Here is a 72,089-nt window from a genome sequence, read left to right as displayed (position 1 = left end):
TTCTCTGTCGTGTACATATCGTGGACATGTCGTAAGTGATATGACCACTCGTATTATTTTTTTACATTTTGCACGACAGTGCCAGATTACTTGTTTTGTAGATCTTTCACGACAAAAAAATCGTACGATCTGTGACCAGGTTTTACAATTACGTTCCAAAAGTTTCCCTGAAGTTTGTCAGATCTTGTCACAGTTGCCTCTGATTTAGGTTCAAAATTCGACGGTCTGCTAAAATGACACTTTAAATTCATGAATATTACCAATTCTGTTTTCCCATGTCAAATATGTTTCATGTTCTTCCTAAAGATCTAGACATTATAGCGTAGCATGCACGGTCGTCGGATACAGTGAATACCGGAAATCATCTCCGGTCCGCAGATCGTTTAAAAATTTCGATGATTCAATGAAAACTGACGGAGGTTTATTTCCACGAGGGTATCGCAAGTCCAGTAGTCAGCACTTTTTGTGCTGACATGAATTGTCATTGATTTGGTTTAATTTATAAATTTACTGTTTGCACATTTTTGATTTTTTTTAAATTCTAAGGCTTTTCTACCTCAGGCATAGATCACCTTAGATGAATTTGGCAATTTTTTTAGGAATTTTGGTTCTCAATGCTCTTCAACTTCGTACTTTATTTGGCCTTTTCAACTTTTTTGGATTCGAGTGTCACTGATGAGTCTTTTGTAGACAAAACGTACGTCTGGCGTATATACTAAATTTAGTCCTGGTATCTATGATGAATATTTTTACAACCACTGGGTCGATGCCACTACTGGTGGAGATTAATTTCTCCCAGGGTATCACAAGCCCAGTAGTCAGCACTTTTAGTGCTGATATGAATTTTCATTGATTTGGTTATATTTATTCATTTACTGTTTACACGTTTTTGAATTTTTTTGAAAATACTAAGGCTTTTCTACCTCAGGCATAGATCACCTTAGCTGTATTTGGAAAAACTTTTAGGAATTTTGGTTCTCAATGCTATTCAACTTCGTACTTTATTTGGCATTTTCAACTTTTTTGGATTCGAGCGTCACTGATGAGTCTTTTGTAGACGAAACGTGCGTCTGGCGTATATACTAAATTTAGTCCTGGTATATATAATGAGTTTATTTACAACCACTGGGTCGATGCCACTACTGGTGGAGATTAATTTTCCCGATGGTATCACAAGCCAAGTAGTCAATACTTTTTGTGCTGACATGAATTGTCATTGATTTGGTAATTTATATAAATTTACTGTTTACACATTTTTGAATTTTTTTGAAAATACTAAGGCTTTTCTACCTCAGGCATAGATCACCTTAGCTGTATTTGGAAAAACTTTTAGGAATTTTGGTTCTCAATGCTATTCAACTTCGTACTTTATTTGGCATTTTCAACTTTTTTGGATTCGAGCGTCACTGATGAGTCTTTTGTAGACAAAACGTACGTCTGGCGTATATACTAAATTTAGTCCTGGTATCTATGATGAATATTTTTACAACCACTGGGTCGATGCCACTGCTGGTGGAGATTTATTTCCTCCAGGATATCACAAGCCTTGTAGTCAATACTTTTTGTGCTGACATGAATTGTCATTGATTTGGTAATTTTTATAAATTTACTGTTTACACATTTTTGAATTTTTTGAAATACTAAAGCTTTTCTACCTCAGGCATAGATCACCTTAGCTGTATTTGGCAAAACTTTTAAGAATTTTGGTTCTCAATGCTCTTCAACTTCGTACTTTATTTGGCCTTTTCAACGTTTTTGGATTCGAGCGTCACTGATGAGTCTTTTGTAGACGAAACACGCGTCTGGCGTATATACTAAATTTAGTCCTGGTATCTATAATGAGTATATTTACAACCACTGGGTCGATGCCAATACTGGTGAAGATTAATTTTCCCGAGGATATGACAAGCCAAGTAGTCAACACTTTAAGTGCTGACATACATTTTCATTGATTTGGTTATATTTATTAATTTACTGTTTACACATTTTTGATTTTTTTTGAAATACTAATGCTTTTCTACCTCAGGCATAGATCACCTTAGCTGTATTTGGCAAAACTTTTAGGAATTTTGGTTCTCAATGCTCTTCAACTTCGTACTTTATTTGGCCGTTTCAACTTTTTTGGATTCGAGCGTCACTGATGAGTCTTTTGTAGACGAAACGCGCGTCTGGCGTATATACTAAATTTAGTCCTGGTATCTATGATGAGTATATTTACAACCACTGGGTCGATGCCACTACTGGTGGAGATTAATTTTCCCGAGGGTATCACAAGCCAAGTAGTCAGCACTTTAAGTGCTGACATAAACTTTCATTGATTTGGTTATATTTATAAATTTACTGTTTGCACATTTTTGAATTTTTTGAAATACTAAGGCTTTTCTACCTCAGGCAGATATCACCTTAGCTGTATTTGGCAAAACGTTTAGGAATTTTGGTTCTCAATGCTCTTCAACGTTAACTTCGTACTTCATTTGGCCTTTTCAACTTTTTTGGATTCGAGCGTCACTGATGAGTCTTTTGTAGACGAAACGCGCGTCTGTCGTATATCCTAAATTTAGTCCTGTTATCTATAATGAGTATTTTTACAACCACTGGGTCGATGCCACTACTGGTGGAGATTAATTTTCCCGAGGGTATCACAAGCCAAGTAGTCAACACTTTAAGTGCTGACATAAATTTTCATTGATTTGGTTATATTTATAAATTTACTGTTTACACATTTTTGAATTTTTTGAAATACTAAGGCTTTTCTACCTCAGGCATAGATCACCTTAGCTGTATTTAGCAAAACTTTTAGGAATTTTGGTTCTCTATGCTATTCAACTTCGTACTTTATTTGGCTCTTTCAACTTTTTTGGATTCGAGCGTCACTGATGAGTAGACGAAACGCGCGTCTGGCGTATATACTAAATCTAGTCCTGGTATCTATGATGAGTTTATTTACAACCACTGGGTCGATGCCACTGCTGGTGGAGATTTATTTCCTCCAGGATATCACAAGCCTTGTAGTCAATACTTTTTGTGCTGACATGAATTGTCATTGATTTGGTAATTTTTATAAATTTACTGTTTACACATGTTTGAATTTTTTGAAATACTAAAGCTTTTCTACCTCAGGCATAGATCACCTTAGCTGTATTTGGCAAAACTTTTAGGAATTTTGTTTCTCAATGCTCTTCAACTTCGTACTTTATTTGGCCGATTCAACTTTTTGGTATTCGAGCGTCACTGATGAGTCTTTTGTAAACGAAACGCGCGTCTGGCGTATATACTAAATTTATTCCTGGTATCTATGATAAGTATATTTACAACCACAGGGTCGATGCCACTACTGTTGGAGATTAATTTTCCCGAGGGTATCACAAGCCAAGTAGTCAGCACTTTAAGTGCTGACATACATTTTCATTGATTTGGTTATATTTATAAATTTACTGTTTGCACATTTTTGAATTTTTTGAAATACTAAGGCTTTTCTACCTCAGGCAGATATCACTTTAGCTGTATTTGGCAAAACGTTTAGGAATTTTGGTTCTCAATGCTCTTCAACGTTAACTTCGTACTTCATTTGGCCTTTTCAACTTTTTTGGATTCGAGCGTCACTGATGAGTCTTTTGTAGACGAAATGCGCGTCAGTCGTATATCCTAAATTTAGTCCTGTTATCTATAATGAGTATTTTTACAACCACTGGGTCGATGCCACTACTGGTGGAGATTAATTTTCCCGAGGGTATCACAAGCCAAGTAGTCATCACTTTAAGTGCTGACATAAATTTTCATTGATTTGGTTATATTTATAAATTTACTGTTTACACATTTTTGAATTTTTTGAAATACTAAACTTTTCTACCTCAGGCATAGATCACCTTAGCTGTATTTGGCAAAACTTTTACGAATTTTGGTTCTCTATGCTATTCAACTTCGTACTTTATTTGGCTCTTTCAACTTTTTTGGATTCGAGCGTCACTGATGAGTAGACGAAACGCGCGTCTGGCGTATATACTAAATCTAGTCCTGGTATCTATGATGAGTTTATTTACAACCACTGGGTCGATGCCACTGCTGGTGGAGATTTATTTCCTCCAGGATATCACAAGCCTTGTAGTCAATACTTTTTGTGCTGACATGAATTGTCATTGATTTGGTAATATTTATAAATTTACTGTTTACACATTTTTTTATTTTTTTGAAATACTAAGGCTTCTCTACCTCAGGCATAGATCACCTTAGCTGTATTTGGCAAAACTTTTAGGAATTTTGTTTCTCAATGCTCTTCAACTTCGTACTTTATTTGGCCTTTTCAACTTTTTTGAATTTGAGCGTCACTGATTAGTCTTTTGTAGAAGAAACGCGCGTCTGGCGTATATACTAAATTTAGTCCTGGTATCTATGATGAGTTTATCTACGACGATTTTTGTCAATTTTTTAAAATTTTTAACTATGATTGTACCTACGGCCAAATAAAATATTTGAACGGCATCAATGTTTATGTTCAAGGATTGTCTGGTATCAATATGATCGTGGGTCGTAGGTACGCTCATCGTTTAAAATGCAGATAAAGGTTTGAAAACTGCCATTTTCCTGTCCTTTTCGCAAATCTTAAGGTGTTTACAGCATTAGAGCATGAATATTATCAGCGGAGGTTGAAAAATCTATCGATGTTAATTAAAATTTAGGTTTTAAACTTTAAAAGTGTAGTATTATAATTAATGCCAAGTCACTTTTAATTTGAACGAAATTAGGGGGCCTTCCTCTGATGCTTATAGTACCTTGTCCTTTATTTATAAATTAATGTGTTTATAATACTTCGATGTTTTCTAAATCCTTCGCGAAACACTCTAGTAATAGATAAAATGAGCCGCATTTGACTAACCCTTACACTATATAAGGTCCTCAATGATGTTCAAATTCGTACTTTATTTAGGCTTTTCAACTTTTCGATTCAAGCGGCGCTAATGCATTTTTTGTATTGATGAAACCGGCTTCTGATGTACACAATTTGAAATCTGGTATCTATGAGGAGTTTTTATAACAATTACTGAATTATAATCCTGGTACCTTTGATAACTAGTTACTTTTGACAGTGGTTCACTCAAACATCAGTTAAAAAGGATTTGACTCGCCAGTTATTCAAAAGATTAATGAATGTATGCTGCGATTAAAGAGCTAACAAATTCATGATTTTTTTTTTACAAAAAATGGGTAGACACTATAATAAATCAAAAAGGATATAACATGCATACAAGCAAGAAGAACATCTGAATATCATCAGATGAGCTGAATTCCTCGTGTTCCTAGTTAGCATATAATTATAAACACTTTCTGTAATCACTAAAAGAATAAAAGTGCACGTATACTACATATAAAAATTGCAGACGCATTCAATTCCGACATTTAATTGAGACATGTTTGGATAAAGCATTTCACTACCTGAAGGAGCGTCTTATAGTACTGGAAATAACGATAACGTTAAGATTGAATTTCAAGAACTCCAGGAGTAATCTCAAGTACTGTGGAATGTGTTTTTTCAATCATTTTTGGTTATGTCGGAAAATATATACATTGTAATTGCTTAATCTAAAACGCATTGAGAAAACCATGTATTCTCTTGTTATTTATAAGGCTGTCAATAGAACAGCAACGTTATGTGCATACAGTTACAGATAGGGTAACAACGTTGCCAACGTAACATTCAAATGTATTAATTGTTGAGACGACAAACTGCGACAATTCTGAAAAGTATACAATTGTCAATTAATTTGTATAATGAGCTTGAAAACAAGTTCATTGATCTTTCCCCCACCTCCCACCCTTTTAAAATATATTTGACTTGATACAATATGAAGATAATTTTTCTTATCTATTGTAAATACAGAAAACGTTTTATTAAATTACAGTCATTTAGTCAACATTGGCATAACTATCGATTTTGGCATTAGCAAACTGAAACATAACATCAGTTGTATTCATTTCAAACGCGTTTTTTTTTATGTATAAGAAACATTCATGTTCATTTTTTATAAAAAGATTACTCTATCTCTGTATTATATTATCACTGGGGTAAAACTGATGACCGTAACTGCATTCACGGTCATCCCAAGATGTCGGATGAAAAATTAGGTCAGTATCTGTATTGTCTGTTACAGTGTTTCTATATCATTGTCTTTACAAAGGAGACATTGATACGATGTAAATTTATAAAAGATTCACACTGAAATCACAAATTACTACCGAAAAATGTTCAGGAAACGCGAAATTCAATTTGAAAAAATCGCTAAGATGTCCGTCAATTATTATCAAAATATTTTTAAGATGACCGTAACATAAAATAAGGATGACCGTGATTGGTAAACAGATGACCGTAGTTTGTAAAAGATGACCGTAATTTGTAAAGAATGACTGTAATTTATAAAGGATGATCGTAACTTTTAAATGATGAGTTATTGACCCTCAATTCTAAGAATATACGTATTTGTATTCATATCATTTTTTTGTGTTTGTCTCATTAGGGGCTTAGTTAGCGGAATAAACATGTTTTATTTTTAACTATTTGCCGTATTTTGAGTTCATGACAATGATAGTAAATTGCAAATTTCTCGTAAACAATGAAATATTTATTGATAACGACTTTAAAATTCTAATACAAATTGACAGAGATACGACGAAAAGTTGAAGAAACAAGAATGTGTCCCTCTGATGTGTCTCTAGTACATGCCTCATCTACACTATAATTTTCTATGTTCAGTGGACCGTTAAAATGGGGAAAAAACTGTAATTTAGCATTATGATTAAAAAGATCATATCATAGAAAACATGTGTACTAAGTTTCAAGTTGATTGAACTTCAACGTCATCAAAAATCTCCTCGACCAAAAACTTTAACCTGAGGTGGGACAGACGGACGAACGAGCAGACGAACGGACGAACAAACGAACGGACGCACAGATCAGAAACATAATGCCCATGAATGGAGCATAAAAAACAGTAATCAAACATATGAATATCCGGTAATCGAGCCTGTGTGTATGGTTCCATAGGAAGCAGATTGAAACCTTAGTTTGTCTTTATATATGAATAATATTGCTGTATATACAAATTGACAAGGTTCCCCTCAGTGGTGGATCCAAAGGGGGGGGTCCAGGGGTTGGAACCCCCTTTTTATTTACCGATCAGTGCATTTGAATGGGGACACATAGTTTGAACCCACTTTACCCTGGGTTGGGACCCCCCTTTTTTTAAATGCTTTAATCCGCCCCTGCCGCTTGTGATACGCTATACGCACAAAACTATTTCAAGGATCTATTTTGCTGGAGCTCGCCTTCACTTGTTTGGTCGTAGTATTTTAAAAACAGGTTCTGTTATTTTACTTGCAAGACAAAATAGAAGACAAATCAAAGACGATATAATATCAATGGGTGACATCCCTTGGCATTTTTAAAAAAGTGCATTTATTATATGTCATTACAAGGAATTCCAGAAATAAAAAAAAAAACTTTTGGCTTTTAGTTGGAGGCTGTGCAGCACACTTTTTTTTTTTTTATTATACTTGTAAGGTGTCATTTAATCGCGCTTTTGTTGCATGTTTTCCACACTTTTTCATGTGCATGTCTTGTTGTATGTTCATTTTAAAAATTATACCCTCTACCGTACAAAAAGATATATATGGTGAACTTTGTATTTAAAGCACGTCTTGTTTTCTCCTACCTATAGGATAATACTCTCATATAAATACGTTTTATATCAACACCATTAATCATTTGATACAAAAAAGTAGTTATACAAATAGGGATATTTCTTAGAATTGACGATCATCCTTTAAAAGTTACGGTCATCATTTAGAAATTACGGTCATCCTTACAAATTACGGTCATCTTTTAACCAATTACGGTCAGCCTTGTTATGAATTGCTGATTCTGTTACGGTCATCTCGATTGTGATTTACGGTCATCTAAGCGACTTTTTTTAAATCGAATTTCCTGTTTCATACACATTTCTCGGAAGTAATTTGTGATTTCCGTGTGAATCTTTTATATATTTACATCGTATCAAGGTCCCTTTGTAAAGAAAATTATATAGAAACACTGTAACAGACAATACAGATACTGACCTATTTTTTCATCCGACATCTTGGGATGACCGTGAATGCAGTTACGGTCATCAGCTTTACCCCAGTGATTATACTCATTAATTAAAATATTAAGTCTACTGCATATCGATTCTTTTATTTTGGCATTGCACAAGTCATGTCGGCTATGACTGTCTATGGCGTTAAAATACTAAATCCCTGGGATGAGTTTAGTCTCTAGTGCATGTTTTTTTTATTATTGTGCTACTTTTTAATTGCTTTTCGTAAGTGCGACTACTCACAAATCGTACTTTCGTGTTAATGTTACCTATTGATAATACTGTGGATTCATTATTATTGGTTGGATACCAATTTTCATGGGGTTCGTAGGTACAGGTGAACCACGAATTTAAATATTAAACGAATTGCAAATTTTCTATAGGCTTTCTATGCAGATGTTGTCAAAACCACAAAATCAAATATCCACGTTTTCCTCAATCCACGAAAATTGATACCCACGAATATAAATGAATCCAAAGTACTTATTTTTCAATGTTCACTGTTTTAGTGTAAAATCTCTTTATTCTTAATATGTACCAGTATTTCTAATTTCTTGTTCTTTATATTAATTAGAACGTTGGTTTTCCTATTTAAATTGTTGTACACAAATTAATGTTGGGGCTCTTTATAACCGGCTGTTCGGTGTGTGCCAATGTACGGTGTTGGAGGTCGTACTTTGGCCTAAAATGGTGTACGTTTACAAAATGTGACTTGGATGAAGAGTTGTCTCATTGGAACTCATGTCCCTCTGGTATATTTCGCAGATCGACGGAACCCCAAACATTTGAAAGTCAATGATGTATAAAACGTAAACATGGGAAGTTCTAAATGTCTAACAGAGACATAAGGAATTTGCCACATTCACCTAAGGTTAACCTTTTGAGAGATGATGACTGTATTCGTCAAAAATACTAATAAGAAAAGTTTTTTATCAAGCAAATTAATGCCGAACCAATGACTACTGAGTTAGTTAGTCTTTTTGGGTTACAATCATAATTTTACACGTCACTGCTTGTCATTTTTGAGAAACAACAGTTACGCTTCCTTCTCTTTTATCGCTTGTTCTTGAAACCAATTGTTTAAAAACATCTCTTCCACCTCTATAATGAATGTGGTGTTTCCCTCGTAGATAAAGCCCGAGATAAAATCGCTTTTGAGTGTAAATCGCATTACACGCACGTTGCTTGATAAATACGTAAATAAATTGATAATTCACTTGGAAACTCAAAATGTGTCCCTATTATATAACCAAGGAAGAAATCATCGATAATCATAAAGGAGGAAATCCTCTATAATTATTTTTCTAACACACCAAGGAGGTTAAATTAGAAGGAGAGTGAACACCAAACAATCCCTCTATCGAAAATTAATTTGACCTAAGGAAATACACACTTTCTAATTGGAGATATCTACTAAGCCCTGAATAAAATCAGTCTTCAATTGTAAAATCGGTAAATTATTGTTTCAAAATAATAATAATGTGCAACAAGACTTTTAAGATGTGCAAAACAGATATCTTTTAATTTTTATTTTTGTGTAAGTTTTACATTTAAAGTAACATTAATGTCGTGAGTCTGCTGCTTTAGTTTTTTCTATTACTTGTAAGTAATGGACCCGGGACTCACTTGCCGTGTATTATGTCGCAATATCCATTAGAACATCTGTGTGTGTGGCAGCACAAATTGGAAAAACTGCATGGTCTACCCATACACCCTCGATGAACACCAACACCAACACTATCATACATGGTTTTAATTGATCTTTCGATATATATTTCAAAATTCAGTTTTACCGTTGAAAATATAATAGACTACTTTAAATGCATTACATGTGCAATTATTGCCCTTAAAACGGTACTTGATTTTTAATTAAAAAAGTACGCTGAATACAATAAACTATGCATTATGATGGCGCTATATGTATAAAAATTAAGGAAGACAGATTTTAGTATGTGAATAACTTCAGTTTTAGTTATGATGTGTGGCAGTTAGATGATAAAAGTATTGTTTCACATGTTTATTTAGCCATTGCTTTCTCTACAAGGAGCAATATACCTAGAACCAATAAGTAAGGGACGTATTAGGCTACATATTCCCTTTTGTGTAAATCAGTTTAACGTTTCTGCAAGCTAAGTAAACCCTATCCATTTAAACATCGGATGTTGAGTGTATGCATACTATTTGACATTATCTACAATACTACTTTTTTTCGATCTAGAATCTAAAACCAATTAACCATTTAACCAAATTAAATTATTTATTTATTAAACTTACTTCTCAAGAAATCTATTGCCATCTTACATTTCTTCATTAGCCATGTTGACTGGAAATATTAGAATCAAATATTCATATAAATAATTGTTGGTTGTTGCACAACTAATATTCCTTTTTTCGTTTACAATTAGAACGAATAAGATAAATAGTTAATTACTGGTTGTTTTACAACTAATAATAATTATCAAAGGTACCAGGCTTATAATTTAATACACTAGACGAGCATTTCGTCTATAAAGACTCATCAGTGACGCTTGGATAGGAATAGTAAGAAAGCCAAACGGAAGGAAGAATAGTATTAAAGACCAAATATTTCAAACATTTGTGCCAAGTACGGCTATGGTAATCTATACCTGGGATACACAAATCCATAGTTTTTTTAAACAATTCATACTTTTGCAAACAGTTAATTTATGAAATATTCGAAAGAAACCAACAGAAGACAATTTAGGAATATGATATACCAGATAAAAGATAACCCAAAATTCGTTGAAATCCCTCATAATATTTCCAATGACTCCAGATTACCTTCGTTACCAAATGTGAACAAATTGTAAGACAAACTAATTTATGATCATAATAAAAAAACAACAAATACTAGTAAGTTTGAATTTTGGCAATTTTTTGTCATGGATTTATTAGGACAGTTCAACTATGTATCAACCGGCCAACGAATTTGCATTCATCGACAATTTCTCATTAATGTCCAAGATAAAAACATTGAAGGGTAACTATCATATATTTTCTCCAAATGGCAACTGGGCTACCAGACGCCAACTGTGATAAATTCAGCCCTTCAGTAAAACTATGTATTCAGTAAATATTCTGTCCAATCCATGACGCTTCTTTTGGCAATATCTGAAAATATACAACAAACAGCAGAAAAAATATTCTAAAGGGTGGGATAGGGTGGGTTTTTGTGTTCCTTCAGAGTTCAAATCACGCAATGAACAAATCACGAAAAGCATGCAATTTTATACCAAATAAAAGCGGGAAAACCGCTTATGAAAAATGTAGGTTAACAAAAGACGCTTAAGTCCGTCAAAATTAAAGAAAAGTTAACTCTAGTTTAGCAGACGATACTCTTAAATTGATTTAATGCTGAATGATTTAAAATCTTATTAAAAAAATTCACCAAAACATTGACATTAAGTCAACACCAAAGTGCCGTCTATCATGCTGGCGAAACGTCCAATAGCTGTGGTGGCGACCCAGTTGTGCAAAGAACGCTCAAAGGTACCAGGCTATATTTTCATACGCCAGACGAGCGTTTCGTCTACATAAAACTCATTAGTGACGTTCAGATCAAAATAGTTATAAAGCCAACCAAGAATAGTGTTCAAACGAATCGAGGAACCAGAATTCCAAAACGTTGTGTCGAATACGATAAAGGTAATATATGCCTGGGATAAGAACATCCTTATTATTCGAATATTTCATACTTTTGCAAAGTTAGTTTATAAAAATGACTTAAAATTGATATTCATGTCAACCAAAGTCCCGACTACGTAAACTGTTCTGATGATACCCTCTGTGACAAAACGTCCATCAACAGTGACATGGACCCAGTGGTGTGAAAAATTATCAAAAGTATAAAGAAGCTATCAATCTGATACGCTAGACTAGCGCTTCGGTGGCCCTCAGATCAAAATAGTTAGAACTGTAATCAAGTAATACATCATGTTTTAATAACAACCAGAACCAATAGAAATCAATGAATAATTGTTTGTTGTTTCACAACTAATAAAAAATGACTCAATTACAATCGGAACGAATAGAATATGTTCAGTAACGTTTACGTTTAGTATCTTGACCAGGTTATACAGTAAGTATATTCCTTGCATGTTAAAATCTGACTTATATTGTAAAATTCTGTAATGATCTGCAATTTTGATTTAATATTAAATTAGATTTTTCCTCTTAACGACGTAACTTACACAAAAATCATGACATCATATATACGTTTCGGTATTTATAGTGCAAACAAATATTTTCCAGTTCATATTTGCAAATAAAATCGCTATTATTCTTCATGTTTCTTTTGAAACTTTAAATATTTTTTTCAACATTAAAGACTTTTGCTGTTATTTTTATGAGAAGAGTTTTGTCCATTCATAAGTATGCTCACTGCTGCTTTTATTGCTTGTTGTTCAGTCTTTGGTGAATAGTTGTTTCCCTGGCAACCGTATACGCCACATACATATTTGTATTTGAAATACATCAATGTATATATTTTTCATCAATGCCATGCATGCCCTTTAGGTCTGATTAGTTTATATACAGTACTCACTATTGACACTTATGTTATGCGTTCGTGTCAAGGTTTATTCTTATAGGAAAATGATTGATCATTATAGAATATAATGGGGACAAAGCGCTAGCCATGTGTATAAAATTTCAAATTTGGTTTCTATGATGAGATTATTTGAACCCCCCTACCAAGACCTAAATCGCTGCTTTAATATTGCCATTCATGCATAAAAATGTATTACACACACTTAACATAATTCAACCAAGTCATTTGTCAATATATTAACTGAACTTTAATTAGTGAAATCATTCAGGTCACCAACTTCAGTTTTAAAAACTTGTTTATTGGGTTGATATTTGTGCAAATCATTCCAAAATAAAATATATAACTTACACGAATCGGTAAGTTGATTTCATCTTGTAATTGTCTTACCTTCAGAAAAGGCCAACAACAGAGAGACAATTAACCAAACGGAAATCTTCATTTTTTATTATTTTCCAGAAACTGAAAAAAGGACGAAAAAGTGTTCAACTTGCGTGCAAAGACACATTAATTCAGATTTATCAAATATATATGTCAAGTATAAACGACAGTTTTTAAGTTTAGTACATTCTTTTTGACAATTGTGTATGCTAGAATGAATTTTGTTTTCTTTAACAGATTCGCCCTTTTCCCCGTCTCAAATTTTTGAAACATTTTTTTTTTATGTCAAACATAAAACCATAGACTAATTCTTCACAAAACAAATCTTTTCGAAAACAATTTGTATAGAGTTCACAGAAAGTATACTTATTACATTGTAAGTGTTCTTATTATACACGTTTTTATTGACATACATGGTGTAATAGAAATGTTGCCGCTATGTTAACATAACTGTATGTACCTAAAACACAACATAGAAAACCATATTTTATATCATAAACGAGTACAATAAGGCAAATTTCCCACGTGAATCCGCAACGGAAAATTTTTTGAACATGATAGACCAAAGGTTAACCGCAACTTATATTGTTGCATTATCAATCACAAAAGTGCTTTGTCGGCTAGGCGTTTCAAAGTAAAAACCAGTCTTATCTTATATGCCTCGTCATCAGAATTGATATGTAAATGCTGCATGCAGCCCATGAAAATAACTTAAAAACGCAGTTATTAGGAGTAGGAGTTTGAAGTGGAAATACAGCAAATCACAGGTAAATCACCACGCAGTATCATAGATGGCTTCTTTTCAATTGGTTGCTTCATACATCGTGGTATCGGTTTATACGTTTGTTTTGTTTATTTTCCACCCACTGAAAAGTACAATGCACTATATAAGGCGACACATAATTACGACAATTCATTCTTCTCCTAATCAACCATCAGATTATATCCAAAGGGTAAGTTCACAATTTGTTATTTTCGTAACTTCAGTAGTGATCAATACTCGTGCATTGACTTTGATGTAAATATTTGTGAGGATTTTATTCTCAAAGTAAGAATCTAAAAGGTATATCTAAAAGCACTAGTAACCCGAATTTAGCTTGAACGGACAAAAACATGTTAACGTTATTTAAATGAGATTAATCGTCATTTGATAGAGATTGACAAAAATTAAAATTTATATTTAATCCATTTCAATTCATATCAATTCATTTTAACGCCAGTCAAATAGATTTCTCTGCGGTCAATAAATTGAAATCAAGTTGGTGGTTATATGCGTCAAACTAATAGGCCATACCCCCGTTAAACTATTTTAAACAGACATTAATTTGTTTTAAACATGGATGAGACCCGGGTTTTTTACAGGTAAATCACTCAAGCAAAACGACCTCGATGTATCTATCGGTTTTTGTTTCAAACTTTATCGACTTGAGTTAATGAAATGCGTATAGTCTTAGTAATAATAATAAAATTGAGAATGGAAATGGGAAATGTGTCAAAGAGACAACAACCCGATAAAATAATTTATTTTAATATTGTGTCACATATTGATTGACCTACATATCATATAACAATATTAAAACATACATAGAACAATCAATACCCAGCCATATCATAAAGTCACATGCTTCACAATTTAAACAAAAAAATGAATAATACACGTGACATGTACATATATAAGGAATTTAATTAAAAACATTAAAATATATATGCACGCGCGGTTTAAAAATGCAAAACTTGTGAACCTGTTGAAAACAAAATAGTTAGATGTATAACATAATTTTAATTTGCTCAAATGCACTAGATCTTTATCGCACATATATATGCGTTTCAAAAATTGCCAAGTGCTATGAAAACTCGTGGCATGTAAGTAGCGTGTGGTCCTTTGCAACTATTTACGAAACTTTATGTATTCCTGTATATTTACCGTTTCTCTTTTTTCTGTTTTACTATATTGTACTCGTAAATTAAATGTATATTTACCGTTTCTCTTTTTTCTGTTTTACTATATTGTACTCGTAAATTAAATGTAGACACAGAAAACTACACGAAAATTATTTATTGTGTAAATAATTTATATCGATGTATCTTATATTTCCGGTAAGCAACAAATATTCATTCCCTAGCTGTATATTGATATATTGAAAAGCTTGTAATGAAAAACAATGTTTTGTTGAATAATAAAATTGATGTAAATAATGTTGACGTTTGTTGAATATGATACACAGTTAGTCTTGCTCAAAATTCTAAATAAAGTAGCAGCTCAATGAACTTTTAAAACTGTGTTAAATTGTAATACCGGTCACTGGCGCAAAACGGATGTTAATTGTGTAAGAGAAGCAAATATCAAACAAAAATATTGTGCTTGCGATTCTGTAAAGGGATTATTGTGATGTCATGCACCGTGACGTACTTGCAATAAATGAACATAACGATGGGTAGGTTGATTTAAGTTTAACGACATAGACTGGCTATAAGTCGGCATTCTCTCACGTCTTCTAATGCATTTAAAAGAAAACATATATTAACGTTTGTACCATTTAATCTAAGTCTACTTACCAAATTGAAATGAACATTAACATTGTTAAAAAAACAAAAATGGAAAAGAAACAATTCTGCATTGTTGTTCTCGTATAATTTCATTTACTATATTTTAGCGGAAATTTCTAAGTTAAAACTGATTGCCGTGTGAATAAAATATTTCATCTAGGTGCTCTCGTTGAAGTTCGCGTTACATAGTTAGATTAATTTCATTGGTCGGAACGTTTGCAAACTTTCTATCCAGGTGTTTTCATCGAAGTCCGCGTTCATGTTTTAATTCAATACAAAATATAAAAATAGTAAAATGAATTTCATTGGTCGGAACGTTTGCAGACTTTCATTTCAGGTGTTCTCGTCGAATTCCGCGTTCATATTTTAATTCAATACACAATATGATGTCCAATATGGAAAAAAAACCAATTTAGACTCTACGTTGTCCGAGTAAACAGATAGAATTTAGAAAAATAAAACCAGGATTTGTATACTTTGCAATTTACTCCTCGAGAAAATAAACTTGATTTATTCACTTAAATCAATAATTGATCAACTTGAACTTTGAAGAAAATACATTAATATATCTTTTCGCATCCTTTTATTTAACGTCATTAAATTCAAATAACTAAATAAAATTAGATGTATTATTTAATTCAGATTCTTTATTTCTTATAAAACTAAGTTAACGGTACAAAGAAAGATAATTTTACATATAATAACATACAGATTTTGTGCATGACAAGTTTGCACAAAACGAGCAACAAGAATGAGAGATTGGTGATCAACCTGGAGAACATACTTCTATATTGCTAATTCTAATTAATTTACACATTTTTTTCAAAACACGAGTATTTATTGGAAATAAATAAAGTGCCGAATTTCAAAATATTTACTCGGTTTACATAGTTAGGTTTAAGAAAAGCTCTTCTACATTCTGTTGGAGCTGTACAGTTTAGAATATAGTGGAAATCTCTTGAGAGTTACAAAGTACACAGTATCTTTCCTGTCTAATGATTCTACGCCATCTACCGGTTTCTATAAGTAACCGATGATTACCAGTTATAAACCTACATAACGTTATTTTATCTTTTAAAGGTAACAAGTCTAAATATTCAACTTCAAAGTTTTAAACAGTTTGTAACATAATGCTTTTGTAGAATTTTCCATTTCTGATTTCCAAGGATGCTGAAATTGGTTAAAAAATTCTCTGTTTAATTAATGCTCAGCTTTAACCATTTTGTATTAAAACCATAGTTACTCTGATTGAACCAAATATGTAAAAATCCATTTATTCAAGATATCAACTTTACTAAACACTATTTCTAGGCATATCAATAAATACTAAAATACTATATATAGCCGATAGCCCAGCAATACAGGTGGACCCCATATTTTATTAATATAAATATAATAGATATACACAATATACATGAAGCATAAGTATCAATGCACTATAAATTAATTTTCATAAGGAATTCTTTCGAAAAACGAGTAAATAGTGTTCATAAATATGGGCTCTGTCATAAACGATCGCGCCGGCAAGGAAAAACCAACAAAAACGAGTTACCTCGGTTCAAACTCCATTTAAACTGCAGTCAAAAGACAACATTTTAGATAAAGTGGAAAATTTTGGAAACCTGTGTCCAAACCCAAATGCTCGGAAGACCGTCTCGAGAGGTTCTCTTGGACTGTGTATAACTGAGTAAATATACTATATGGAATAAATAATAAATCAAGTAACTTTATAAATCCCTACTAAATACAAATTAGAATATCAATTCAATTGAAAATAAAATTTATTTCACTGTTGTCCAGTCTGATGCTTGGCTAGAAGTGACCAACAAGGAAAAATATTCCCGCTAAATATCATATATACGTGTACATAAGAAGTATCCGTATCAATAGTATTCACTAGTACCGTTATTACAATAATTTCCCACTATACTATCGAACCGTTGGAAATTATAAGTATCAACTTTACTAAATACTATTTCTAGGCATATCAATAAATACTAAAATACTATATATAGCCGATAGCCCAGCAATACTAGAACCACAAAGAAAGGGCGGGCAAAGTTCAGTTTACAACCCAAGTGTTTGTGAAACTGACATTCTCTTTTCAAATGTATCATCTATGTACCCGTCCTTACTTGTGTCGGACTTCCACCTCCCGTGTCTCTTAATGCACCTTTCGTTCACATCAAACTGGGCAGAAGCGGTAGCACCGCCCGAACGAAGAGAATGTAAATCTAGATTAAGATTAATCAGATTTCTCATCTAGACTAGCTAACCTAATATATCTATTGTACATTTTGAATGGACAAGCTAAAGTGCTACCTTTTGAAATCAAAATTTTATTACCTTGTCGGTATTGATCAGTTTTACTACGTGAAATGTGTATCTCTAAATAATCATCGAAAACTGTGATATCTTTACATTTTAAAGAGCTAAGCTCTTCGTAACGCAACAAACCTGAATAATCTATCAAAATCATGGTCAAATCACGAACTATCAATAAATCTTCTGAACTTTCGTACAATGAACATAAATCAATAAGAATAGTATTGTTAACCGGATCCTTTTTGACTACTGGCCTACCGTTCAAATGTTTTACAGATTCAGTCAGTGATTTAACATACGAATTGTTAGTAGGATCATTGAAACCATTAAGTTCATTGGCCCATTTGATAGAATATACAGCGGAGTCTATTACACTGGGAGAACAATATTTGTCAATAAGATATTTCAAATAAAGTGCAACATGAACTGGGTTAGCAGGTAATTCTGACATGTTGTGTTCATTAATAAAAGTTTTCCATCGTTTGAAATCATAAAAGTATTTTTTACCGGTAGTTTTGGCTTTGGATTCCACAATAAAGCTTGACATCTTGTTTGCTAAATTCCTAAGTTTGTTGTCCGGGGATATACCACTGTTGTCTATGGCAGCCTGGACGTTTTCTTCCAATCTTAAGCCTGCAAATAATAGTGATTACATTAAATTTCTAGTTTCTAGTCTAACATATGAAATCTCAGAATATGTTCACCAAATACGCCATTTTTACCACAACCTTTAACGACTGAGTGCTCTTTTGGTAAAAACTTTGTACCTTTAATAAATTTGGTGAGATTGTTAGATGCGAATAGCAACGGCCAGAATGGAGCTGATTTCCATTCCGGTATAACAAGCGTGCTGTTGGCTTTGTCGTTTTCTACTTTACGTACGACCATGGAAATGAGTGATGGTGGTGGAACTAACTAATTTGTTTCTGTGTTCCAGTTTTTACTAAATGCGTCAACTGCTTCAGTACCGGGATACCATATTTTAGAGTTAAATCGTTCACACTGTGTATTATAGTGTGTGACGAATCTGTCTATTGTATACGAACCCCATCAGCTATTGATTTAATCAAATATATCAGAATGAATAGCCCAATCATCGTGATCAGTGTGTCTACTGAGCTTGTCTGCGTGTGTGTTGTTCTCTCTCGGAACCCATTGTGTAATAATGTTTATATTGCTATCAACACAAGCTTGTTTAATGTCAATAGCTATATCTTGTAATTTCTGTTTCTTACTTCCTACTTTCAATATCTGAGGTACGTTCTGATTGTCTGTATAAATTTTGACGGTTTTGTCACTAAATGTATTATCAAAAGTTTGTACAAACCTATTGACGCATTCCAATTCACGCCATGTGGAACTTTCGTTTCTTTCTCGTAATGTCCAGTTACCGGCCATTTCCTTGCAAAAAAGTTTTGCATTCAAATCTGAGGTTAAATAACCACCAAAGCCTACATCTGAGGCGTCACAAAACATTTCTATATCAACAATATCAAGCTGATCGACTTTACAAATGTCGACTCCAGCATCATTGAGGTTTTGCAATGAAATAGACCAAAAATGTATTTCATTAATTGCCTTTTTGCATATTTTGACTGGTGCATCCCAACTTGCTCTACCCATGATACAATCATAAAGGTATCTAGTGTTCAATCTAACTAAGTCACCAATGACTATCTGAATAGATATCAACTGACCTACAATGCTAGCTAAAAATCTAGATCCAAAAAAATCCACCCCTTCGTTTGTTTCTTCTATTAAAAATCTAATAATCTAATCTTTTTCTCAGTTTTCATAATTTTATCTTCATTAACAAATATTTTACCTATATTTGTATCCCAAGTATACCCTAGCCATTTTAATCTCTGGCTTGGTAACCAAAAAAACTTCTCATGTGCTATCAAAAATCCTAAATTTTCTAGTTTAAATTTAACTATTTGACTGCTCTCAATGCATCTTTCAAAATTGCTATCTCCACCCAACCCATCGTCTAGAAACATTATTATCCTTTTGCCTTCTGATCGCAAATGCTTAACTACTTCTCTAAGTACTTTTGTAAATATGTACCCTGCAGTTGATATACCGAAAGGAAGAACATTGAAAACGAAATATCTCGTATTCCCATTAAAATTCCAAGCAAAACCTAAGAAAGTTCTGTGTATATCTGAGATTTCCAAATGATGATAAGCAGATCGAATATCGAAACTCAATAAATAATCTCCTTTTTGAAAGAGATCTCTTGCTATCTTAGTATCCTCGTACTTGTACTTAAATTTAAACAGTTGTGGATTCAAATGCCTACAATCTAGTACTAATCTTGGTTTATTTTTATTAAATGCTACTGTAAGTGGATTTACTACAGTTGGTTTAGAATAAACCTCAGAAATGCACCTTTTTTGAAGAAGTTTGTAAATCTCTTCAACAACAAATTCTGCATTGTTTAAAGATGATCTGTTATTTTTTCAAATGTTTAACCTCTGGTTCCGTTTTTAACGGTAACTTATACCCATTTTTAATAACATCAATAATGTGTGTACTAGTAGTAATAGCTTTCCATTCATGTAATTTTGACCTCAATTTACCTACAGGTGAGACAGGTATATCAACTTCTAGTAAAAAGTGATCACCAATGACACTTGGTTTCGATTGAGTAATTTCTATCATATGTTTATCTTCTACTTTGTTTACATTTGCACTGAATGAATTTTCAGCTTGACCAATATAACATTCTTTCATATTATTATACAAATTAGTACATTCAAAATTTTTAAATATACTTATCTTATCTTTCTTTTCAGGACAATCATTCGCCCAATGGCCCTTGTTGCCACAATCAAAACATCTCCCTGTTCTCCAAGTAGGGGTTGGATCTCTCTCTTTGGTGGAATAGGACACTTTCCTGACCTCTTCGTTGACTTTTTTAGCTTGTCGGACTAGCTTCTACGTTCAGCTCTGTTTTGCGCTCTTATCATCTTCTTTTCATCTTCGGAGTCGTCGGCAATTGGATTAGTTGTGTACTCCTTCACGACTCTCCAACCCAATTCGGATGAATCAGCGAGTTTAATGAGTTTCTGTCTGTCTCTAACAATTGCCATACCTTCAACAATCTTGTCCCTAGCTTGATGAATGGAGTCTACGGATAAATCTTGTCCGTCTAACTGTGCTTTTGCTTCCGTTAACTTCGTCAAGACTTCAACCTCATGCTTGTACTAGTTTTCGTTCCCCTTTCGTTGGAAAGTATAGTTCTCCGACAAAGTCTCCTCAATCTTGGACATCTGGGATTGACTGATATCTCGCTGAGACTGCTGGATATTTCCCTGGAATGTGGATAGTCTGTTATCTATCAAAGCTGTGATTTGGTTAAGGGTATCTTGTTGTGAAGCAGATACTGCATTTTGTACTTCTTGGACAATTACTTGCTTTACGGAATTATCTAAACCGGGGTCCGTCATATTTCACTGTTGTCCAGTCTGATGCTTGGCTAGAAGTGACCAACATGGGAAAATATTCCCGCTAAATATCAGTATCACGTGACACATGTATGTATACGTGTACATAAGAAGTACCCGTATCAATAGTATTCACTAGTACCGTTATTACAATAATTTCCCACTATACTATCGAACCGTTGGAAATTATAACTATATAGAATATTTGTCAATTTACTATCGGAACTGTTTACAATGTTAGACCAAAAAACTACCATACGGTATTCGGGTCCGTAGAAATACCGTAAAGGACCTCCTTAGTGCACTATAAGAAAAAAAAGTGAAATAAGGACCTGATCGAATGATACAACTGCTACAAAGGACATGGCATATAAAAATAGACTTGGTAAAAATACATAATTTCAAATTGTTTAATTATATATGTTTTAATAAGAAAGTTATTTAATGTTTTCTCGGCACTCGCCTCAATCAGTTGATTGTCACCGTTAGTGTAATCGGTAGAAGTTCAAATGTTCTCTCAACCATGACCTGTTTATAATCCGATTGTATACTGATTAAACGTGCCGGATTAAACATGTATATGGTATTTCAAATTGTCTGCATGTTTGTAATATTTTTTATTTCTAACGTAATAGTTTATTTCCGACTCTTATTTTCGGATTTTTTTTATCTTTTTAATTTTAAAATAACAAATAATTGTGAACTCATCACGGAAAGGTGAGGATCGATATTTGATTGCTTAATATCCAGTGGCCAATATTTAATTCATTTTTCTGATGTCAGGAACCATGCCTCACAGCAAGGTTTTTCAATTGATCATTTGTTGAAAGAACACAGGCAAATACAATAAGATTGTATTGACTATATTTGATGCCATGGTCTCTATATGATGATTTATTATGTTTTATGCATGGGACACTAAACTCATATTCAACAAAAACAAATTTATTCAGATTTTTATGAAGCCACCGTACTAACATCTGCTTTCGCTTATTTTTGTTGTAATAATTTTTTTCTTAATTTTCCTTGTCTTTTAAAATTTTAAAATATAATTCCATCACTAAATTTTATTTCATGCCAAAAATAAGAATACGAAGGTATTTCTGAAATGCTATATATAACTTAGCGAAGTGCCTGTCCGGAGCCTGTAATTCAGTGGTTGTAGTTTGTGTATGTGTTACATATTTTTTTTTTTTTTTTTTTTTTTTTATATAAATAAGACCGTTAGTTTTCCCGTTTGAGTTGTTTTACATTGTCATATCAGGGCCTTTTATAGCTGACTATGCGGTTTGGGCTTTGCTCATTGTTGAAGGCCGTACGGTTTTCTATCCGAGTTAACAAAATAAAATTTGAGCTGTTTTATAAGTATATATATAATGGTGCTTCGTTTTTAAGGGATTGGAATTCTTTAAAATAAATTTATCTATTCATCCATATATTCGTTTTGTTAAAATACACTATTTCACTTTTTTTTTTTTTTGTCTTTAGGAAAATGTTTTTTTCCTGTGCTATATTCTACAGTTCGCTACTTCTCCATTTTTGAAGACAGATCATGATCAATTACCATTGTTGCTTTATATATTTCGGTGTATAACAAGTTTAATAATGATATATAGTGACATGTGTACAGTAATAGGTTATATATATAGTGTATATATCTTGTATAATAGTCCCAAATATAGACCTTCTAAAAATTTAATCTGACCATTTTCCGTACGCTCGTCGTATTGCGTGCGAGTACCAGATGACATGTTGTGAAGCAGCTATACTATTGAAGATAAACTTCAACAACACACTTTTTTTCATACAAGATATGTTTTTAGAACTGAAAGTCGCATTTTGTTCTTATGTTGAAAAGAAACCAACAAATATTTGTTTTAAAAAATTCTGAAACTCTCCCCCTCCATCTTTTTGTCCATCTGATGGGTTAAGCCTATTTCAACTGATTTTGGTAGTTCGTTCTTATGTTGTACTGTTATACCACTGTCCCAGATAAGGGAAGGGTAGGGATCCCGCCACATTTTTTATGTACATGTATGTGTCTGTCCCAAGTCAGGAGCCTGTAATTCAGTAGTTGTCGTTTGTTTATATGTTACATATTTATTTTTCGTTCATTGTTTTTGTTATATGAATAACTTACATTTGTCGGTTTGTGGGTCAGGGGGAAGGAGGAAAGGAAGGACTGCATGACTTCACCCTTGTCTATCATCTTTTTAAAATGTTACAATCAAAGAAAACTAGTTTCAATCTATATTTCCATATGAATCCTTAAAAGTTTGCATAGACCATGATGACTCCAAGATTTCGAAACAAAGCTGTGTGTCTTTCTTTTGGGCGCCTTTAAGTTAATATTTGCAGTAAATATGATGACCAAATTATGTGCATGTTAAATATGATGATTGCCTGAATTTGTTTTTGTATTTTTTATTTCAACTTATTTTTGTTGTAACGTTGCTGTCATGTTCCATTATACAAATACTTTTATTCTTGGGTCAAGATGAAGATATTGCATTTTGTTTCATGTACAGTGGCAAATACTTGCATGATGAGAACAAGGTATCAATAGATTAAAAAAATAGAAAACAACGTTTAATAATTTATTGCGTCCGAAGCCCTTTTCTGGATTTACCTTCATCAAGAACGCTCATACTCAAACATTTGAAATCCGCAGATGGACTGTCATAACCGAAAATCGTCGAAGAGCTATACGTAGGTCCTTTAATAGGGATTGATCGGGGAAAAGTAGAGGAATTTCGACAACCACCATCTGAAAATGTGTGTATAAGGAATAAGGACATAATTTTTCTCCATTGCATCAGCATGCAGTCCACACATGTTCACAAATTAACAATAGTTGTTGCAAAAGTTCTTGACATGCAGTAAGCGTGAAACTCTTCCTTCCCGAGGCCACTGACTCGTCCCTATTGTAATCATATCATTGTATTATATGATTTACCATTTATTCAATAGGGTCATATTAAGATAATATTATATAAGTATCTTCTTCTGAAAACGGTAGAGTTTAACTTCCCTGAATATCTTCCGGACTATTTCCAAAGAGTCGTCGTCATTAACAAAATAAAAAGAAAGATATCTTCTAGGGTATATTTTTTGAAGTTCTAACCAAAACATTATTGCGTTTCTTAAAATTTGTTAACCTTATTATGTGCCACAGCAGCTTTTCGGATAAATTGATACAGGTATGCACACAATGATTAAGAAGAATAGCATACTTTACCAAAAACGAATAAAATGAAAACAGGAAATTGCCGAAGACAACAATCTGACCAAATAGCAGAATAAAGACAACGAATGTATATTAATTCTTTGACCTGAACGCCACACTTAAATCCGAAAGCAAAGCTATTATGTTTTTTCAGATGCATATCAATTAAAGTTATTTTAAGGAAATGTCTTTCAATGCAAAATTTTGAATATCATTTTATATATTTTTTTTAAACTGTCACTAACAATACAATACATCTTTTTAAACTTGTTTGTGAAATATTAATACTATAAAATGCTTCGATTTTTTTTACCTCCAAGTGAAAAAAACTCGTTGAATAAGAGGATGTTATTTTTTTTTTTTTTTTATTTCAATTGAAATATTTCAATGCAAAAACTTTTGTATTTTAATAAATCTGTCTGTCTGCCAACTATCACACAAGATGTCTATCCAACTAAGAAATGCTTAATCATCTTTAGATTGATTTTCATATATGAAACGATGTGTATTGATTTTACTTGGTTCAATGTTCAGTGGCAAGTATTTCATATATGCGCAGGTCCTGAGACAGAAAATCAAATTATTCCTTCACTTATGGTCTTCAAAAATAAACGATTGCGGGATGACGGACAGGAAGATTTCAAACGTAAGAGTGTGAACTAGCTGTCAGTAACTTAAAGTACTCTCAGATCTTTTCTTGCTAGTATCTTTTTATTGTTCTGGTAAACAAGTGATTCTTTCATTGTTGAAACCCTCTAGCGGCTATAAAGATGAACAGGAATAAAAACGCTGACCATTGATAATTTGTATGTTTGTTAAGCAATGACTTTGTGTGCGATTAGATCCCGTGTACGTTTATACCATATTCCTTTATTTTTTATAAAAGCGTCTGTCTTGACAGTAAGTTGACACGACTTAATACAAGTTAAACCATTAAATTTAAGACACCAGATGGGAATACACAAAAATTTGACTCCAAGAAGGATAAATTTTGTCTTATATAAAAATCGGTAGTTTTTACCGATATATTTGTTTTTCGATTTTTATCGGATATAATAGTTATTTTGAAAAATACAAACGATAATTTATCATTAAAGTTTCGTATGCATCATAAATCAAGCTCCGGCAACTTTTGACTTGTTATAATATAAATAGTAATAATTTTCATCGGAGAAAAAGATAGATATTTTTGTTGTGGTTGGAATAATCGTAAACGTGTTATATTTCTAAATTCTATTTGTTGAATCGGACATCGTAGAGTCTAAATTTGATTTTTTTTTGCCGAACTGGACTATTTATTCTGCCATAGGCGACAATACTAAAATTTTCTAAATTTACCACATTTTATAATAAAAACTTGGATAAAACAGTTATGTGTGGTGTACTTTATTACTCTATTTAAAAAAATTAAGCCAAATAGTATCATGACTAATTTCCAACGGAGCTTGTTTATGTTATTCATGCCCACCGTCATTTTACACAAAATTTATGAAATTTTGGAAGCCTTTTCGAATAATTCTCTAGCAAATATTTCAATAGGTTTTAAAATTTACATTGTAAATTTACACACTGCAGATATTCATAGATAAATAAAAAAAATATATTGTACCCTTACATCCAATCACAGCGCTCCTAATTTGACTTCCTTCACCTGCCTTGGGTACACAAAAGGCCTACCTAATGCTGGGAAAATGTAATACTACCGTTGTCCCTTCATATTGTGTATTGAATTAAAACATGAGCGTGCACTTCGATGAGAACACCGGGATTGAAAGTTTGCAAACGTTCCGACCAATGAAATTCATTTTAATATGTAACGCGAACTTCAACGAGAGCACCTAGATGAAATATTTCATTTATACATAATAGTTTTTATTTAGAAATTACTGCTAAATGTAGTTAATAAAATTATTTTAGAGCAAAATGCATAATTGGGTTTTTTTTCCATTCTTGTTTCTTTTTTTTATTAACAAAGTTCATGTTCATTTTAATTTGATAGGTAAACTTATATTAAATGCCCCAAACGTAAATGTAAGTTCTTTGAAATGCATTAAAAGACGTAAGAGAATGCCGACTAAGAGCCAGTCAAGATAGTTAATAAACTTAAACCTACCCATCGTTATCGCAGACCAAAATTTATCTCAAATAAACAGAATACATGTTTATTTGTTGCATGCATTTTTGTACGTCAAGGTGCATGACAGCACAATAATCCCTTTACAGAATCGTAATCACAATTCAGGTTTCAACTCCATTTAGTGGAGTGACAAAGCCAACTTTTTTCAACTTTAATGGACCACCCTACCAGCAACTTTTGACTAGTATAAGGATTGCATTTGATTTATATCTCAAAACGGTACAATTTGTTTTGCTTTACATTGGTTAAATAACAAAATGTAAGTTTCAGAAATTTAAAGTTTAATTTCGGCTTTGACTTCTGGGATTGTGTCGTTTAAAGTAAAAGACGAAAATATACAGATGTACATGTACATTCTCACAAAAAAGAAGATGTAGTATGAATGCCAATATTCATAATTAAATCATAACTATTGTTCTCCCCCTATTGATGAATCTATAGTATATGCCACTGAACGTTAAACGATCAGCCTTTAATTCATCCATCTTATCCTTTTAGTTTTGTGATAATTTGCATATCAAATACACGAAACAACTGTAGATTTGCACTAAAGTCAGAAGGCCGGAAGTATTGCACATATAAAAAAAAAAATCATTCACAACCCTACGTTTTGATTCCATCACAAAACGACACTTTATAAATTTCACGCATCCGCATTATGAAGATTAAAATGCTTTTAGTTGTCTGTACGTTTTTTTTTTTATTTATGCTGTAAAGTAAAGTAAAGTAATCTTTATTTAAAGTCGGGTTGCATATATAAATAATAACAAAGAACATGATCCATAAAGAGCTCTTTAACCGACTAATATTCTTAAACAAAACATACATGCAAAAACATCAGATACACATACAACACAAACATACAGACATCACATATATATATATTAATGCATAGATAGCACATGTAGAATAAAAGCTAAGCAAGATATATTAAAACAAGTGTCTAATATCAGCACATATATAGTAGCACATAGTATTTATATCAGAATAGCACATGCAAACTTAAACACTATAAGCACAGACAAAAGACTGCATGCAGCTATATCAAAGGTAATGCATAAGCAAAAAAAATAAATGGCTAAATAAAAAATAAAAATAACTGCAAAAAGATAAAACATAAAAACAACAAAACAACAAAACAAACAGCAGGCTTCAAGATCAAGTTATGGGGTAGCAAGTAAGTACATTATTTACAAGAACTGCATGTACATTTTTCTGAAAAACACCACGTGGAGATAAAGTTTTTGATCTGGCCAAAAGTTGATAAGCTCCTTGCCTCATTTGGCAAGAGGTTCCAGAGTTTTGCTGCCTCATAACTAAAGCTTTTCTTACCATACCTTGTTGTTTTTGGCCGTGGTATATCTGCTATGCCTTTGTACCTGAAGTTATATGTTTTTTCTTTAATATTTACTAAATTATGTAGGAATTCTGGACTTGATTTATTAATTATTTTATAAGTCTCTAATGCCATGGTTTTCAATCTTCTGATTGTTAGTGCTGGTAGCTTAGACTGTTCAAGAATTGTATTGTAAGAATTTGTGTAGTCGTCATAAATAAATCTGAATGCTTTTTCTTGTATTTTTTCTATTTTCTTTGTGTTTTGTTCACTGCAGAAGTGCCATGTAAGAGGACAGTAGCTGAGGTTTGACTTGATAAATGAGTGGTACATGTATATTGTAAGTTTTGAAAGTCTGGTGAGATGAGTGCCAATTATTTTTAGAACGTTTAGTTGTCGTGCAGCTTTTTTGCAAATATTTGAGATGTGAGTGTTGAAATCCAGTTTAAAGTCTATTGTTACACCAAGAAGTTTCACTTCGTCGTCACATTTTATGTTGAATCCATTTAGGTTGAAAATAATATTTTGAGTGTGTGTTTTTTTACCTATGGAAATTGCTTGGAATTTTTTCTGGGTTTGCCTGCATTTTGTTGAAAGAGAACCATGAGATTAGGGAATTACTATCTTCCTCTAAGGGTTTAATTACTAATTCCAATGTAGTACCTGTTTTTTGATAGGGTGTTATCATCAGCATAGTTGTATGAATCACAGTGTTTGACAAAAAGAAGTAAATCATGTGGGAAACAGTCAAAAGTTTTACTTAGGTCCATTAATATAGCCGCTAAATATTTATTGTTATCCAGTGCCTTTTTCCAATCTTCCAAAATTTTGAGTAATGTTGAGTGGCAGCCATAACCAGCTCGAAAAGCCACAAGAAAATGGTCGAAAATATCATCAAAGTATTTAGTAAGTTGATATTCTATGGCTGTTTCAAAAATTTTAGATATAGCAGGTAAAACACTAACTGGTCTATAATTACCCTTTTCAAGAAGACTATTTTTTTTTTGTGAACAGGTGCCACTTGGGCAATTTTTAATGAGTCTGGAAAAATGAAAGTGGATAATGATAAATTTACAAGCTGTGTGATAGGTTTAATCACTACAGGTTTAGCAGCGTGTACAATATTTGGTGATATACCATCTATATCAGTAGCCTTTTTAACATTTATTTTACCAATTCTTTTAGAAACAAATTCCTCATTTATAGGCTGAAAAATAAGTTTATTTGATGTTGACCCGTTTGAGTATTTATTACTTATAGCTTCTATACTTGGGTGTTTGTCATTCACCTGTATGTTGTTGTCACCAATGTTTTTTGCAACATTAACAAAAAAGTCATTAAAATTTCAGATATTTCTTGTTGGTTCGTGATGATTTTGTTGTATTCCTGCAGTATGGTTTCTTTTTGGCTGGTGCATCCTTTGTTTGTAAGGAATGGCTTTACTGTTGGTCAGATATCTTTCGACTGAGAACCACCTGTGCAGCGTTCTATGAAGTATCTATTTATGGATTGTTTTTTTAAGTTTAGTGACAAAATTTCTTTGTGTTTTGTATGCATCCCATGTCTTGCTTTATTCATTTTTTTGAAATTTGTTGTACAGCATTTTCTTTTTATAAATTGCAGATTTTAACTGTTTGTTCATGTATGGTATCTGTTTAGATAGTATGTTTCTTTCTTTAAAGGGTGCATGTTTATTTGCTGTTTCAATAAACTTCTTGTTGAAGTTTTCATACTCAGTATTTATGTTATTATGTGGGTCAACATCCCAATTTAACTCATTCAAATCAGTTGTATTCCATTTAGTCCTGCAATTTATTGATTGATAGATAGAAATATCAAAGCAATTCTTTTAGTTTATCTAATTAAATATACAATTAATTTTATTTAGTTATTTGAATAAACTAACCTTCAATTAAAGGGTGCGAAAAGACATATTAAATTAATGTAACTGTTTCAATAAATTGCATAGTATACAAATCCTTGTTCTAATCTGAGACGACTATAAGTCATATTATAGTAGCCTCAGTTCTAATATAAAAAGTAATAATTTTCATCGGCGAAAAATTCATTCATTCATTTCTTTATTTCCTATATCAAAAGATTCAATGAACAACATATATGTTAACAAATTAAATTACAAAAGTTTACAAAACAGGCAACACAATACAATATTACAATATTACAATATTTACAATAATTATAGCATATTACTAAAAGAACATTTTAAGAAAATTGCTCTCACTAACGACAGTTCATGTACTAGCACGCTACTGTATCACCCTTCTCGTTACTCTGCTATACTCAGCAACACAGAGTGCAACGTGTACGTGGCACAAACTAAGAAAACTGTCAGTGTCGATATTTACTGTTGTTATGTACTTGCCCATAAGAATGCATTATAACTGTTCATCATCGTATGAAAACAGTTCGACAAATAATTGCAATGGAAACCTTTCAATAATGAAATCCCACCATGTATCTCTGATTGATTGAGTACCACAACCACTACAACACGCATGTAGGTACACATCAAGAATTAAATGGTCTGTCGCATAGCTCGCAAGTGCATCCCGTGTTATTAGGGATGTCAGTTAGTAACTTTGTTCTGAAGTATGCGTTTATGATTTCTCTTGATGATCTAGCGCATTTCCAGAAATCAGGGACTTTGACCGAGAGGTAAATATTTCTAAAACGAGAAATGTTATTGTCACTCTGTATTCGACGAGTCCATTCATCAGTTTGTACTTTGGTTACAGTACTATTTACTATAATTTTCCAAGATTGCTTTGTAGGGAAAAGTCCATCTCGCATAAAGATAATCACATATTCATGATGATAATATTTCAATTGTATAAGATATCCATAATTTCTTGAATGAACCCATAATGTTTACGTTCAGTGTCTATAAAATAAGAGTACAAGCGCACAAAAAATAGTTTTTTTGGTCAGGAATTTACCATTAAAACATAAAACTTTTGTTGAAGTAATAGGATTACATTGCATTACACAAGATTTCTTCGCATTGAAGCAAAATCGCCATCTATTAGCATAGTCAGCACATGTATCTAACATTCGCTGTAAACCTGACGGGGTTGTGCCAATACATGAAATGTCGTCAGCGAGAGCAAGAGAGCAACTGGCTATATGATACACCCCTGTTTTTTTGGTTACATTTTTCAAGTTCAACCAACATTTCGTTTATAAATATTAAATATAATAACCCAGACAATACTTCTCCCTGCCTTACACCTTGTAATACAGGGAAAAAATCAGAATGACATTGGTTAACAACTACAGAACTCATGGTACCAATATGACAGTCATTTATAACTGACCACATTTTGCCTGTTACCCCTATATTATACAATTTATACATTAATCCAATTCTCCATATAGTATCAAAAGCTTTTTTACTATCTAAAAATGCAACAAATATTTTACTGAATAATTCAAGGTTATGATAAATAGTCTCATGTAGGTGAAATGATGCTGTTAAGCAACTAAGATACTTTTGAAATCCTTGCTGTTGGAGATTCAGACATCGTAGAGTCCAAGTATGATTTGTTTTACCGTACTGGAATTCATAATGTCAAGGAGTTGTATAGTTAGATTAACTATACAAATCCACAACAAATGGAAGTTTTTGACGACCTTGACTGGCTATACAGCCCTTGGACGGTCGGCCCTGGCTTGCGCCTTTTTTGGCATTAAATAATTATTTTTTTTACAAATTAAGAGGCAATGCCAGAGAAAACCAGGCAGAACTTGGAAATTTTGTTCAACAACCTTTTTGAGATAAATGTGTTTTTGTATTGTTTGCACCTTGTTTTGTTGGGCAATGACACTTTTAAAAGTCATATTGGGTTTTTATGTTTAAAAAATGAATTTGATTTTACAGTAAATTTGACTGCGTATATAGGGAAATACGGGTATTAATTTCTCAATAAAAACAGCCTACAATATAACAATTGATATATATTCTAAAAGATGACCATGAATACAACAGGAAATGATAATAATATCTCTGGTATCTGTTGATAATGTAAATGTTTTAATGCAGTAAAATGTCTGGAAACAGCGGTTTTACTTTCAACTTTTTGGTGTTTAGACATACCAAAAGTGATACTCTTCAATTTAAAAACCGATAAAGGTTGTAATGTTGTGATAAAAAATAACAAATCCTTAATATTGTGTATTGAATTAAAACATGAACGCGGACTTCGATGAGAACACCCAGATTGAAAGTTTGCAAATGTTCCGACCAATGAAATTCATTTTCCTTGCATATTGTGTATTGAATTAAAACATGAACGCGGACTTCGATGAGAACACCTAGATAGAAAGTTTACATACGTTTAAACTGTAAACTTCCCATGTAAAAGTCAAAATAAAACCTGTAAACCTCCTTTATAAAAACATATAAAGACTTTAAAATATGTATATAGTGTATATAATGTTTTTGTGTTACGATTGTTAATTTATTCTTCAATTATTTTTTTGGTGGTGGAACTGTTCGACATACAAAGTATGGTTACCCTATAAAGGGTGTAAAGATCCAGAGAAGACGAAGTTCTGACCAATGACATTCATTTTAATATGTAACGCGAACTTCAACGAGAGCACCTAGATGAAATATTTTATTTATACAACAAGTAGTTTTAACTTAGAAATTTCCGCTCAAATATAGTAAATACAATTATATGAGAGCAACAATGCAGACTTGTTTCTTTTCCATTTTTGTTTTTTTAACAATGTTTATGTTCATTTCAATTTGGTAAGTAGAATTATATTAAATGCCCCAAACGTAAATATAGGTTTTCTTTTAAATGCATTAGAAGACGTGAGAGAATGCCATCTTATAGCAAGTCTAGGTCGTTAAACTTAAATCAATCTACCCATCGTTATCGCAGACTAAAATTTATCTCATATATACAGAATACATGTTTATCTATTGCAAGTACGTCACGGTGCATGACAGCACAATAATCCTTTTATAGAATCGTGAGCACAATATTTTTGTTTGATATTTGCTTCTCTTCCACAATTAACGCCCGTTTTGTGCCAGTGACCGATATTACAATTAAACACAGTTTTAAAAGTTCACAGAGCTGCTACTTCATTTAGAATTTTGAGCAAGACTAACTGTTTATCGTATTCAACAAACGTCAACATTATTTTCGTCAATTTTATTATTCAACAAAACATTGTTTTTCATTACAAGCTTTTCCATATATTAATATACAGCTAGGGAATGAATATTTGTTGCTAACCGGAAATAAAAGAAACATCGATATAAATTATGTACACAATAAATAATTTCTGTGTGGTTTTCCGTGTTTACATTTAATTTACGAGTACAATATAGTAAAACAGAAAAAAGAGAAACGGTAAATATACAGGAATACATAAAGTCTCGTAAACAGTTACAAAGGACAACACGTTACTTACATGCCACGAGTTTTCATAGCACTTGGCAATTTTTGAAACGCATATATATGTGCGATACAGATCTAGTGCATTTTAGCAAATTAAAATTATGTTATTATACATATAACTATTTTATTTTCAACAAGATTCACAAGTTTTGCATTTTTAAACCGCGCGTGCATATATATTTTAATGTTTTTATTGTAATTCCTTATATATATGTATATGTCACGTGTATTTTCCATTCGTGTGTTTAAATTGTGAAGCATGTGACTTTACTAAGACTATACGCATTTAACTCAAGTCTATAAAGTTTGAAACAAAAAACGATAGATACATCGAGGTCGTTTTGCTTGAGTGATTTACCTGTAAAAAGCCCGGGTCTCATCCATGTTAAAACGAATTAATGCCTGTTTAAAATAGTTTAACGGGGGCGTGGCCTATTAGTTTGACAAATCTAACCCGGCGGAGGACATTTGAGCGCATTGATAGGACATTTGAGCGAAAAAAATAGGACGTTTGAGCGTCAAAGTAGAACCCATTTGAGCGCAAGAATTTTAACCCATTTTATCGAAAATTAAAATTGTCAAAGCCCATTTTAGCGAAATAATTTTAACCCGTTTTAGTAAATAAATAATATATTCTAAATTAAAAAATGTTTATTAGACTCAAGACAGCACTATATAAAACATGTCCGTTACAATACAGCACTAATGTTAAAAATCTGTTCTAGTCTGGAATTTATAAGCTAGAGAACGTACGTAATGAGTCTAGATATAGCCCCTGTACAAAACTGTTCATATAATTGCATTAGGAACTGCTCTTTCTCTTGATATTTTCTCGATTTCGGTGCACATTCCTCTATACCTCGTATCTTTATATATGTTCGTGTTTGTAATGAGCTATCGAAAATACAGGTGAGCGGATTAATCCAGTGCTTAAATAAGCTCTAATGTTGGCGCTCAAATGTCTCCTAGTAGTTTATTTTTTTCGTTCAAATGTCCTGCGCCCAATCTAACCACCAACTTGATTTCAATTGATTGACCGCACAGAAATCTATTTGACTGGCGTTAAAATGAATTGATATGAATTGAAATGAATTAAATATCAATTTTAATTTTTGTCAATCTTTATCAAATGATGATCAATTTCATTCAAATAGCGTTAACACGTTTTTGTCCGTTCAAGCTAAATTCGGGTTACTAGTGAAGTGTTTCTATTTTAATATTGCCTTTATCAAGTCAAGAATATGACGGTTTTTTTTTCACTGGTTCTATTGATTGATAACGTTTGATTTTATCAGTTTTTATGGACTTCCCTTTGAATTTACCTTGGAGTACGTTATTTTTGTTATACCATTTCCAATATTATATAATGCTGTTAAAGACAATTTAAAATCTAATACACTTTTATAGGTAAAACTTTGCACCAAAAGATATGCTTAACAAAAATGAACTAATTTGTGACTGAAACACAATACATAGCTTTTCGTTGGTTATAATAAATATGATAAAGTTCAAATATTCTGTCGAACAAATACTCAAAATTGGTAAGTCGCTTTTATATGCATTATAATTTAATCATATTTACGGAATTATGCTTTAAAGTTTTTAAAACCTAAAGTACACATATGACGCTGTAATACTGTGAATATTTGGGAAAATAAAAGGACTGTTGAAAAGTGACATTGGAGTAAAACCTCTTTGCGTTATGTTAAAACGTGAATTTAAGTATCCATTATAAGGAGTCTATTTTGATGCTTAGTATTTGTAAAGAGTTTTAACTTAGTTAAAAGCGGTTCAGGGATATTTTTACGTAGTCAACAAAACCAGGCTTTATACTCCTTACTTAAACATTATGCAACAATTTCGCGTACAGATTTTGTCATGAATTGTTATAGCATTTTGTTTATTTGTATACTTTTTGGGGATCGAGTAAAACAGAACAAAGTAACTGACATGTTAATAAAAAGTATACTTATAATTGAAAATACACGCAACATAGAAATACATGACCACTGGTGTCGAGAAAAAGTAATATAAAAATAAGGAGATGTGATATGATTGCCTATGAGACAACTCTCGACTAGAATATAAATGACATAGACATTTCCAACTATATGTCACTTAAACGAACTAAACAATTTCGACAAGCTCTTGTAGGTTATATCTTATATGGCACTCTGGATTATTATAGTTTTAATGAATGGGTGTTTTTATAATGGCCCTGTTATATGTCCAAGGTCTGTAATAATGGTCGAGGAAGTCTGTACAGACATCCGAGGCCATTATTACTGACCGAGGACATATAGCAGGGCCATTATAAAAACACCAATTTCTTAATACATTTATTAACCAACTTAACAAAAGTGTATGTGTTGCTGCCAACTTGATGTACTCTCTTACTCTTTTAATGACAGTTTAGTTTGAAAAAAAAACAATTTGTTCTTAACCATGATAAAGCTTTTAAATATACCAAATATCCAAGATATTAAGTTGAAAGAAGTTATGTGTTGAAAAATAAAGTGAACAGTGATCCCTTTATATGGTTATTTAATGTTGGTTGCTGGTTACTAAATAAAATACAAAAAGGTATTATACTCTTTACAACTCAATTTTATTAACTTTACTAAAAACCCTACCTGGGCTTAATACAGACAAACTGGGTATTAATACAGGGTCATTATAGAAAAACAGGGCCATTACAGAAAAACAGGGCCATTACAGAAAAAAAAAAAACAAGGCCATTACAGAAAAACAGGGCCATTACAGAAAGTATGTAATTTTTAATAAACAGTCATTCTTGGCTATAATGTACTTAGTTGGTTAATAACTATTGGTATTCATCAAGTAGCTTGATATGTTACACTTTAGGCCTAAACATATTTTATACGCAAACTAATAAATGGTAATTCAAAACAACAAATAAATTGCTTTTCGTATGTTTTGGAGAACAAAAGTAGCATTAAACATATGCATTGAAAACAAAGCCGTCTAGGAACAGCTTAAAATGATAATTTTGCCAAAGAAAATGGTACTTTACCATAAATGTTTAGTATTTTTAACATATTGTCTTTTATATTAAAGGAACAGTGGTAATGTGTATCATGATTTACTTCACAATAACACATACAATTGTAAACCATTCATAAATAACGATGCGTACTCATCATAGTTGTTAGTCTAAAAAAAATAGCTTACGTTAGATCATTAAAAACATTAAAATGTTAAATTTAGTTAAGATTATATTGAACAATTTAAATGAACGTTTAACGAAATTCAAATTTGTGAAACGAAACATGAATTGATCCGTTGAAGAAGATATTTGAATTTTTCAAAAGCATGATTGCATTTATTTAATTATAAAATAATGTAACAAAAATTCACTTTCATTTTTTTACTCGGAGACCAAATGTATACAAAACTATTCCTGTAGACGATGTTTCCAGAAAAAAAACCCGTATGCTAACGGGTAGAAGACAACATTCTTGACAAAAGTCCATTGGAAATGTAAATCAAAACACAAATAAGGAGAAAAGTTCAAAATGATCAAGTTCTCCCGTGAACAAAGCCACAAAAATAAGTTAAAGAATGAAATGCAGATTCAAATTAGAGACATATTATTAAACAAAAGTCTTTGCAAATATACTAATGTAATTTATTTCTTTAATTCATCATGCATTTTTGTCCTATGCCCTCAATTGTACAATATAATTAAATGTAAAGAGTACTACGTAACTCTACTACTACTTTTTTTCAGACACAACACAGTAACAATGAGCTACTATACGATATCCATGACAAGAGACAGCAAAACCTTTTACATGTCATACGACACAAGTACGACCCCAGTGGTGAAAGTTGACGCATCCTGTCCTCCTCCAAAATGGGAAGTTATTCGAATGTCTCGTCCAAATGAGTATGCTTTTAAAGATGTTGCCAGCTCGTACTTCCTGCATGTGGACAGTACCGGACACGTTACCTGTGTACCAGGAAGACCAGAGGGTACAAGTTTCACCCTTCCAGGAGGCCTAGGAAAATCAAAAATGACGAATTTTTCTCTTACACCTAATATTACATTGTATGTCGACGGTGGTTCACATCAAGTCTCTGGAAAAAATGGAACTGAAGGACAGGAGTGGGTATTTCAACAGTAAATGCGGATGGTGATTTATACTGTATCAACAATGACGATATCGCTTAACTATAATATTAACTCTTACAACACAAATTAAAGACTTTTCCCCTTTTTTAATCTGACTTTTAGAAACATTATATTTGCTTAATGCATGCTTGTAACTTGCAATAATATATTCAATTTCAACCGTTTTTTCGAATTAAAACTATCTATGACAATTCGTGTTTGTATTTATTCATAACAAAACTATCATGTACCTTTTCCATGAGGTTTAAATTCCGCCCGTTCGGGTGAATTAAAGTGTTGCATATTCGAAGTTTGTATATCGATAATGACTCAATTTGACCTTGAGATGTATTTTGACTTTTGTGTCATTTAGTTGTTATCTCATTGCAGTACAACGTTCATCATCTTCTATTTTCATCATGAGTTATGTTATATAAATGTGTCGTAGATCAAATGTATTTGTTCAGTGTATGTTTACTTGTTTTTGTTAATATTTCTTTTTGATCGTTTTAATCCATTTCAATTGATATGTTATAGTGTGTCTTTCTATGTTGTAATGTCATATTACTGTTTCGGGTTAGGGTGAAGGTTGGCGTATGTTATAACGTTTAAACCCACTGCATTTGTTTGCACCTGTACGTAGTCAGGAACCTGTTGTTCAGTGGTTGTCGTTTGTTGATGTGGTTCATAAGTGTTTCTTTTCACATTGTGGTTTCAGGAGTATAATTTTACAAGCCGAAGTAAAAAGGTTTTATTTCAAGCATTTTGATAGAGTGTCAATGTTTCAATATGAAATAAGATATGGGGTATACTTGAATTAAACAACATTACATCTCCACAATAAAATATGTTAAGACATCTGCTGTTACTAGAAATGTCTTTGTCGTATGACATGCCTAATTCTGAATAAAATTTTGAATATATTATATTGAAACTACCAGTGTAAATACCATATAGTTTACGTATTTATATTGGTCGATGCACTTTCAAAAGATAGGTCATACAGAAACGTCATTGAAAAGTGCAGAAAGATAAAGTCTTCTTGGAGGTGACCAGGATATTGACGAACGAACTTACGAAAGCGTAACTTGACGAATCGAACGAAACGGGAGCTGCTGTATTATACATAGTAATGTATCTATAATACTAAAATTACGAGGTCCAATTTGTCGGCCGTCATCACGTAAAAACGACGAATCAAAGAATTCAACTTTACATATAACTAATATAGTACAATGGTGTAGATTAAAAATTACACCACTCCAGGCCCTTTTGTTTTCCACGTAATTAATATTGCCAATAATTAAGAAGTTCCGGGTTGAGTCCGATACCGATACCAATGGTATATTCACCTGTTACCTATTACCTTATTTGAACGTTCGCATCTGACAGGCGCAGCACCAAACGGTGTATTCAGGATTAATATGCTATATACACGGGTCATATTCACAGGGTTGACACTGCTAGATTGTCAAATTGTTACCTATTGTATCATTTTAATCAGTAAAACTTTCTAAGATAACAATACGAATACTAAAAATCTGGACTAAAATAAGGCGTATAGGTACAGTTTTCAATTTGTTAGCGGGCATGACGTAAAACAGCGAATCAAAGAATTCAACTTTATAACTAATATAGGACAATGCTGTTGATTAAAAAATATTCCATTCCAGGACCTTTTGTTTTACAACTAATTAATACTACCAATAATTGATAAGTTCAAGTTCGACGGATATAAACAGAAAGATTTGAAAGCAGACAAAACTGCGTATCTTATAATCGGCATGACTTTATCAGATGACAATACTAATATCAAAATAAGGCTTACGCATAGTTTTATACTTTAATTCAGTCACGGACCCGCGATATCACGGGTGTGTTCTAGTTATGTCTAAATCTAACATAAAAACGCTGGTTGAAGCACTAGTGTAATAATCTTTATATTATTATTTGTCGATAAAAACAGTGCATCAATATTGGGAATAAAGCTTCAAGTGGGGAAGTTGTTTCTGACTACAGGACAGCCAAAAATTATGACACACTAGTTATAAATAAGACATCTGAATCAAGTGTTAGACACTTCTGTTGATTAATCAGATACTGATTTAGAGTAAATTTATCAAATTAGCTATCATGTGTTCATGTTTGAAATACAGAACAGCTAAAATCTTGTAAATATTATTCTTATCAATCATTTTATTTGCTTTCTGAGTATTTTGTCAAATCAGTGATATTTTAAATACTCATATTGGTACTTCAACAATCTACGCAATTGGATTTGTATTAAACAAACCATTTCAGACAAAGTATGTTTCGATCCATAAATTTTCCCAAAGTAACGGGTCTTTGAACTTCATAAATTTTAATCCAATCGAGTATGCACTTAATCATTGCATCTCCTCAGACATGGTTTGATATCCATACTAAAATGTTGTTTTAAGTATGGACAGTAAAACAAGGGGTTGTAACAGACTGGGGAAATTCACTAGAAAATAAGTGAGGCATACACAGAAGTGATAGATAAGTGGTATAAACGTATAAAAAATACTATTTTTATCAAATTATTTAAAAGAAATAAATTTGCAATGATATTACATTACATTGCATTGGTGATTAGAAAAAATAAATAAAGTAAAAATATAGCAGTGATTTTTTTTTTTTGATTTTTTTTGGTGGATTGTTATCCTATGTGTATTTCTTGGTTAAAACTATGTACATGTTATGCAGTTTTTGAAGCCATCGACTGTTGTACAAAGGATTGCTGATGTAGGAAGTAGGTTCCATTGTACTATTGTATGTGGATAAAATGAAAACTTGTAAGAATCTTTATTTGTTTGAATTTGATTAAAGTGGTTGGTATGTTTATGTCTTGTTCTACTGTCTGATTTAACAAGAAGATCGTTAGGGTAAATTGCTATGTGTTGGTATATTGATTTAACAAGAAGATCGTTAGGGTAAATTGCTATGTGTTGGTATATTGATTTAACAAGAAGATCGTTAGGGTAAATTGCTATGTGCTGGTATATTGATTTAACAAGAAGATCGTTAGGGTAAATTGCTATGTGTTGGTATATGATGTTATTGAACACCACTAGTCTTGTTTGTATTCGTCTCAATTATAATGTAGGCCACTGTAGGTGATCAAGCATATTTGAGACATAGCTGGTATTGTGATATCTATTACATGTGTAGCGAGCAGCTTTTCGTTGGACAATCTCAATTTGGTTGATTTGATTTTTTTGTGTGAGGGTCCCAGACGCAAGAGCTGTACTCAAGCTTAGGTCTGACTTATGAGATGTATGCCCTTTCTTTATTATTTTGGGATGAAACTTTAAGGTTACGTTTTAGAAAATTAAGTTATCTGTTTGTATTAGCTGTTACATTATTCATATGTTTATTCAATTTTAGATAAGATTGGAAGGTTATGCCTAAATATTGTGTAGCTGTTACAGTTTGGAGGATGTGTTGTAAATATTCTGGGAAATCATTTATGTAGATGAGGAATAAAATCGGGCAAAGGACAGTGCCCTGTGGCACCCCAGATGTTACCATAATGTTTTCTGGTTGTTCTCCATCTAGCATGACTGTTTGTGTACGATGGTGTAAAAAGTCACCATTCCATTCCAAGGTAATTCTGCCGTAGTATTTTAATTTGTAAAGTAACCTTTTGTGAGGGACCTTGTCAAAAGCTTTGGAAAAGTCCATCACAACGACATCAGTTTGTATGTTAATATTGTTGTCTCTTGCAAGGTCCTGAATAAAAGATAGTAATTGTGTCTCACAAGAGCGTTTGGATCGGAAACTATGTCAGTGTAAATCATATAAAATATTGTTTTTTTCAAGATGTCCCATTACTTGACTAGCTATGACATGCTCCATTGTTTTGCAAAGTATGCATGTTAAGGAAATTGACCTGTGAATTATGGCATTGTTTTTGTCGCCTTTCTTTTAATGCAGGACAGACATTTGCATGTTTCCAGTCTGTAGGTATTTCAACTTTGTACTTGTTTGGCTTTATAAATATTTTGATATGAGCGTCACTGATGAGTCTTATGTAGACGAAACGCGCGTCTGGCGTACTTAATTATAATCCTGGTACCTTTGATAACTATTATGAGTGTTAATTGATTTTTTGAAAGATGATGGTGATGATAGGACTACGATGATCTTTCATTTCCTTTAATACCTTTCCATACAGTTCATCAGAGCCTGTGGCTTTATTCGGATTAATGTTGTGAAGTAGTTTGTTGTCGCCCTTTTCTGATATTTTAATTTCATTCATTTGTGGATGTGATGATAAGTTTTTTACTGGTATTTGATGTGCGGATGATTCAGTAGTGAATGCCTTTTGAAATTGCTGGTTGAGGATGTTTGCCTTATCTTTGGTGTTTGTTACCAGCGATCCATCCTTTTTGAGTGCAGCTACACCTGAATTATCATTTTTCATGCTCTTGATATATGAGGACAGGTTTGTTGGTGTGTGCTTTTTGTTGGTGCTTCCAAGTTCTTCAAATGGGAGGTCTAGGATCATGTTTTCAATATAATGCCAATAAGCTGCCTGTAATGTTTTTTTCATATGTTTGTATCTAATTTGCAGATGATGATTTTTCTTAGATTTTTTATGCAGACGTTTTGTTTTACTAATCTTGATTCTTAGTTGGTCTGTGATCCAAGGCAATTTCATTTTATGTGTTATTTGTTTTTGTTGTATGTTAGTACGGATGGTCTTTGTAAGGTGTTACTTGTATTGTATATAGTTTTTATTTTTCTTCTAGTACTTGTATTTGGTATGATTGCTAATGTAAACTTTTAATGGGTATATGGAGGTTGCTCGCTTGCTTTGCTAGCTGAACCCCTTCTTTACCATTCAAAATTTATTTTCTATACAGCAACTATAACTTACTGTTCAACATGACTTGTACAGATGCAGACCTTTGAGTTTTAAAATCTTCCAAAAATATCACCAACAGTAATAGGTCCCGTTTTAAGTTTAATATTTGTTATTTTGTTCAATTTGAACAGAGCACCAGTAGGGCTTAAATATTAAACAAATCATATTTTATTGCGCTACAGCCTCAAAATTTAACAGAATATGGTATAATTGAAATTTCTTGCGCTAGCGGAAGTAGTTCGCATAACTTGAAAAAAAGTGAAGTTTAATAATTGGTTTGTATGAAAACTTCAAAAAGATGTAAAATAAAATTTCATTTGAGGTATATATTAGTTTGATGATAATTTTTGCATTCTTGTCTTTCAATTTTTATTAATGTACTTTGTCTATATGCCTTTTTGTGTTTCTTTGATACATATGACGTGGCTCTGTACTAATACATCCCGTCATTATGTTATTGTGCAATTGTAAATTTTTGTATTTTTTTTTCTTTTTTTTTTTTTTTTAATAAAATGGATCCTTTATTGCACAATTCTCTGCTGTTTACAACTTACTCGACTCACAGCATTCAGTCAATTTTTGTATTGTTGTCTTTTTTTTTTTTTTTTGCTAATGTACTTTGTCTATATGCCATTTTGTGCTTCGTTGTTACATATGTGTTTGTTTTGAAAGTTATTAAGATTATAACACAATGTTTTTCATTTTTACGTTTTATTTTTGGCGGGAATGAAATAAATCACATTTTTAAAGATCAAAACAATATACGAGGCTTAAACTCTTGAACATGTATTTGATAGATACAAATCTACTGTTTAAATGTGAAACAAGAATTATGCTTGTAGGTTTGATATAAAGGATGTTTTGGAGAGTTTAGATAACAAGCAAATATTATGTCAATATTCGGGAAAACACGAAACTGAGGTTGCTATAGTGACAAAACTAAGTCGGTGACCCCCAATTTTTTTCATCTTTTTTTGTTCTTCAAATCATGAAATACCTTCACACAAAATTTTAAGGAAAAATCACTGATAGAAATAAATAAGCTGTTTGGTCTTTCAAGAACATCATATAACAAAATGTTCAACAAACCTTAATTCTTTTTTTTAGTGATGTTGATAAAACGAATTTTTAGCAAATATAAGAGAGCGCAACATTCGACAACCTCTTCTAACTTGATACAAGCAATAACACACATATGTGTACCCTCAATTCTCAAACCGTGGACAATGATGTACCAACACAGTATAAAAAACATATTGACATTACAATAATAACTGGTGCATGAACCAGAGGACAGTTGAAAGGTATTTCTCAACTTTGATTCTTGATAGCCATAAAACACAAAGTTGCAAAAGGTAGCAGATTGCCTACTTCTATTATTGTTAACATACAGGGGGCGAAAGCCACACTTACCGTTGCATCTGGTTACATGTGTCATCAACGATACCAGGCCACCAATTGTTTGATAAATGAATTTGGTATTAATTATTCACTTGAAAACGCAATATATACCCTCAAGACACTTACCAAAGGGAAAATCTGGATGATTATAGGTCTTTTCTATGGTCCTTTGGAATTTCAACCAAATATAACTGGATTTTCCATCAATGTATTGGATACCCAAACTACATAAGTATCCTTAAAATCAAATAAAGGCAACAGTAGTATACCGCTGTTTGAAACACATAAATCGATTGAGAAAAAAAAATCCGGGTTACAAACTAAAATTGAGGGAATTCAATGATATATAAGAGGAGAACAACGACACAACAGAAACACAAAATTAAAATGTAACACACACAGAAAAGAACTATAATATAACAATGGCCATTTTCTTGACTTGGTACACGACATTTTCAGAGTAAAGATGATGGGTTGAACCCGCTTTCATAGGTATATTTCTGGGTCTTCCAAATGCTCCATGAAACCTCTTTCTAATTTATTAACATTTATTTTATCAACAATCAAAGCTGGGTATCGAGTTACTGTGAATCTGCCTATTATAGAGGTGGCGTGATTCAGATGTGGATACTAAAAAACTCAAAATATCTTTTGAAGAACATACATGTACTATCTAAGACTCTTTCATCTTTTTTCAAACATTTGACTTTTCGACAATTTACACAAGTATTCCTCATTCCAAACTAATAGACAAATTGAAAGATCGAGTTGGTATTGCTTTATTTCCTACAAAAAATGGCAAGCCTAGATACAAGTATACTGTCCTAGGGAGGTATACATCCGACTTTGTAAAGAATAATTCTGATTTAAACTAAACATTCTCTAAAAACTTACATTATCAAGATGGTTCATATTTTTAGGGACAACATATTAGTATTTGTTAGGTTTGGAGGACTTGTTTTCCTAGACTGTCGGAATTCCATTGTGCACCTCTTTTTGACGACTTGTTTCTTTGTTATTATGTGGCTGAATTCATACAGGACATTCTTAAGAAGAAAGATAAGAAGTTAGCAATATCATTTAAATTATTTTCCGCTATATAAATGATGATCTCTCACTAAATAATTAAAAATTTGGGGACTATAATTAACGAATCTATCCCATCAAACTAGCGATAAAGGATACAACATATACAGTTAAGTCTGCCTCATATCTTGACGTATATCTATAAATGTAAAATGAGGATCGGTTGAAAACAAAACTTTACGACAAAAGAGATGAATTAAGCTTCCCAATTGTAAACTTCCTATTTCTATGTAGCAACATGCCACCAACGCCTGCATACGGAATATATATCTCACAATTGATTCGATGTTCCTGGGATTGTATTTCCTATTACGATTTTCTTGATAGAGGGTTGGTGCATACAAGGAAGCTATTAAGCCAATATTTCCAAATTGTGAAGTGGAAATCATCCCTTCGTCAATTTTACAGACGCAATCACGAGTTGGTTGACAGTTATGGAATAACTGTTTGATAGATATCGTAACTATAATTCCTTTTCCTTTTCACGAATGTGACCTACCAAATTATACTTGTTATCGGATTTGTAATAACATAAGCAACACATGTATGGTTGCTAATGAGACAATTGTCCACAACAGACCAAAATGACACAGACATTAACAACTATAGGTCACCATACGGCCTTCAACAATGAGCAAATCCCATACCACGTAGTCAGCTATAAAAGACCCCGATAAGACAATGTAAAACAATTGAAACGAGAAAACTAACGGCCTTATTTATATATAAAAAAATGAACGAAAAACAAATATGTAACACATATGTTCATTGATGTAAATATATTCCTACTAACCGTTTAAACTGTACTATATATGCAATAAAGGTTAACAAAAAAGACAACGTGTGAAAAGATATAATTTACCTTAAATTTGAACCTCAATCAAAACAAAAATAAAATATAAAGAATGTTAGGATTTCAATAAAATTGTCACTAAGAGACAATAATAATTTTCTCCAATTGCCTTTTTGATACGTGTATATATAGGCTAATAGTAATTCAACACTAACATCGAGGAAACAAGCAAAAAAAAAAAAAAATTGTCAAAGAAAATATGGTTATAAATTGTGTTTATCTGTAAATGGTCGTATATGGGCACAACAGGATATAAAACTTACTCGTAACTTGATTGTTCTATTAGTTAAATGTAAACAACAACACGTTCCTATAACAGCTGCTTACACCAGTTACATTTTAGGTTTCGGACCATATAAAGTGTACGTAAGTTGTTGATATAAGTAAATATTCAGCAATGTTTCGTTTTATATTAAAAGCAAATTTGTAAAGTTAGTTTGAGGTAAAAAGTAAGTGAGCGAAGTAAGTAAATGCCAACTGTCGCTAAAGACACATTTTTATATACTAAAAGTCAAACTTTCCTACTTATATTTTACCTGTTAATTCTAACAGACGGCCTACAAATATTTTCTTGAGTAACGCGTTGTACTTGAATTACCTAGTGTACGGGCCATTTATTTCACTCAAAACTAAGGTAAACAGCAATTAATCTCTCGCATGGAAATGCATAACAGTTATAAATAAAGAGAAATTTACAACTCTATTTTCAACAGTCCCGCCATGTTCAATGAAGCTATCAAGAATCCGGAATCGTGTCAGAGATACACAAAAGACATTATTGTTAATCTAGAGGAAAGTCAATGTGTAGTGGTAAGTGCATCGGATATCAAGCACAACGATTTCTGGTTCGATCTCTGTTTTAAAGAGAAAATATCAAGGACTGAATTGTCAACTCTCCCTTGACACCATTTGCGAGCATGGTCTTAAGAAATGATGGCAGTCGATCGGAAGGGACGAAATATGGCAAACCCGTGTTATGCATGTTAAGAAAGAATAGTTTAGACTACGTTTTCCCTTTTGTGGAAGGACACTTGTTATAACTGACGTTTTATCTTTATAATCTTTTAAAACATATGGTTCGTAGCAACTAATCATAATCTTAAACATATACACAATTTCATTATGTATTGCAGTATCTATTTGATAAACAGGAAGAATGAATATTTCAATGTGTTTAGTTCTCTGCATGTTGTTTGTGTCCGTTGGAGTTAAGACATATTATCAGTCTTAACATGTAGTTTCTATTGCTATTTGTAGAAGCGAGTTCATCATTGTTTTAAACCGGAAATATGTTGACATAGAAAATACAAATATCTTTTTGTCAATTGGGTGCTTTTGTGGAATTACCTTGATTGGTAAAGTCTGCACCCAACATTTGAAGTTATAATACCAGATTCCGTGCAGAAAGATAAGCCAAATGAGTTATGCAACCAAAATCCATAAAAAAACACCAAATAATTCAATACGAATATGTTTTAACTAGGATTTTTCTATATGTAACAGATTACGTAAAAATATCATGAATATGAACTTTGTATATATCGTTTCGTCCTACCACCTTTAATTTTAAATCTGTAATCTAAAACTTACATATTTTCACTTAAATTCAAAATTTATAGTACGTGGTTGTCATAAATTAGTCCGTTTGGCGCATGTCTTTGTTACAGTCAATCGTGTCTGTATTTCCGTTGTATTCCTCTTATAGTTGATGTATTTCCCTCTGTTTATGTGTGTACGTTTAACTCGGATAAGTTTACGCTTAATCAATAAATATGTTACTATTGAACAGCAGTATACTGATATTGCCTTTATTCATGCAAGCTTCAGTGAACAGCAATCGGGGTAAAGGAAAATACAATGAGACAGTAGAATAGGAAAACTACTTTTTTTCTGTCTATCAATCTGATAAATGACAATAGATTTCAAATCACTTTTTTTCCCTTAGGGTATAATTTTCAGAAAAGCAAACGGAAGAGTTGTTAGGTTTTAATAAATTATTGCCTTTTTTGACATCATTATTTAGTTTCTTTTATACGATCCCAAGGGTATTTTTTCTCAATTTTGTAATATTGCACATTCGAAATGTTTATTTCAAAGAAAATGTTATTATTATTAAAAATTCTGGAGGTTGGTTGCAACGTTTGCAAATGAGGCAGTAAATACACAACCATGTATACACAACACAATAGAAAAATACACGTTTGTTTTCAAACATACATTACTGTTGAATTATTAATATTCTAATGAGGAATAGCAGTTTATTGTTGTGTACTTTACCTAACGAAAACAGTAGAATACAGGAGTATTCAAGATCGATGAAAAATATATATTTCTTAGGAAACACTAATACAAACTTTGTGTTTCTCTTCCAGTGAACATGGGGAATGAAGAAATACAGAAAGACAATGGACATATTAAGAAGTAAGTTGGACTAATGCAAACATGCATGTGGCTTATTTGCTCCAGAAAAAAAAACACATATTTTTGTCTAGTCCGGCCGATTGGTGCAGATATAGAGCAGAATTGCTCACTTGATGAGGAAAGCATGAAACTTTGCAGAGTAGTTCTTGGTTATATACCCTTTGATTTCAGCTATGGACCCACTCTGAAAAATTCAATATGGCTGCCATTTTCAAGATGGCGGAAAAACGGTATAAATATCAAGATTGTCCAAAAGGTATTCTATATAATTTCGGAAGTTAAAGTAATGATTCTTCAAAAATGGACTTCATGTTCTTGAATTTGTTATCAAATAATTTTAAAATATAAAAAAAAATAATTTGGTTATTTCTGTAACACATACATTTGCAAATTTCGCTGCATATACAAAAACAAATATCGAAATTCAAAATGTTAATCAATATGTTACATGTTACTCTTTAAACGCTTTCAGTTTTAATAGTTGGAATAAAATAGGTTGAAATGAGTCGATTGAACGTTAATATAGGTCGGTTAAATGTGGTGGAATAGTAGGTAACTCATCTGAACTTTGAGGCAGTGCCGAGGGCACATTGTCTCGTGTCTCTTCAATGTCACGTCTTACGTCACTTATCGCGTTTTCATCTGCGGTACCTACTACATCGTCAAATTATTCTATGTAATCAATAGGTTTACCTTTCTTCAGGTGGAATAGGCAATTGTCATCATTTAAAATGGTTAAGGGGCAACTATTTGCTTTTCCAACTACGTGCGAAACCAATTGCATGGTCCTAAAATGCACTTCTGGTCAGCACTACTATTAGTTTTAATGGTAACAGTCATTTCTGAGTTTGGTGGAACTGTGATGGTTCGTTTTATGCAAACTTGCTGAGTTGAAATCTCGTTTCCACCGTTAACATATGCCGCATTTATCACTTAATTGTTGATGGTAATTGTGGGAGTACTCAGGTTTATCACTGCGCTCAGTGAGTCCAAAATATCTAGCCTAAGTATAACATCGTTTGTTAATGGCTCTTTGCACACATCCCATTGTCTGTTTACTCTATTAATGTCGAGAGTCGTTCTTTGTAATCTTCCCAATAACAAGCTGTTAACCAAAACCACGTAGCGTTACGTTCTCAAAATCTCCATTTTCTGCCGGAATTAATTTCTCATTTACTAATGTTATCATTGCAGCAGTGTCCAAAATCATGCTCATATTCTGGTCATGTATAGTACCTCGTACTGCTGAGCTCTTTCAAATGGTTCGTCTGATGACAATATCGGACGAGGCCGTGGGCCTCTGTTCGATTTTGTGATGAGGTGATGTTTCATGACCAATAGACTGTGGAATCGTATGTTGGCCTACTGGCCCGACCCTTTGCTGTTTAAAGACTCCATTGTTGGGGTTGCACTTTGATTTGCTTCGTATCCTTGTGAAGGTGATCGTTGTCTGAAATAACCGGGATTTCGGGAGTTTGCCCGTGGAGATGCTAACCGTTGTCTTTAGGGACTACTAGTATATGCTCTCTAGCTTAGTGGGGTTGTTGCTGATCGATAGGGATAAAGCTTGGGTGTATTTCTATCATGCGATCTACCGCGAATGTATTGCTCAGGAGATCTTCCACGTGTATATTGATCAGGTGATCTTCCATTGATCATGAACTGGTGATCTTCCATGACTATTTGATCAGAAGAACCGAGTTTATACTAATAAATCGGTCAATCCACGGTTATGCTGATTAGTTAAAAGCTTAACATCAGCTAGTTATGTGACAATTTGATTGAGGTTATGCCCCTCATTATCCCAAAGTCTGCTCATATTTCCTTTATCGGTCGGTGATACTGCGCCATCAGCAAAGTAGACTTGTCGATGGTTATAATTGGCACTTTTTTATCCATACATCGCCATCTGGTTTGCTATTGAGGTTTTTAGTTGATTTAACGCCTTGTTGGAATTTTCTGGGTTCCTCTTTATTACACGCCCTTGAAGAATCTTTGTCTTTACATTCTCGACGGAATGCTTCGGTTCCAATCTGGTTTGATCGTCTTTCTTGCTGAAGCGCTGCTCCAAATGAATGCTTTTTTTAAGGCCTTGGAATCATCATCTGTGCGAGCGTACTCAAAGTCAACATCGGCCTGCAATATGGGACCTACACACATTTTTCTGTTTCCCCATTGTCATCTACCGGAAGTTCGTTCAAATTGGTAAATGAACGCCTTACAAGTCATGGATCCTCTCCAATTGAGTTTTTTTTTTTTTGCATTTTTGGGAGCTGTGGGCTTCGTCTCCGGTCCCTTGCACCAAGATTTTCTTGCCATCAGGTATATTCTCTCTCCAATGAGGAGTCTGAGGAATAGGTGTTGCCACCCTCTTTTTTGTTTCCTCTGCCCTTTCCTAGATCGGTCAGTGGAGTCAGCTTGCTGTTATGGGAAGCCTGTCATAATTGGAGTGATAAATGTGGGATTTGCCATTGACTCGACGGGGATGATACTGTAAGTATACACTACATTCAGCATTGGAGAAACTTGATAGAATCCACTTGCAGCCAATTGTTTCTATAATTGAGTGCTGCTCGGAACCAAATATTATTGACTCATAGTAGATGGTAAGTGTTTATAAGAAGACACATAAGCCTGTTGCTGGTATCCTTGATAGGTACTAGAGGTTTTTAGTATGTTCGTAATTGGAGATTGTTGTTGAATAATTTGAACTGTCTCATACAGGGCCAAGGACCCTGGCATAGGACTTTTGACTTAAGGTGAAGACACCTTCAACAGAGTTGGCGCGGTTGCTGGTTCATGCGAACTATAATTGGGGAAAGACCCAATGCATGGGTTTTGTTGTGTACTTTTGGTAAACATGCGTTGTACTGGCTAAGGTCAAATTTTGGCTTAGATGATGTGTCCATTGCAGGAATTTTAACTTCTTTATTTGGATTGTCCACTAATTCATTTACAACAGATGCCAGTTGTTGGAAGGTACCCTGCTGTTCAAATGCACTTTTAAATTGAACTGTGTCTACTTCCTCAGTTGTTGTCAGCTTGTCCATTCGTCTCACCACAGCATTGAATATCTTATTGGTCTGACCATCAATTCCGCCAAGCAATTATTGTGGTCTATCCTGTCTTCATACTGCTGAAGTTGCTGAAATATTGCTCTCGTCTGTTCGTTATTAATATGCATTGCCTCTTTCTGTTCAGCTTGAAACGTAATGAGACCAACACATATTTTATCAATTCGTGATGATTTGCTCTGTTTTATATTGCGGTAATCTCAGCTGTTCTTAGGGCATTATATTTATTATCTGCTCAAATTCTTTGTGCAATTGTTTAATAGTCATGTCTGAGCTGTCCTCTGTTAAAGCGTCTTCAGCTGTGGGTTTCTCCATATCCCCAAGTGATTCAGTTTCTGCCATTTCAATGTTCTTGTCCTTGTTATCCTCAATTCATGCCATTTCACTGATATGTGTTTAAATGATTCTCAATTCACAGTTTAATATCTCAAATCACACCTTTAATGTGTGACCCAAGACAACAAATAGTGCAGCTTTTAATGAAAGCTACTACTGCAGTTTTTTATGAAGGCTACTACTGCAGTTTTTTATGAAAGCTACTACTTTGTGTATGAAATGACAAGCAAGGCAAAATCAAAAAGGACAGATACTAAATGACACTATACATCAATAAAGTGTTTATATTCATGCCAATTCTCAATAATGAATATTTGCTCCTTTTTAAGGCGGCCATTTTGAAAATAGCCACCATTTTGTATTTCAAAGATAGATCAAAACAAAATCTTGCTAAGTACACCAAGTCATTCAAATATGTTGATTTTTGTGCTTCCAGCACCAAATCCGCTGTGGTTTGTGTAATACTAGAAAATATTTTAGAACGTACGGCAGCCATCTTGAAATAAACCGCCATATTGAATTTTGAGGGTGGGTCCATAGCTAATATTGCTCAGTACACGAAAATGTACCATCATGCAAAAATTGGTGCTTTCCTCATTATTTGAGCAATTTTTTCACCGATCGGCCGGACTAGTCTGAAAATTTATGATAATGTTCGAACAGGTCCGTTTTGTTACAAATACTGTACAATTAGTTTAATGTAAGTGTTACAAATGATGTTAACAGACAGAAGGCGAAAGATACCAGCGGGACATTCAAACATTCATTAAAAATAGTATAAGTAAAAGTCCATTTAGATATTTACACCGTCCTCATAGAAAACCTACTGTTCAGTTCCATTAATGTGTTACAGGTATAACAATGTCCCCCACATCAGAGTTATAGAAAACAACCGATACAATATTTAGTGTTAAACGTATAGCTTTTATGATAATAATCGTGCATTCAGTGAGTTAATTTGCACTTAATCGTACACTATGAGACCTTATTATAATTGTTAAATGAATAAACTAAACCATTTGCTGTAATAAAGGATCTGTGTGTTAATAATTGTTTACCCTATTATCTTGTTTAGGCTTATAAAAAGAGCACCGACATGTGCATATAAGATTTGCAGAATTCGTCGATGCTGTAATGGGTATATCTGTATTAACGTATTCTGCAAGATGTGTGCAGGAAGAGATTGCAAATCTAAGACAGACTGTTGTAAAGGATATACCTGTTCTTACAAGAAATGTATTGAACGAAATAGAGGTGGATTCGCAGTCTGGAACGATGACGTCGAATAAATCACTAATTTACTTTTTTTTCCCTTACATAATATGATCTTATTGACATATAATTTCTTTTCTTAGAACAGTAGAGTGATCTAAACAATAATCGCTAGAAATAAGGGTGCACGTGCCGTTTTCAATGAAGTAAACAACGTCGTCATTTATAAAAAAGCGATAACAGAATATAACTGGTCACCTCAATTTGATTGTTTTTCTACTTTTTGCAGTACCGGCTCAAGCGAGAAAATCAATCTCGATGAGATGATCAACGATCATCTATAAGTACTCTCAATGCTTAATTAGTATAATAAAATTTGAAAACCGACTATCTGGATTGTATTGTTTAAGGTAAGCAGAAATAGACACAACTGTATCCCCGTCCAGAATAGAATGAAATAGAAAAAAATCCTTAATAAGTTCCCACTTTCAGATAAGTGTGTTCTATCGTCTTCAATGATTTTTAAAACACAATGTGTTAACCAACGATTTAATAAAATGGACGTCTATGCAGAGTGTTTGTATGTATCATGAAATATTAGTTTCGAATATTTCTTAGCCTCTAATCAAAATATGATGTCGTCTCCTGCGAAAAAAGAACGACAAAGCGCGTAACATCTTGTTTCTTTATAAATCTCATGGCATAAACAGACTGATTACAAAACTGGTTTTTGAAACTTAGTAACTGTTACTGAAAAAGGGAAAATAATTCGGAATTGAAACTAATGACTCCAAGGGGTGATGTAAATCAGATCAAGACAAAAACAGAATAAAAATATCTTTCAGAAAAGATCCAATCAAAGTGTGTTTAAAACATCTGCCTTCCATTCCTTTAATGGGATATTGGTAATTCTGTTGGAAGATAAAAAAAGTCACTGCACATTGTAAAGTATCAAATCATGTGTATTTTAAATCAAAGTCCAAGGTCCTGTCGGATATAAAATAAAGAGATAATATGTGAAGATTTTTAATTTTGTAAATTCGGTTTTGAAAGCCAATAAATATGTTTTTTAAGATGTTGGTATCTTCAGAAGATTTTAATATTAAAAAAGATATCTCTATTGGTTTACTAGACTATACAATTAAATAAAATTGAGAATGGAAATGGTGAATGTGTGAAGGAGACAACACCCGACCATAGAACAAACAACAGCCGAAGGTCACCAACAGGTCTTCAATGCAGTAAGAAATTACCGCACATGGAGGTGTCCTTCAGCTGGCCCCCAAACTAATATATATGCTAGTTCAGTGATAATGAACGCCATACTAAACTCCAAATTGTACACAAGAAACTAAAATTAAAATTAATACAAGACCAACAAGGCCATGAAACACAACACGGACCTGTTATGGCATATCGTCGCTGGGCTTCTAAAATGTTGTAAATTACAATTTTTTCAAGAACTTTTTTTCTCACAAACAGGCTTTGAAAATTTTGGCAAAATGCATGCTTCCAAAATGTCGTATGTGAACTTGAACATTTTTGTAAATAGCAGTGAAATAAAAACGTTGACATTTCTGGATTATCCAAGAACTTAAATTATTTTCACAGAAATAAAGAAATGTACAATTATTTTTTTCCCAAAGCCATTCTACAACGATTTTCAAGTTTTCATGTAACATTTTGGAAGCAAACTTTACAAACAACTGACATTGGCAATTTTGTAATATGTCTTATTTCATACATTTTGATTGGTCTATCTGTATGCTATTTTGTGATACATAAGATTTCCTCCCGCCCAGACCATTGGTGTCAAAAAGTATTTTTAGCCAAAAAAGTCATATACGACATTTTAGAAGCCAAGCCACGATATAGTTTATCAATCGAAAATATGGTCTTTTGGAATTATCACCAAGGAATGAACGATTCAATGTCCTGAACATGGAACAATATAATCTATATTTTAGCACCAATAAGACACGTTAGACAGACAAAGCAGGCAAATTGCCTTATGCAATGATCAACCTCAACTATAAGACTGAACTGCGGCAGAAAACAACGATATATATATATATATATATACATAAACTGACGATATGATTATACCTACCAAATTACTGACTAAGTTAACATTGTTACTTCTCAAAGTAATATACATTATCTTTTCAGTACTTAAAAAAGGTTTTCTAAAAGTAAAAACCTAAATCCGGGTAACAACATAAAACGGAGGGAAAACATCAACTGTAAGAGGAAAATAACGAAACAAAAGAAACACTTAACTACAACAAAAACAACAGCGAAGACACATGACATGCAGATTATCATTTTAGTGTTCCTTTATCTGGTATGCTTATTATACTTAATAATGAAGTATACATCAACAAATGATTTACTATTTATTGTTCCTTGTCATATCTATGACAGTCATAAAGTGTAAGCTACACTTGAAAGCTTGGCGTTCGTTTAAAATACATGTAGCAGAAACAGTTATATCTTTATAACAGTTGATAATGGTTAAAGTGATATTCTGAACCTATCATTTCTACATTTTTTTTTTCTATTTTAATGGAAATCATAGGTAATTGCACAAACAATGACTGCTCAAAATTGTGAATTATCATGTGACATGTCCTTATCATTGTTAAATGTACCATGAATCAAATTATACGGTCTATTACGGATATACATCTAAGTTCACATGTCAATGTGTTACTTTATGATAATGGTTTCATATTTGTCATTACAAGATACTTAGTATACACATGTGCGTATGTTATTATAGAATTAAATCAAGCAACACTTATATCTATTAAAGTATCGATAGAAACAATATCTTACAATGTAGATGTTGAGAATATGTTTATGCACACATAAATTGGAAAAAAAGTCAAAAAATGTATTTTATATAAAACAAAAAAAGACAATTTTTCAATGAATTATATAAAATACATAAAAGGTTAATACTTAAATCATGATGGTAGTTAAGGTGATCTGCGATAATTACTGTACCACCATAGAAAAATTAAATGTGATATACTACATGTAATTAATTTAAAATATATACGCACATTAACATGTTAACAGCCAATATCTAAAACCATTAATATATTAACGAATGTAGTTAACGTTTTTTTTTTTAACTAAATACACCAGATATCAATGGGATATTTAAACTCATCAGTCGAAAAATGACTTACAACGGGGCAATGAATGTATCGTGTGTTAAATAGATATAAAAGATTACTAATGTTCAATAAACTTAAAGCAGGGTTATATATGCATGTAGTATATATTATATATGGGTAACTAAGGTTTAAGAAACGTCATATATTGTGATTGGCCCAGATCTGGTTTTACTGTATAAACTGTGTACGGGTAATATCAATTTATGTATCCTGTAAATTCATAAAAAACAACATGTGATACTTATTATTAGTATGATGGCATTGTATTGACTTAATTAAACACATGATCGTCTTTACGTCGATACGTAACGATGTAGATTCTCGAAACGTGAGTGATAAGCGATACGTACCTTATCATTCCATCTTCTTCCAATTATATAATATAAATATTTATGTTAGACTATTTAATATACGCAGTTAAAAAACAAAAGAAATAACAGAAAAGAAATGTATCAAAAGGAAAACTAGAAGTTCTCAATTGTGTTCATCCGTAACTATCAGTACAACGACCGAGCAGGAGCATAGTTTAACCTAATTTGACCACAAACATGTACAATTGTATAAAAGCTGCGAACAAAATTATCTTTTGAAGGAATTACACAGTCAAAGTAGCTTTGACTTACGTAAGTTAATTGTTTTAACATAAAGTTTTGAAATTAAGTACAGGATTAGTTTTATTAGACAAGAACGTAACTTAAGTAGAGTTTACGTGTTTTTAATAAAACTATTACAAGTGTCCAGCATGCATCATTATATCAACACTTGATACGAATCTAAAAAAAAAAAGTATTATAAGTCATCGTAAGTGTTCAATAATTTAACTTAGTTAACTATTCAATTATCGTAATACTGGTCGACATGTTGTGAATGTCATGCATGTGTCATTATGACAATTTACATACATAAAATATACACTAAAGTACGGATTTTTATACATATAGCTATACATCACAATGGGTTATGCTTTGAGTGAATGAAATAATTTAAATTGAAAGTAGAAAACTATAATTAGATTTAAAATCACATACATTGTTGTAGTACCAAGCGGAGTTTACACCAGAAGAATGAAGATCTCTATATGTTCAGTCCTCTTAGTGGTGTTTGTGTCCATTGGAGGTAGGAAAATTATATATCGAGTCTTAACATGAAGATTTATCTCATTTTTTTTACATTTATTAATTTAGTTCATTTTGTAGCCGGACAAACCGTAAGATTCAAATAACATCACTTTAAAACAAAAACTGGAATACCCAAGAAGCGTTATGTAAAATAACAATAAATCGGAACTGGAAGGACAATTTTAAACGGAAAGTCTTTAAAAAAATGGACAAATTAAAACCTTAAGCACATTTAAAACATGTGGAGCAGGATCTGCTTACCCTTCCGGAGCACCTGAGATCACCCCTAGTTTTTGGTGGGGTTCGTGTTGTTTATTCTTTAGTTTTCTATGTTGTGTCATGTGTACTATTGTTTTTCTGTTTGTCTTTTTCATTTTTAGCCATGGCGTTGTCAGTTTGTTTTAGATTTATGAGTTTGACTGTCCCTTTGGTATCTTTCGTCCCTCTTTTAACAAATGGAAAACAACTGTAATATTCCTGACATCGAACAAGCATTTCATCATGTAGAAAATGGTGGGTTAAACCTGATTGTATAGCTAGTTTATCCTTTAATTTGAACGACAGTCGGTAAAAATAACATGATTTTGACAACAATGTTGTATCGAAATGTAACAGAAAGGACATTACAAGGATAAAAACCCAATAAAAAACAAAATAATTCAATTTTGAAAAATAGTAATTTAAACTGACAGTTACGCAGTTAACTAATTGATATGGTGTTTATCATTTTGTCTTATTACCTTTTAGACAGATTTCAGTTAATATAGTTGTCTTGAATATATCTGCTTATTTTAATAGACTGTATTGTTTAAATCAGCTACATCTAATATGGGTCGAAAGATGGTGTGATGAAATTAGATGAAATTAGAAAATAGAATGGGAACTTTTACTATCATGTCTGTTGATTACAATCAGATTGTTTGGCTTATTTAACTTAAGGTTTATAATTTACCAATAGCTCACAGTTTATTTGTAAACTTTTCAATTGTTAAGAAATTGGGGCGAAACAATTTTTTCTTCAATTTCCAACACAATAATTTTTTTCTGTAATATCGGATATCCACATGTGTAACAGGAAAAACAAGATGAAACATATGGTATTTTTATTAGAAACTAACGTAAACGTTACTTTCAGCCAACAAGGCAAATGACGAAATGGTTAAAGACAGCATGCATATACATACGTTAGTTGTATTAAACACCAGAGTATAATGCCAAATGAACGATTGACTCACGAGTTCTTCGCTATTGTTAATACTTATTGCCTTTCTTTGATATTGTACAGTCATTATCCATTATATGAGTTTGCAAAAACAAACATATTAATAAAACATCGATTAGATCCCAAACCTGCCTTACAAATCATCATTGATCAATCTAATCCTTATATCAATTGTTTAATGCTAATGTAACCTGTTACAAATGTTCTCAAGGAAAAATTATTTTAAAATTCTCTGAAGACACATGCTAACTTCACTTCTACTTCTGCATGCAAACAGTACATACTGTAATTCCGTTAATCTATCATCATAACTATTGACTCATTATTATTCGTTGCACAACAATTTCGATTTTCGTGGATTTGGTTGGACTTTAGCAGCCTTTGGCCTAACCATGAAATAAAATATTCCAAAAATGCATTTTTTTTGCAATCATCCACAAAAAAAAAAATATATCGTCAGTAATATGACTACAAATAACGACTAAATCTTGCTTAAACGACAATGTATAATGATCTTTTAGATAATATATAAATGAAATCATACAATTCGATATTGACTTTGATGATTTTGTAATTGCGTTCATTTAACAAAACAACAAAGGATTTCTTTAATCTTTTTTAACTTTTAAGTACTACAACAAGTAATGATGTATTTCAGAATTGAATGCTTCTTTTTGTAACTTCATGTGGGTGTAAAAGCGTTGACCGAAGTACATTTTGTGTGAAGCGCAAACTATTTAATTCATCTGTGCACTTTATTGTGGGGCCACGTGTTATCATTGATGAAAAGTTTAATTGGGTATTGCAATTGCTTCAGGAATAACACGTGATGTACAGTTAGCCAATCAGAACATAAATATTCTAATGGAACATACATCTAATGTAATTATAAATAACTGAGTAGATCAGAATTCAGAGGTTTAAACTAGATAGGTTCTCATTGAACACAGATAAAATACCGAAGTATGGATGGTATACTTCTGGTAGATATGCACGTACAGTTTCGGACAAACGTAGGGATAGGTGCTTATTGTTAATTGCATTGCACTATGTTAAGCATTTTACATGTAGCAGTGGTTGACGTATAATAAACAAAAATTTGTATTGCAATAAAAGTTGCAGTAGTGTTCATTCTTCAGGTGAAACTTACTTACCAAATACTCAGATATTCACCAAATATAACATACAGGATCTACTGTTATACACCTTTTATCAAATATGTATTGTTTTGTTTTAGGCTGGTAAAAAGAGCTCATGCATGTCAATATGCATTTGCTCATATCTTGCCTGTTGTTATGGATATAGCTGCATTGCTGGATTCTGCAAAACTTGTACTGGAAGAAATTGCACATATAATAATGACTGCTGTGACAACTACACCTGCTCCTACAAGAAATGCATCAAAAAGAGAACGGGAGGAGGAGGTCTACCACCAAAATCCAATACACATCATCACTAGTGAAATGATATAGATATTATTTATATGATCTTATAATCATACCAAAAGTTTGAAGAATCTAACAAAATATTTGTCTTCAGTTTTTTATCCACCTAAATATTTGTCCACTATGAACTATATATTAGCACTGTTCTTGCAAATACACTCATCATAGATACCAGGACTAACATTTTACATTTACGCCAGACGCGCGTTTCGTCTACAAAAGATTCACCAGTGACGCTCGAATCAACAAGTGTTTAAAAGGCCAAATAAATTACGAAGTTGAAGAGCATTGTGTTCACAATATATTCTATATTGTTAAGAAGCTGTACAAACATCTATTAACATCTTAAATAGTCTTCGGACGTTCGTTCTGAATTCGTATGAAATAATAAGTCAAACACTGAATTCGGTAGTACGGTACATGTTGCCAACAAAGGCTCCGATATGAAAATTCTAACAATTCAAACTAATACACGAATGGACTGATTTATCAGATTTACGAAAAACAATGTAAATTTAATAGTACAAATTGGTCTTCAGTTCATTTTGCAGTTGTAGGTTCTAGAATTAAAAGCTGTGTATCTTTCCTTTGTCACTCTGTAGAACGTTTTGTATTTGTCTTCAACATGTTCAAGCAAACATGTCTCTTTTGGTCGTTTGAATATTGATGCGTCTCAGTATTTAGATGCATCCTGCTTTTTAACTGTGATCATTCCTGCTGGAAGTTGTTGCCGGTTTTGCAATTCTTACGATTGAGGGTTTCTTTTTACACTTGCACTTATATTAAACTTCATCGGTATGTTATCTAGAGAGTGCAACCTATATATTGTATGTACGATCATCTACAAAAAACTGTTTTAGCTGCGTATTTGTTAATTCACTGCGAACACTTTACTGTTAGCAAATTTGTTAAATTAGTTTCTATGTTTGATTTATCTTTTTAGTTAGTTGTGCTGTATAAATGTACTGTGGATTCATTTAATTTCGTGGGTATAAATTTTCGATATCTGCATACAAAGCCTATAGAAAACGTGCATTTCGTTAAACAATTGAATTCGTGGCTACTCGGTATATTCGAAAACTATGAAAATTGGTATCCAACGAATTATAATGAATCCACAGTATGTACAGTTGTGTCTACTGAAATCCAAGTATTGTCACATTAACCTATTCGTATTATGTCTGTATGGGTCACTCACCTATGTTTAAGCATACCGAATATGTATACAGCTGTCATTAAAGTTGGATGTTATGTTATCTTTAATACTAGGATTAACTCACCATTGTCTTTGGAATATGGATGTAACAAGTCGAGAATATGATTTAATTCGTTCCGTGGGTTGATATATAACTTTTGATTGTGTCATTTTTTATTTACGTCGGACTTCTTTAATTTTGCTTAGACTTCAGTATTTGGCAATATATTTTTGGTACAGACATACACAAAATGCAATAACAAAATTACTGACCACTTTTTGTGACATGCACAACGATGTATCACAGTTTCAGATGCTTTTGAGCGCTTAACATGGTAGAGTGGTGTAAAAAAAAACTAAGAATACACTGTAAAATTCAGTTAAAAATGGCGTACCTCAATAAAAATAACAGCTTCATAAATCCAAACAGAGCACAGATTTAAGATAAAAAGAAGTTACTAAAGGCTTGTCTAACTTTTATTACCGCTTACATACAAAAAAGTGCTCTTGATGACCTGTCAACAGTGAAAGCAAGTTCTCATATGATCGAGAGGTTATCATCTTGAACAAATAAATATCAATACATCATCGTTACTGAAAACTAATGAACACGTCATTGAATTATTTAGTGTAACAATGTTTGATTTATACGTGTATGCAATTTAATTATTACTTAATCAGATTTTAATTTAATTTGCATATTTTGGTGAACAGTGTATTATATAAAGAAAAAAAAATCGTTTGATTTAAAATGTTATTTTAATCTAATATGATGAGGCGTATAGGTTAAAGACTGTCATTAAAGTGAGAGGGTTAGCGCTATAGAACCAGGTTTAATCCACCATTTTCTACATTTCAAAATGCCTGTACCAAGTCAGGAATATTGATTGCGGTCATTTTGTCTCATTATTAAATGTTCTATATTATGGTTTCTTTTTTCATAGTAATAAACCTTTGGATATTTCCATCTAAATAAGACATAGGAGGCGTAAATTTCTACATCTTTTGTTTATCTTAGCATAATATTTACTGAAAATGTATTGATCACAGAAATATGCTTGCCGTCAAAAATAACTTTAATATTAACGTTTTTAAAAATGGCCGGGCAAATGTTACAATATATGGATGTTTTTTTTGTTTTTTTTTTCTAATGCAAGTGCAACTTTTTAAATATGACAGCATTGTATTTATATAACTTTGAATCACAAGTTATCTTCCTTATATCGCAGATGAAACACCTTCTATATGTTTAGTAAATAATATCCAATTAATAGAACAACTGCTCAGTATTCCCCCTTTTTATGCCGGTCATGTCTGGATCAATCTGGATTTGTAATCTAGTATTACTGGGTCAATGCCACTACTAGTGGGTTTTTACCTGCTGTCACAAGCGTACTAGTCATTACCGTTGTGTTGACAAAAAACATCACTGATATATCCATAATAATAAAATAACTGTTTATAACGCGTAGAATTATTAAAAAAAATTGTTTTGCCTAGAATAGATAACTTACGTCAAATACGCTTACAAGTATTAAAAATAAACATCCAATTATGTTTGTATTGACAACAGTTTGAAGTTCAATATCTTTAAAGGTAGTTTTCGACGTTACATGTGACAAATGAATTGTACATTTGTTAGATATTTTTTCCATATTGTTCAATGTTTTCAGCATTTCGTTTTTATCTATATAAGGTTTGTTTACACACGTGTTTTTTTTTGTATGCTACGTTTGGTATTCAGTCGACTGTATTGCATTACTCATGTGTGTTGATTCTGTTTGGTTTTTTTTCTATTTTGTCATGTCGTTGTCAATTTGTTTTCGAATTATAAATTCGACGTTTCTTTGGTTTTTTCCCTATAGGTTCAAAATCAGACGTATAAAAATATTGTTTCACAATTGCAAAAAAAAATAAAACTATTTTGAGTTCCATTTGAACTGCACAAGGGATGAAGAGACGCAAATCGAAATTGTTAGTCAGGAAGAAAACGAAACTTTTGCATGCAATTACTGTTCACGAGAACTGTATACACATATGTTATTATCAATTAATCTCATATATTCGATGCCCTGGTAAAGCCGTAGTCTTTACATGGCACTATCGTGAAGTAAATCTTTTTGCGGGCCTTAGGGAATCGCTTTCAAGATGAATGAACTTATTAACTCAAATGTTACATTTGCCCTCAGCGAAGTTGCAAAGACTTGGTGTCGACAAAAAAGGCGACACATACAGACTGATCCTTCTTGAATTAAATCAACCAAAACTAAATAACATACAAGACAAAAACAAAAAGATGGCCTATATTCTTTTCCCCAAAGTTTAAGTATCATGTTAGCAACCTGTTTGATTAAGATGGTTACTTAAAGCAGATCTTTGCAAATCATGTTGACAGGTACGATGCAAAATGTGTAACCCGTATCCCGTACCAATTGCAATTTAGCCGTATTCTTGAATATTATTATTAACAAATAGCTGAGAGCCAGATCGGCATATGTTTAAAATGACATTATTGTTAAAATCATAATGACTTTTAAACGAAGTTAACAAATCAATGCTTAAAGTTGATAAATCTTTACTTTTCTATATAAATTTTACGATTTTATCTAGCGTTATACGTAGACACTTTCGGGTCAAAGGGGGAGGTGTACATTTCAATACTCAATTGATAGGGATGACGCTGGGGTTCCGATACCCTACCCTTTTCGTATAATAAAGATTCTTCAAATGCTTATACTATTTAAAAATTTGCGGTTGTAAAAGTGTGACTTTTTTCCATTTTGGTTTGGTTTCATGAGGTGTGTTTACAAATTTACTACCAAAGAGACGAAGTTGACAAATTGGTGGAAAGAAACACAGCAATACACACCCAAACTCTAGGCTTTGAAAAAAAACACCGAGCTTATAATTTAACAAGTAATGGGATTTTTTTTTAACTTTTTAACGCGTTTTTGAGATACAGCGCGACATGTGAAAAAAACACACCCCTGTTATAAAGTCCCGTAAATTAAAAAGTTCAAATCCTATTTTCACCAGAACGTATACAGATTGTTTGACCATCGTAAGAAATAACTATGTTAAGTGTCGTGAAATTTGGATAAGCGGTTCTCAAGTTACGGTGCGACATGTGGAAGTCGGACAGAGGAACAGACGGGCAGACAGACAGACAGACGGACCATAATACCATAATACGTCCCGTCAAAATTTTGGCAGACGTATAAGAAATGGATTAAAGTGAAGAACAAGTGTTTATCGTCCAGTAACACATATAACATTCATATCGAAACAGGGTTAGAATATTAGAATGTTTTATACAAGAAATGCATGCTGAATAAATGAATAGGTAGAAGATTATATCAGACATTTATAATATGATAACAAAATTGTTCCCATTACTTGTTGAATAAAGAGCCCAGTAATTTTTTTTTCTCAGCCGAAAGTCTGGTTGTTCATGGGTGTGTTTAAAGCCACAAATATTTCCTCTTCGACACTTTTGTGATCAATTTTTTTAATACACCAGATAAAACCAAACCAAAATGGAAAAAAAAGTTATACTTTCACATACGCAATTTTTGAAATGTTATACTTTTTAAAAATCTTAATTATTCGAACTTTATATATTTGGCAGGCTGAAAATTACTTGTGTTTATATGAATGTCATTGTTTGTTATAATTTAGGTTGCACTTTAATATTAAAATATTCATTTATTCGTATACGAAAAGGATAGCACACAAAAACCCAAGCGGCATCCCCTTCTGTCGATAAATTCATTCATCTTGAAAGTGATTCCCTAAGGCCCACAAAAAAGATTTCCTTCGTGGGTTTTTTCACCCATTACAATCAATGTTGCGGATGAATTTCACGGATATGTCGCCGATATTTATAGATTTGTCTTATGGTATGATGAAATGGTCTTGTGATATGGTGAAATGGTATTATGATATGATAAAATGGACTTATGATATGCATGGTGAAATGGTATTATGGTAAGATGAAATGGTCTTATGATATGGTGAAATGGTTTGATGATATGTTGAAATGGTATTATGGTATGGTGAAATTGTCTTATAGTGTAATCAAATAGTCTACTGGTATATAGATGACATCTCGTGATATAAGAACTGTTAGCTTGATATTAAAATATGTCTTTATAAGATAGTTATATGACATAATAGTATGACAAAATTGTTCCATGTTGTATCGAGATGATTGTATAGTATACAAATTTATCGTTATAATATACTGTGGTGACAAAATATTATGAACAAGTTGCTTCATGTTATATTATGAAATCTTTATAGTATAAAATGTATCTTTATGACATAGCAATTTCACATTATAGTTTAGATAAATGCCAAATCAGTACGAAAATGTAGCTCCATGTTATAGCAAGATGTCTTCATAGTATAAAATATTATCTTTATGACAAAGTGAAATGATAGAATGGTATGAATAGGTAGCTCCATGTTGTATCAAAGTGTCTTTATAGTATATACATTTATCTTAGTGATATAGTTAAATGACAGAGTATTATAGTCAAATGTCGTTATAGTATAGAACATTTGCTTCATGATATATCTTTACCCAAAATGATATGGTTATTGTTATCATGAAGCTGCTGTGGCGTTCCAAAATTATCGGTGTTGCAACGTCATTAGTGTGATGTATAAGTAATTAAACGCATGGTGAGGTTACCTGCACTGAAGTATCATTTATTACCATAACTACGTGTGCTTCTAGTTGAATGTAAACATAATGATTATTTTAATGAAAAATCAAGAAAACAGATGTGTTGTTGTGTCTCATCACTAATTTGTGTACTTTATTTAATGTAAACAATAAATGACTTTTCTGTAACATGTAACAAACCGTTGATGTGGTGGACAGTACAAATCATTATCCTTTTTTATTTTGTTACTGATTTTAATGAGAGGTAGAACGAAAGTATAAAACAAAACTGAATAAAAAAGAACGATACAGACCCCCAAAATCGAAAAAAAGTTATTTTTTTTCTATAAATAATTAAATTGTATTTAAATGATATTAGGTGAATTTTGATAATTGTTATTGCTTGATTGTTAGAACGTATTATTTAAACAAATTAAAAGCACCATGTTAATGCTCGTTATAACAATCCAATTCAATCTCAAAATGTTTAATTCAATACCACAGTTTGTATACTTGTGAAAAACTGCAGCATGCAAGGATTAGACAGTTTCAATTGTGTACCATATCTTCAAAATAACATATTTACATTTAAGTCAGAAATGCACAATTACAAAGATTATGTCATAAAGAAAAATGAATAGAAAATAGAAAAACAAACATAGTTTTCTTTCAATTTAATAAATGTGTAATGTTTTCTTACAAAATTGTAAGTGACATATTGAGATATTCCCATTTTGAAATGGTTGCTATTGAAACAAACTATTTCATAAATTAAAATTGCTAACAGTTTTGAATAGCTTGAAAATTTTCAACCAGCATTATACAAAAAATATTGTATTTATTAATTTACTAATATATTCCCTTGGAAATAAAAAAAAAAAAGTTTTAAATATTTTCCAAAATTACTTTTTGCAAGTATTTAGGCACATTATTGCTTGAATACCTTAGAGTCAAAAGAAAGCAAATCATTAAAATATGAAGCTTATTTTCATACCATGCCTTCTTCAGGTATAAAATATATAAAAAAAAATGCAAAAAGATCATCAATCTAATAGCAACAATAACCTGCTTGATTCTCACGAAGAAATGTAATAAAAAATCATACAAAACCAATTAAACAAGTTGTAAAACACATATCGATACATATCCATTCAATGACATTTTAAATTTCTCAAACTAATATTGAATTATTCATAATTTCTTTTCGTAACAACGGTAGTGACTCCAAAATGGAATTAGGCCGTACTAGTCAGTGCAAAAGACAATAACGTCATGAACAACGAAGTAGACCAAACTACACTGCACCAGTAAACAGTCAGTGACCATGGAGGCAGGCCATGATTGGCAGTACTATTGCCGATTCTGCCTACTAAACACCAAACTCACACAGCAAGAGATACTGGTCAGTGACTCAGAAATAGAGTCAGGTTATAATAACCGGCAGTTCTACAGCAGAATCCCCACGATAACCAAACCATAACGCAAACGTTACCGGTCAGCAACTGTAAAAATAAGGTCAGTCCGTGATCTATAGTACTTCATAAATCTAAAGGGAATAAAGAAATAAAATAAAAGGCAAACAATGCATAAATAGATTAATATATAAATAGGTATACAAATAGTTTTAAAATGTATCGATCAATTTAAATATTTATAGTATTAACACAATAAAACTATTGATACAAGATGTTAACTACACAGTTATTCGCACTTACCTTTGCCTTTTTTTTATTATTAAATTCAGAGTACCAACGTTATGTTTGCGTCAACCGTTTCGGACATTAGGTATTTCTAGTTTTATAATATACATGTTATAATTTAGTTCATTAACTTAACAATGAATTTTCATAAATTAATTTTTCTACCCTTATTTTCAAAACTTACAAGAACTCTCTGTGACAGAAACCAGGAGTACACAGTATGTTACAAAAGCATTCAAGCCTACCATTTCGTCGTCAGTTGTTTTTATCAACCTAAGCCCATAGTTACAGTATCCGTTCGGTATTATATATAACATTATTTATGACGTCATATCACCCCACTCCAAAATATTGTTAAAAACATATTTTATTGAAATATATTTCCGAGAAATCCTGTTGTAATTTTTATCCGGTTGTGGCTTTACATGTTCATTATAATGTAAACATTACGTATCATTTCTATCATTTACGTACAGAACGCAAATAATGGATAGTCGTCTCGTTGGCAGTTATAACACATCTTATTTTCATATAATGACAGTGTGATTTATAGTTCATGTACCTTTTTAAAAGTCATTTTTACTGAGGAAGTAGGTTACACATCTGTGTCTCATGGAAACATTAATCGTAATTTTTATTATTATCTGCAATTTTGTCTATTATTTACACGAACGATTTTTTTTATAAATACAAAGAGGGTATCAATATTTTTTGCACATGGAAAAAATTAAGTATAGTTAAGATACCTCATGAGACAAAATGTCAAGAAGAACATAACCAAAGTCAAATCGAAATATATGGTTAACACCATTCATATAAAATTAGGTTAGACATCACAAGACTTTGGTGATGAAGGAAGCTGCCTTTTTGTGTCATATAAAATGCATAGGTGCTTCATAACCCGAATACTTCAGTCTTTATATTACTTTCACTTGGATCACTAAAAATTTGATAAGCATTACTGTCAAGTTTTTTAATCAGCCTAATAGTTTGAGAGAAATTAAGTATAAAATAAAACAAGATGTTTCCGACGGTTCGAATCTGGTGGTAACATGATTTAGAAACAGCTGTTACCTGCTGTTTCATACTCATAGACTTATCAAAGAACGCTCCCAGATTCCTAACACAGTTCGCATCACTTAAAATAGTGTCATCGAAGGGTAGCTCATACTTTGAAAACTGTTTGACTCGATGTTTCGTAGCAAAGACGATAAGCTCTGTTTTGTCCTGATTCAGTTTCAGCATATTTGAAGTTATCCAGTCGCTTATCTCTGACAAACACTCTTTCAAACGGTCGGATAGATCTTCCCAATCACCTTCCGGTTTAATCCCTTGATATGCCATTTTCCTAGGTTTCTTCTGTAACCAATTCTAACATCCAACTCCTAAAATGAGTTTTACTTTTCGTTTTTCTATGTGTTTGTTTGTTCAACATTGGCAAGAAGAATAGGTAGATGGTTGAGATCTCACAAAACCTACTTCACCCTGAAGCATTTTCAATACTTAATTTGTCTGTTTGTCTCTTTTGTTTTTAGCCATGGCGTTGTCAGTTTATATTGCATTTGTGTGTTTGACTATCCTTCTGGTATCTTTCGCCTCCCTCATGAATCTCTAGCCTTTGCTAGTCTTGTGTGTTTTTATTTCAAAATTTTGATTCATTTGTATGTTTCGGAGTATAGTTTTGCGTCCACTTTGCTGCACTAGTATACATTAATGTTAAGTGGCCAAATGAAGAAATTGTTGCAGTATATTGCATTACTGTAACATTTGGTAAGGGACTTTCAGATTTGAATTTTCCGTGGAACTCGGTATTTCCGTTAATTAACTTTATTTTATATAAACAGTGTCAAGAGTGCAAGTAATCTAAAGTGCGTAATACATGTTATATTTTTGGTTATCATTTTCTCAGAAATCTACTTGAATCTGTTTTGACATCAAACTGTGTCATTATAATTCATACCAATCAGTTTTTAAGGAAAAACACAGATGAGTACTGAGAATACTTAATGTACATGACGCAGATGCACTTCTTATTAACCCACTCACACCAATTAAAAACAACATTGAAAACTCTCAAAAAGAAAGACGTTTCAAACAAAACTTGCTATAAAATGGGCCACTCAAAGCCATAGACGCATAAAGTAAACCTACAGCCTTCTGGAATAGTCAATTTACAGCATTTTAGGACAATTTACAGGTATTGTCTGTTCATTATATTAGTTTTCAAAACATTTAAAGAATTATTTAATGTTAATATTGAGCATTTAGAAATATTGATATAACTTATCAAATTGAGGACCTATATTTTTTGTAAATTTTATTGAAGCATAATTCATGTTTAATACAATGAAAGATAACGAGAAGAAAAATAAATACGAAAAAGGTGGTCTTAATATTGTAGATTTGTATTGTTACTTTCAATCGCTCATGACATCAGTTATAAATTGTAAACGGAATTACCGAAAAGTGCTAAAAAAATACCTAAATAGAATATTGAAACATTTTTGCTAGTATGCATACAGATACCATACATTATTCAAAACAGTCAGTTGTCGAGTCATTTTATTCAAAAAAAAAAATAATAAGGCAAACAAACTATATTTATATATATATATAAGAAAATTAATGAAAGATAATAACGGTTTCAATTCATCACTTTTACTAGTACTTTCACTGCTTTCATAGATCTTTAGGTAAGATGACGTTGTATACATATGGTACAGGTGTCCAAATGGATTTTTTATTTGAAATATGAATTCGAATGGTTCGTTGTTAAATATAAGGTCGAAATTTCAATCTTGGTAGGGAAATATGCTTCATTAAATATCTTGGACGTTTTATTTCTGTTTCATTATGAGACATATACGAGTCTAAATTGAAAACTACGTTCAAACCTATGATTGCGTTGGATCAAAACCGCATTTTATATATATATATATATCAATGTCGTTGCTATCTTCTCATATTTTCTAGGATAAGTATGCACTATGAATGTAAACTGTTGTTCAATTGGGCTAGAACAAGACGGACATTGTTTTGTTATTGATTTTTGTTTAATATCAGTACCTTTTGGTTTGGTGATGATAGAAAAAATTTAGAAACAGTTCATTTTTTGTTTACTTTTCTTTGGAAACAATTGAAAACAGATATAACTAGAGTCGAATTATAAGTACGTTTACAACAGAAATAAAACGTCCAATATATTTAATGAATCTAATTTCCCTACCAAGATTGAAAATTCTACCTTACATTCAACAACGAACCATTCGAATGCCTATTTCAAATAAACATTTCATTTGGACACCTGTAAATGTCTAACTACCTTATTATAGATTCCGTACAGATAAGATCGCATTAGAACAGCTGAACAAAAATGCAAGAAACGGAATATACACAGCTCATATAGACGTCGACGGAAAACATAATACAAATGAAGATGTAAACTATTAATAACTTTTATTATCTTTACTTGAATCTTTAACTTTTCAGAACTAATAGAGGATGCTCTCCATGTATTGTTGGTTTGTTCTTGTATTGGGGACCACTACAGCAGCGTTGGTAAACACCAATGGTTCGAATAAGCTTCAAAATGTTAAAGCTATGATGCTTTTGAAGACAAAGTAATCCAGTTATATGATCATACTACTGAATGTGTAGAGAAATTGGTGTGTATATTTGCCGCCTTACCAGAATCCGAACGCAATCAAATATCGAGCACTCCCTTAAGTCTCCTGATCAAAATTGTAACTGACAAGGGACAATTTCGGGACAGTTTGTTATATGCAGAAGTCAAGAAATTATTAGCTGAATATCCGAATATTGAACATCTTTTGAATGCAGCTGCAAATGGAAATTTCGTAGAAGGTGAAGATTTCTGTGCATTAATATACTCAAAATGTCCATATGAGCCAAAAGAATTGCTGGAAACTATCATCGATTTAGGGGATATTACCAAACTATTTACCAAAAATGTGTTTGGGAAAGTCATCGCAGATCAGATTGAATATAACTACACACAAGTTGGAATGACTCAAACAGAAAGGAGAGAAAAGAGATCATGTAACCAAGAAGCACTGAAAAAAAGTTGCGGTTCACTCGGAGGTATTTGTGCTTTGACCACTGTAGGATGTGCTGTCTGTGGCTTTTTTTCATTTGGAACATGTCTCGGTGCCTGTAGTCCTGCTGTTGCCGGGACGTGTGGATCAGTCGGAGGTGCGTGTAGTTTTTCTGCAGCTGCATGTAGATAAATACAAGTAAGTACATACAAAACATGAACAAAGTCACCCAGATGAATCAATAGCAAATTATAAACTCCTTATTTGTATACTTCAGATCAGAATGCATGTTAATTGTTTATTATGATTCGGTGAATAAAACAAATTGGAAAGTAAATTAACATTGTGATAATGACATTTTTTACTTAAGTACTTTATAAACTTTGATAACTATCTGACACATTAAGTAATTAAATGTCAGGTTAAATATATAGGGAAGACTTGTGGTATTATTGTCAATGAGAAACCACCTGAGGTCAAATGACACAGAAATGAACAACTATGGGTCAGTTAGCGTATCTTAATTGTCGTTTTGTTTGAAACAACCGTCTGAAATGCCTTAAAT

At 32.3% G+C, this 72,089-nt stretch overlaps 1 protein-coding gene, 1 long non-coding RNA gene and 1 pseudogene across 2 annotated transcripts; all 3 read left to right on the top strand.

Moving 5' to 3' along the window:
• Positions 1 to 13,949: 13,949 nt before the first annotated feature.
• Positions 13,950 to 37,873, top strand: LOC143083393 (uncharacterized). The gene is made up of 2 exons (XR_012980685.1): positions 13,950 to 14,024; positions 37,278 to 37,873. It is a non-coding gene; the product is annotated as an uncharacterized LOC143083393 (long non-coding RNA).
• A 9,175-nt stretch (positions 37,874 to 47,048) lies between these two features.
• Positions 47,049 to 53,012, top strand: LOC143081819 (uncharacterized). Its single transcript, XM_076257505.1, has 4 exons — positions 47,049 to 47,099; position 47,838; positions 48,265 to 48,313; positions 52,799 to 53,012. Exons 1-4 carry the CDS (start codon positions 47,049 to 47,051, stop codon positions 53,010 to 53,012), a joined length of 315 nt encoding a protein of 104 aa, XP_076113620.1.
• Positions 53,013 to 70,970: 17,958 nt separating this feature from the next.
• On the top strand, positions 70,971 to 71,716 carry LOC143084231 (mytilin-1-like; annotated as a pseudogene).
• Positions 71,717 to 72,089: the final 373 nt, after the last annotated feature.

The sequence above is a fragment of the Mytilus galloprovincialis genome, chromosome 7, assembly GCF_965363235.1.
Source record: "Mytilus galloprovincialis chromosome 7, xbMytGall1.hap1.1, whole genome shotgun sequence".
NCBI lineage: Eukaryota > Metazoa > Mollusca > Bivalvia > Mytilida > Mytilidae > Mytilus > Mytilus galloprovincialis.
This window is presented reverse-complemented; position numbering and strand designations above follow the sequence as displayed.

Coding starts and splice junctions, on each gene's coding strand:
- LOC143081819 (XM_076257505.1), top strand. CDS start 47,049: ATGAATATTTCAATGTGTTTAGTTCTCTGCATGTTGTTTGTGTCCGTT. Junction 48,314..52,798: donor GACAATGGACATATTAAGAA/GTAAGTTGGACT, acceptor TATCTTGTTTAG/GCTTATAAAAAGAGCACCGA.